The sequence below is a fragment of the Schistocerca americana genome, chromosome 4 (genome assembly GCF_021461395.2).
Source record: "Schistocerca americana isolate TAMUIC-IGC-003095 chromosome 4, iqSchAmer2.1, whole genome shotgun sequence".
Lineage (NCBI taxonomy): Eukaryota > Metazoa > Arthropoda > Insecta > Orthoptera > Acrididae > Schistocerca > Schistocerca americana.
Genome location: NC_060122.1, coordinates 234174044 through 234246132, shown reverse-complemented (window position 1 = coordinate 234246132; position 72089 = coordinate 234174044). Strand labels below are relative to the sequence as shown.

The window sequence follows — 72089 nt, the reverse complement described above, 5'->3', positions numbered from 1 at the left end:
ACGATCTGCTGCAGAGACACAAACAAAAAGAGGGCCTGAGGGAGGTAGGTACCAAGTGGCAATATGAGCAAAAGTTAGCGCACGTACCTTACTCCAACACTTGACAGAGATGAATAAAGGTCCTGTTTGTTTCTGTGTGAGGTGCCGGGGCTAGCAGTGTATTTACCACTAAATTCTTCTAGAATTTTCATATGGAAATGATGCTCTAAGCCCCCCCCCCCCTTTTTCTAACTCCGACTTTTACTGTTGCACATGGATTAAGAAGAAACGCGAACTGACTGTAATCGACCCTGCAAGTGTAGTAGAAAAGAGTCTGGCACCTGCAATAACTTAATTTGATAGAAATTAAGGAAAGTTTCATTAACGTAGTGAGAAATGAAAGGGTTGCTCTACCGATTAACAGAATGAAAGCTCTGTCCAAAATAACAATTTCATTTATTATGACTAAACTCAAAATAATAAACAAAACACACGAAACATTTACAATACATCAAATTGGATAGTCAAATAAATGCTGTGAAGGTGAAGTTGTCCATAAACTAGATTGTGGCATTTATGACCAAGTGGTATGTGGAGAGAATTCCTTGCAGTTCAAATCTTAAGAGAAACACCCAGCCAACCCAACATTAATTGCTGCTACAGTAGTGATAACTCAGACAACGAACACCCAAGACAGAACAAAGTTAGAAAAGACGAACAGGCGCGCTCTGCTGAGTTCTGATTATCGCCTAGCAAAATTCTCTGATTTGCCGGCGCTGCGGATGTACATTGCCAAGCTGTCTTCTTAACTGCAAGGACACGATCTGGCATACTGGAGGCAATGGCTGGTTGCTTCGACGTCCCGTCGTGGTGATGATAATGTCGCGAGTATAGACCGAAACAAATTCTCCTGGTCTGGTTGTTCCAGACTAAAGACTTCCTAGCAACACAAATACGCCCCTGATGGAGATGAAGAAGGCTCGCTACACAATCACTGATGGTACAGTGAGTGATTTTAACAAGAGAAGTCACACAGTAACTCTGGTACAGTCAACTTTAGCCAAAACTGCTCAAGACGGACAACATAGGCCACTTGTACGGGGAACGCTCAATTGCCAACTGCACTGGGAAAGTTACGTTGAAGTCGAAATTTCAGCAACTTCGTCAAACAGTTACAATTAAATGGAAGTATATTAGACAGCCAACGGAAGGCAGGCTGTCCAGAGCAGCGAGAGCTCAGTCTTGTAACCTACTCCGACCGAAAGGCGAGAGCCGACCCTCTCAAGAGCACCCGTACAAACCGAACACAGAACATTCCCGCCCCCACGACAGTGGCCGTGGTTAAACGTCCCAATAAGCAACTCCAAAATCGGCGGAAAATTCCACTCTATTGCCGAAGCACTACCATTCCACCATTGGAGATTCTTGGTGCCAATTTCTGCGCCGATTTTGCCACGTCACGGAGCTATGCTCTGAGCAAGCCAATCACAGTTACGATTTAGCAGAAAACGCGGGAATTTGCCCGCCAAGACTGCCTGGGAACACAAGTCATTCCCACGCCTCGCTGGTAGCCCACCAGAAAGTGTTTTCACTAAGTTTCTGCGAAGTAACGGAATCTCTAGCCCAGCCGCTCCTTCTGGCCCCTCTGGGCGTGTCGCTCCCGCTCTTATGACAATGTCGGCGTCTGGCAAGCATCCACTCGACTCCCTCACACCCGTTGGTGTAACCCTTTCAAGCTCAGCAGAACCCGCCCGTGACCGGACCACCCGGGTGACGAGAGACGCTGCGTGGGAAGTCCGTGTGTGAAGGAATAGCAACTTTTCACCACATGCAATTAGAGAGGAAAATCGAATTACTCAGAGTAAGATAGAAATATGAGAGGGGGCTCATGCCACGTCTCATCTGTTTCTTTAGCGGCTGCATCAATTTTGGGTAGGTAGAGGCAACGAGTTAACTTTAGACAAAGTCAGTACAGATTTATTAAGTATTGGCTTTTTAATTTTCCCTTATTTTTCATTTTTTATCCTCATCTGCTCAGTTTTTTCGCTGTTTGAGTTGAAATTAACTTTCCCCACTTACTCGCCTAGTCTTGCCTAATGGTAGAAACGGCCCTGGATGAGGAGCATGCACAGGATAGACAGTATGGAGAGCTGCGTCAAATCAGTCCTCTGAAGATCATCAGAACAAAGTGTACATATCGACTGGAACAAAATGAGCTCTGTCTTGTATGGCTCTGGAAGGATGCGGCAGTAGTTTCACCGCCGCAGGTGATCCCACTTGCAGTCGGCAGCTGGGCGTGGCTCCCCCGTGGCCGGCCGGGCGGTTAATTGCGGCCCCCTGACAGAGACGGCTAACGGCAGACAGCAGCCGTCTGCTCTGGGCCTGAGCCATCAGCCGACAGGCGCGCTCCAATTTCCGGCCGACCCCCGCCTGCTTCGTCCGGACCCCTGCTCGGAGCCAATCGCCTCTCGTCGGCTCTGTTCGGTTCCGCCCGGACGCGCTGTGCTGCGCAGGTACTAGACTGCGTTTCCGGTCTGTTGTGAAACGCTACCAATACATAGCTTTTTCCTTTTATTTCCACGTTTCATTCCAGCCCGCTAGGGTCTGCCGAATGTAGTTTCAGGACACTGCTCTATTTTTTAAATCTAATGTTTGCACATATGTAAACAGCAGTTATACCCTGGAGGAATTCCCTCTTCTGTTTAAAGTCAAGATCGAAACATATTTTTTAGAGCTGCTAATCAAATAGTGAGCCTATGGAGTATTGCTTCAGGGCGACAGTTATTGAACTATATGAAAAAAAATGTACATTAGTTACAAGTGCACCCACGTCACTACAGATATTCGGATTTAGGTTATGGTGTGGCGCAGACGAATAGCGAAATTCTGCATTTCCCGCTGAAGTGTCGGAACATCGATGCTGTCGATGGCCTCCTAAACAGCTGTTTTCAGCTCAGCAATGGTTTTGCGGTTGTTTCTGTACACTTTGACTTCAATATAGCGCCATAAAAAAGAGTCGCATGTGTTCTGATTCGGAGAATATGGTCACCAATCGAGTACTATGCCAGTGGCCTCTGGGTACCCCAGAGCCAGAATGCGGTTCCCAAAGTTCTCCTCCAGGACATCGAACACTCGCCTACTTCGTTGGGGTCAGCCCCGTCTTGCATCAACCACATCTTGTCGATATCAGGGTCACTTTGGACAATGGGGATGAAATCAACTTCCATAACCTTCACGTACCGTTCGCTAGGCACCGTGTCACCAAGAAATATCGCACCGATTATTCTGTGACTGGACATTGCACACCACGCAGTCACCCATTGAGAGTGAAGAGACTTCTCGGTCGCTAAAGGTGGATTCTTAGTCCCCCAAATTCGTTAGTTCTGCTTATTGAGGAACCCATCCAAATGAAAGTTGGCTTCGCCGGCAAAGCTAACCATCATGCGCATACTAATTTCCATCATGCCCCGCGGTAAACCGTGCAGTTTGAACGTACTAGCGTAAACCGTTCAGAAGTTATGACGATTTTATTTAATGTAGTTCAATAATTGTCTCTTTGTTGGTTGGAACTAGCGCATAGCTAATGTTGTGGTGAAGGAAAACGAAAAGCTACGTTATATTGGCAGAACACGACGATTATGCAACTGCTCTACTACAGAGACTGCCTACACCACCCCTGTGCTGTACGGGATCCTTACCAGATAGTATTGACAGAGAACATCGAAAAAGTTCAAAGAAGGGCAGCTCGTTTTAACTATCGCGAAATAGGCGAGAGAGTGCCACGGATATGATAATAAAGTTGATGTGGCAATCACTAAAACAAAGGTGTTTTTCGTGGCGGCGAGGTATTTTCACGAAATTTCAGTCATCATCTTTCTCCTCTGAATGTGAAAATATTTCACTGTCGCCAACCTACATAGGAAGAGATTGTCAGCATAATAAAATAAGAGAAATCTGAGCTCGTACTGAAAGATTTAAGTGTTCGTTTTTCCCAAGCGCTGTTAGAGAGTGGAATAGTAGAGAAGATTTAAGTGTTCGTTTTTCCCAAGCGCTGTTAGAGAGTGGAATAGTAGAGAAATAGTCTGAGGGTGGTTCTAAGAACGCTCTGCCAGGCAGTCAAGTGTGGACTGTTAAGTAGTCATTTAGATGTAGATGTATCTGACCACATATTTTTAAAGGAAAAGTACAAGGGCAGAAGTACCTTAATTTACCCCACGTAATAGTAATAGCCATAAATGAATATTTCAAACTATTATATAATCACACGAACTTGTCATATACTTATGGTCTTGCTTCAGTGATGTGTAAGTAACCCAGATAATATGTAAGTTACGTGCAGTGAGAATGCCTGGCTCAGCCTGTTAGCCATGATGTTCTAATCAGAAATCTAAAATTCAAAGACACAAACAATCACGCCCTGTGTAAACTGAAGAACTGTCAGCTCTCTGTCTCTCTCCGCAGTTCCACTGCTGACTTATCTTCTGGTCTGTAAAACATGCAAAGAAATTGACAAAGTTTATTTCTGACAGCAGTTTTCAGATATGTTTGTAAATTCTTACAGTTAATATGGTTAAAGAAAACTGGTACCTGTGGTGAAGACTGCATCACGTAAGATAACTCGGTGACAACAACAAAATGCATATACAGTTGCAGAGATATTAGAATGTTAATGCAGTGGCAATGGATCAAGAATAATCCCTAGAAACTTTGAGTATGAAAATATAATTGCATTTAAAGCATAAGTGTGGAAAACCTGTGAGTAACACTACAGAAAATCTTACAAACGGGGCAAACATTTATAGCGTGAGATCTGTGAGTGAACAACAGTTACGGACTTCGATTATACTTAATACATGACTCAGTCATAACACCATCTCTGTACACCAGCCCATGCACAACGACAGCGTCGAACTGATACACCTCTGGTCAACCACGCAGCCCCCCCCCCCCCCACCCCCACCCACAAATGAAATGACACACAACCCAGTTTCTGTTGAAACATATTTAAATTTTCAATTATACGACGAAAAAGAGATACAGACGACCGATAGTCAACAAGGCCAACGACAAATTTAAACTACCTATACATCCGTAGTACTATAGTCTATCGACCATCCTTGTTTTATCCAAGACATATTGTTGGCTATGCTTGAGCTCGGTTGTTTCGTTAATCAGTTCAGTTCTTGTTTGTAGTTGAATTTAATGTAAGTGCTGTGTGCTGTTTCTGACTGCGGATAAGTTTGTAACAAGAAAGAAGAGGAAAAACCGATTCTGATTCATCCGCTAGCGTTATGGTAAGCTAAAGAAGTGGACACACTACTATAACAGTCTAATTACCTATACAGAGTAGTTTAATTTTAGCACTGGATTCTTTGTTAGGAGGCTGGTAGAACTTCGGGGTAAATATCATTGTAAATAACACAAAATTTAAACCAATGCGTAAAAATACCACTGGATTTTTCTGTGTCACCCAAAAGTTGCATTGATCAACAAAAATTGTTGAATTTAATGTAAGTGCTGTGTGCTGTTTCTGACTGCGGATAAGTTTGTAACAAGAAAGAAGAGGAAAAACCGATTCTGATTCATCCGCTAGCGTTATGGTAAGCTAAAGAAGTGGACACACTACTATAACAGTCTAATTACCTATACGGAGTAGTTTAATTTTAGCACTGGATTCTTTGTTAGGAGGGTGGTAGAACTTCGGGGTAAATATCATTGTAAATAACACAAAATTTAAACCAGTGCGTAAAAATACCACTGGATTTTTCTGTGTCACCCAAAAGTTGCATTGATCAACAAAAATGTCGCCCAAACGGCGATGGTAGTGCTTATTTAAAAATTTTGCTTAGTATTCTATCGTTAGTAGCACAAAAGGCAAAATATCGCCCAACCTGGTCGCCTGGGCGGTACCCAGTTATGAAAACCAGTTTCGACACTGAACGGTGGTGAAGGTTTTGTGAGAAGTGGAAGGGATATGGGTTGACAACACAGTCTATAGTTCGTTTGTTTCTAAAACATTGGTTCAGCGGGTTGTTTTCCCGAACCAAATGCGCTCTGCATCCCTCGCCTTTCATCCAAAATCTATTTACGGAGTTGTAATACTGTAATAATTGAATCCAGCAGTTCCGCATAGAATTAAATTTTGAAATATGCATGCTTTCATCCACTATCAAATGACTAAACATGCACAATCAAAGAAAAAAACAAGCAATGTCCGAAATCCATCTTTTGCTATCGGTACGTTTTGTTTTATTTGAAAACAATGTACACCATCTAGTTTTTTTTTCCAAATACCTCACCAACTTCGGGTATCTCTAGGTGTCGGCCTCCTGAGCTAATGGCCCCTGGATTCAGGAGGCGAGGTGATTTGAATCCGTCCGCCAGCAACCTTGAAAATTGTATTCTGTAGTTTCCCAAATTCAAATTATGTATCTGCCGTGTTTGATCACCTACTATAGGCCACAGCCAATTCCTTTCGAATTCCTTCCTTTCCCGAAGGATTCCAATTCTCTTAAAGACGCAACCCCTCCGCTTAAATGCAAACATCTGCTTTGACGGCAAGGCGAGAATCTCTTTGTAGACTCTCGACAGTAAAAGCCAAATGATAAATAAATAATAATCCAAATTCTCCACATTTAGGTTCATGAATTTCTCTGTCGGGAAATTCTTTAATGCAGAAAATGATCTTTCCTACAGTGCAAGAAGTGAGAGATACAGACTTAAATTAGGAAATTTGGGGAACTGTGAGACTGAACAGTTCTGAATCCTTTGCATTTTCGCCACGAAACGGTGTTCTAGCTTCTATGTCTAAAAGAAATCTCTTTATTCCGAAAACGCTGTCGGTACTAATCACGGTGGCCAAAAAAATTATCGCTCGTCCGTCCCTGATCACTTCCTCAGCTCAAATCCACACTGAAAGAATAAGAGTGTAAGTTGACCTAGAGTTTGAAGGGAGACTGGAGCGCAGCTACTTCTCAGTGGTTTGCCAAAATACAGCACTCCTAAGTAACGAGATTGCATCTCCGCTTGCTGAAAACTTCGAGATCATTGTCGAGCAAAGTGATTTATCGTTCTTTGTGGAAGTCTTTTTAAGGTCCTCTTTAACTAATTGCACGCTTCCTTTGACAAAATCCTGGCTACTCCTTGCTCTTGAGCGTTTAAACTAAACGTTTCCTACAGAACATCGATGTAGATCTCTGATCTCAAAACACGAAACTTCAACGTGCCCGTGGTGTCTTGTCATCAGCATAGACCGCCACGTTGTAATCAGGCAAAAAAATTCCACCGGTGTGCACTGGATAAATAACTCTTTACTTATTTCTGGATTTGAACTTTATATTAATATGCGATGAATAAGCTGTTGTGGAAGAAAAATCGAAAAGTATTTTCTTTTTGCGTTCTCGTGAAATTTTGTGTCTGCCATGTTGTAATCAGGCAAGAAACGAAATATAGCATCTTTGGTAGGCACGTTCAGACGTCCAGAGTTGGTCATCCAGAGATCATTGACACCTACTGAGCGCGTCGGAGGTAGTCTGTTCTGCTTTCAGAATCAGTTTCTCAATGCAGAAACATTTTTGCAAAATATTGGCGATTTAGAATACATGAATGAAAAATCAGTACTGAAAGCGTTGACTGTGACGGACCACTTTCACCGGTAGATACTGAATTTTTTGCATCTTTATTGTCTTATCTATGGCTCTGATGCCATTGGTGTGGCCCTCAATTCATTTATTTATTTAGAGTGACTTTGGGAGACAACTGTGGTATTCATTTTTATAATATTAGGGAATCTCCCAAAACACTGACCAGAACTACAAAAGATTCCCGTGCTGACCTCCCTACTTAAGAAATCAAAGTGACAGTTTAACCTCTGCAGCACAACGAAGTGTAAGAACAAACCAGGAATACTTTTGTTATTTACATTTATGATGTCATGTTAAGTGGCCCTCCTTTTATTTCTGTAAAATATTGTACAAAACCTGTGGTTGGGTCTCTGCTTCGGATCTAAAATGGTTCAAATGGCTCTGAGCACTATGGGACCTGAGGTCATCAGTCCCCTATAACTTAGAACTACTTAAACCTAACTAACCTAAGTGCATCACACACATCCATGCCCGAGGCAGGATTCGAACCAGCGATCGTAGCAGTCACTCGGTTCCGGACTGAAGTGCCTAGAACCCCACGGCTACCGCGGCCGGCTCGGATCTAAAAATCATAACATGTTGAATTTATTTTGTTGTTTCATTGCAAAGATGAGATTGTACAAGTTGTCCGTCTTTTATACGTCGTATTGCTTGATTGCATGTCGGCTGCAATGTGTCCGAAAAATATCTTTTTATCTTTCACGTGTTACATGCTTTTGAACAAAGACACATATTATTCGACTGCTTCTCAGATGACGTGCTAACAAGCTGTAATATGCATATAAGCAAGTTAACGTGCACGATGTCGTTTTTAACAGTTATCGTAGTTTCAGGTAAGCAGTCACAACTAAATATACGTACTATAGTTTTTAGGCACAAAACAGAGAATTAACTACATGTTTCGTTCAATATTTCTACATAAATAAAACGATACCGATTGAAGATAACAAATATCTATCGGGACATGTTCGGATAAAGAATAAAAATCGAAAAATATTCTGTTTTGGAGAAGGCTGTGTTTCGAAACCAAATTTCATTAACAAAAGTGAAATACGTAACTCAGCAAGTGTGAATGGTGTGAACATCTCGTCTGTGCACATATCAGAGCGCCAACAGAAAAAAACACTTCCGTTCCCCATCCGTGTACTCCTTAGATGGTGGTCCATCTCGAATGACCTTGGCTTCGATCTATGGAATACCTTCACAGATTGTCTACTCTACATATTCTGTCACAAACTATAAAAAAACGTTTACTTACAGTCACAAAAATTATTTACTTTAAGCTCTTGCCAATTTCAAGCGGGAAATTGTACTTATAAAATGTAGCAATTTCAGCATTGCCAATGAGGTGTTTTCTACTTGCAACAGCGCTGTCTAGATGTGTGCACGGAGGCCATATGATTCTTCCTGAAGATAACTACTCACGTAGAAACTATCCTAAGAACGTCAAATATTTATTTCAGAATCGTCACAACTATTTTATATCTGCCACAGTATACTCAATTGAGGTTTTAGAACGGAATAAAATCCGCTCGCACTGCAATCACCATCCAAAACAAAAGAGCGGTGTCATTAAAAGTCCTGTCGATACAGCCGAACGGACATGCACATCGGAACATCTGGACGTTGAAATAAAACATCTGAAGCAGAATTTTGCGACCAAGGAACAGAAGACAAAGGACAAGGATGAACCAATACTGTTCCTCTCCCAAACATGAATCAGACCGGTGATTAGACCAACAAAGAAAATAAGTCAGGTACTCCGACCTGTGAAGGGTAAACGCCGTCCTCTGTCGACATGTGGTGTACACAAATTCCGTGTATGTGTTGTAAAGTTTATATTGGAAGTAACAAGAGCAGAATACATACAAGGTTAAAAAGAGCACAAAAGTCTGCCGACTAGGAAAAAACAGAGGAATCAGTTGCAGCAGAGTATGCTCTTCAGTCAGGAAACCACGAAGTGACGTTTTCTGAAACAGAAATTTTATCTACAGCGTCAAATTATGGTTGTTGTTGTCTTCAGTCCTGAGACTGGTTCGAAGCAGCTCTCCATGCTACTCTAACCTGTGTAAACTTCTTCATCTCCCAGCACCTACTGCAATCTACATCCTTCTAAATTTGCTTAGTGTATTCATCTCTTGGTCTCCCTCTACGATTTTTACCCTCCACGCTGCCCTCCAATGCTAAATTTGTGATCCCTTGATGCCTCAGAACATGTCCTACCAACCGATCCCTTCTTCTTGTCAAGTTGTGCCACAAACTCCTCTTCTCCCCATTTCTATTCAATACCTCCTTATTAGTTACGTGATCTACCCATCTAATCTTCAGCATTCTTCTGTAGCACCACATTTCAAAAGCTTCTATTCTCTTCTTGTCTAAACTGTTTATCGTCCATGGTTCACTTCCATACATGGCTACACTCCATACAAATACTTTCAGGAACGACTTCCTGACAGTTAAATCTACATTCGATGTTAACAAATTTCTCTCCTTCAGAAACGCTTTCCTTGCCATTGCCAGTATACATTTGATATCCTCTCTACTTCGACCATCATCAGTTATTTTGCTCCCCAAATAGCAAAACTACTTTAAGCGTCACATTTCCTAATCTAATTCCCTCAGCATCACCCGATTTAATTCGACTACATTCCATTATCCTCGTTTTGCTTTTGTTGATGTTCATCTTATACCCTCCTTTCACGCCACTGTCCATTCCGTTCAGCTGCTCTTCCAAGTCCTTTGCTGTCTCTGACAGAATTACAATGACACCGGCGAACCTCAACATTTTTATTTCTTCTCCATGGATTTTAATACCTACTCCGAATTTTTCTTTTGTTTCCTTTACTGCTTGCTCAATATACAGATCGAATAACATCGGGGACAGGCTACAACCCTGTCTCACTCCCTTCCCAACCGCTGCTTCCCTTTCATGCCCCTAGACTCTTATAACTGCCATCTGGTTTCTGTACATATTGTAAATAGCCTTTCGCTCCCTGTATTTTACCCCTGCCATCTTTAGAATTTGAAAGAGAGTACTCCAGTCAACATTGTCGAAAGCTTTCTCTAAGTCTATAAATGCTAGAAACGTATGTTTGCCTTTCCTTAATCTATTTTCTAAGATAAGTCGTAGAGTCAGTATTGCCTCACGTGTTCCAACATTTCTGCGGAATCCAAACTGATCTTCCCCGAGGTCGGCTTCTACCAGTTTTTCCATTCGTCTGTTAGTATTTAGGAGCTGTGACATATTAAACTGATGGTTCGGTAATTTTCACATCTGTCAACACCTGCTCTCTTTGGGATTGGAATTATTATATTCTTCTTGAAGTCTGAGGGTATTTCACCTGTCTCATACTTCTTGCTCACCAGATGGTAGAGGTTTGTCAGAACTGGCTCTCCCAAGGCCGTCAGTAGTTCCAATGAAATGTTTGCTACTCCCAGGGCCTTGTTTCGACTCAGGTCTTTCAGTGCTCTGTCAAACTCTTCACGCAGTATCGTGTCTCCCATTTCATCTTCATCTACATTCTCTTCAATTTCCATAACATTGTCCTCAAGTACATCACCCTTGTATAGACCCTCTATATACTCCTTCCACCTTTCTGATTTCCCTTCTTTGCTTAGGACTGGGTTTCCATTTGAGCTCTTGATATTCATACAAGTGGCTCTCTTTTCACCAAAGGTCTCTTTAATTTTCCTGTAGGCAGTATCTATCTTACCCTTAGTGAGATAAGCCTCTACATCCTTACATTTGTCCTCTAGCCATCCCTGCTTAGCCATTTTGCACTTTCTGCCGATCTCATTTTTGAGACGTTTGTATTCATTTTTGCCTGCTTCATTTACTGCATTTTTATATTTTCTCCTTTCATCAATTAAATTCAATATTTCTTATGTTACCCAGGGATTTCTACTAGTCCTTGTCTTTTTACCTACTTGACCTTCTGCCGCCTTCACTACTTCATCCCTCAGAGCTACCCAATCTTCTTCTACTGTATTTCTTTACCCCATTCCTGTCAATTGTCCCCTTATGCTCTCCCCGAAACTCTGTTCAACCTCTGGTTTAGTCAGTTTATCCAAGTCCCATCTCCCTAAATTCCCACCTTTTTGCAGTTTCTTCAGTTTTAATCTACAGTTCATAGCCAATAGATTGTGGTCAGAGTCCACATCTGCCCCTGGAAATGTCTTACAATTTAAAACCTGGTTCCTAAATCTCTGTCTTACAATTATATAATCTATCAGAAACCTGTCAGTACCTCCAGGCTTCTTCCATGTATACAATCTTCTTTTATGATTCTTGAACCAAGTGTTAGCTATGATTAAGTTATGCTCTGTGCAAAATTCTACCAGACGGCTTCCTCTTTCATTTCTCTCCCCCAATCCACATTCACCCACTATGTTTCCTTCTCTGCCTTTTTCTACTCTCGAATTCCAGTCACCCATGACTATTAAATTTTCGTCTCCGTTCACTACCTGAATAATTTCTTTTATCTCATCACACATTGCATCAATTTCTTCATCATCTGCAGACCCAGTTGGCAAATACACTTGTACTACTGTAGTAGGCATGGGCTTCGTGTCTATCTTGGCCACAATAATGCGTTCACTATGCTATTTGTAGTAGCTTACCCGCACTCCTATTTTTTTGTTCAATATTAAACCTAATCCTGCGTTACCCCTATTTGATTTTGTATTTATAACCCTGTATTCACCTGACCAAAAGTCTTGTTTCTCCTGCCACCGAAATTCACTAATTCCCACTATATCTAACTTTAACCTATCCATTTCTCTTTTTAAATTTTGTAACCTACCTGCCTGATTAAGGGATATGACATTCCACGCTCCGATCCGTAGAACGCCAGTTTTCTTTCTCCTGATAACGACGTCCTCTTGAGTAGTCCCCGCCCGGAGATCCGAATGGGGGACTATTTTACCTCCGGAATATTTTACCCAAGAGGACGCCATCATCATTTAACCATACAGTGAAGCTGCGTGCCCTCGGGAAAAATTATGGCTATAGTTTCCCCTTGCTTTCAGCCGTTCGCAGTACCAGCACAGCAAGGCCGTTTTGGTTAGTGTTACAGGGCCAGATCACTCAATTATCCAGACTGTTGCCCCTGCAAATACTGAAAAGGCTGCTGCCCCTCCTCAGGAACCACACGTTTGTCTGGCCTCTCAACAGATACCCCTCCGTTGTGGTTGCACATACGGTACGGCCATCTGTATCGCCGAGGCACGCAAGCCCCCCCACCAGCGTCAACGTCCATGGTTCATGGGGGTTATTATCCACGACTATTTAGAGTAGCCATTAAAATTTATAAGCATCAGGATAAGAGGAGGCAATGAAACTTAACGACATGCGGACAGTAGCTTTGCGGAATCGCTAGACAGTTTTATCTTTGACAAGACGAACACCAATGGTTAAGTTTTATCTCTGACAAGGATTATCTCTGCTCATAGCGTGTTACCTTGACCACTCCCACTTTTCCTATAGTATTCTCGAACGTCCAACCGGTCAGTCGGCAAGACTCTGCGGAGGAGCGCCTCTTAGGATATCCAACGTAGTCCTGGACGAAACGTCAAGAATAGAAGAGTTTCTTGGACCACGACATCACATCCCGAAAGATTTACCAACAGCTACGACTTTTTTGAGCCCAACTACACGTCCTCTCTCAAATTCTGACATTTGTGTTGCAAGGATGTGTCTGTGAGGCACATTTTCTGTCCATCTGAGGACACGGAGAGAAATTTACAAAGATTTTATGCCCTGATAGCGACATGCCCCTGTTCACTATCTTTGCCAGCTGTGTGGGAAACTACGCTGCAGCGTGACACTGTCATCCAATGGACGCCAAATTTTACAATTTTACGTTCTTCCATTGTCCTTCGATACTTGTATGAATATCAGTTTGTGACAATTTATTCATAACTCCTGCCAGGTGCGCTTTTTTCTTTCTTGTTTCCTTCGATTGTATAAATGATGGATAATCGAATGCTATATTTGTTAAATTCTCATTCAGTGCGCAGATATCTTGAGCAAGGTCTGAACATACATTTAGAGGGTGACGAAAAATTTTCTACTTGTTCCATAATTGATCCCAGCGACATTAGGAAAATCCAAACGAAACTTACCGTCGTCTTGTTGAGGACTGTAGCTTCCTTCTGGAAACTGGTGATTTCTTATACCGTAGTAGAAGGAAAAGGAAGGCTTCTTCGTCACGAGACTCCACGACGGAACTGAAACACGGCGGCGCTGCAGTAGGGGTGTCAGAAGCAGTAGCGTCACAGCTGCTCACGTCGAAGACAGCTGCATCTATTTTCAGTGGCGGCGTAGAGCGCCGCACCCTGTGAAGCTTCAGTGAGCTGTGTGGAAGTGACGTGTACAGCCAGCCAGGTGACGTTAGTTCGCCTCAGTCCACGTGCACAAGTGTTCTGGCTTACTGGGAGGTCGCTTCCGAGAATCTGCGGTGTCTTTGATGTCTGAGCGGCACCGCGCGCTCCTGGCACATTCCCTGCCCAGCTCTTCGAACGTGGTGTTCAGAAACTTCATTGCGTGTTTAGTTTTAATACCTTCATGGGTGGAGTTCATCGTTACACTATTCAAAATGTGTGTGACTTTGTGAATAAAAATTGCCTCGCTTGGACGTTGCCATGAGGCTCCTCATCCATATTCAAGACAAAATCTTATCTACCAATATCAGGATGGGTGCATTTTGAAAACACGTGTATGACAAGGAAGAGCTCGCAACACTGTCACATAGTGTAGAGCATCGAAATATTCAGAGCTGTGCATCGAAATGTTCAGAAGAATGTGTATCAGCCTGCACTGCCAGACTAGCCCTCGTAGCTCACTGAGTTAGGCTGCTTGGACGCTCAACCCACGTGCACCATGGAGCTATGGTTCGAATCTTTGTCGGATTCCTTCTTAATTTTTTGGACGTCTGTTCCCCAGTTCTCGCCGTTCATAAAGAAGACTTCATTTTTTCACATGAGATCATCATATCACGTGACAATGGGATCCATTAAACATGCAATGCATACTAACCGCGCAGAGCACAACCACAACTGTCAAATTCATGAAGGGCGGCTTCCCGATGGATTACGCAAACGGTGAATATCGATATGCTTTTGGTGCTTGGCGCATCCGATAACCAGCCTGCTGCTTCCGCTGCTGGTGGTAGTGCGTATGCTGCACGGTACACTCAACGACGCCATCCCGCTGAGAATGTTTTTTGTCGCCTGGAGCAACGCTTCGGGAAACTGATAATCTTCGTCCACATGTAATGGCCAGAGATGGTCCAAGAGGTAGACGTACTCCACAAACATAGGACGCGGTTCTTGAAGTTGTTAAACATTAATCTCTGTGAAGTACCCGTGATATTGCATGGAAGTTCCATATATCTGAAAGACTGATTGTAGAAATGTTGCTCCATGTAGAGATGTATCCATATCATTGCAGTTTAGCTCAGCACCAGCGGATAGAGAACAACATTCCAGAAGTACAGTTTTGTGAGTGGCTTTTGCACTAAATGGAAAATAACGAAAATTTTATTAATTTTTGATGTGGACTGACGAATCCAGTTTCAATCCCAAAGGTATTTGCAACCTCCACAACAACTATTATTGACCTGAACATAACCCATATGTCACCCGTCAGCATGGCCTTCAGGCACACTTTGGCATCACCTAGCGGGCTGCAACCGTGGGAGGAGTGCATTTGAGCCCTTACTTATTCCCGAATAAGTTGAATGCGCTCTCGTGTCGCACATTTCCTTGCAATACTTAGTCTGACGCATTAGTGTTCGGTGACAGCTGTGGTTTCGGTATGATGGTGAACCGCCACACTTCGGACGAATGTGCGTAACTATTTAAATGAATCGTTTCCAGGGAAATTAATTAGTCATGGAGATCCAATGTTCTGGCCTCTACGTTCCCCGGACCTTAACACACTAGATTTTTATTTATGGGGACAATTAAAGGAACAAGTTATGTTATTCCACCCACCGATGTACACGACCTAACAACTCTCTTGCATGCTGCTTCGGCATTTTTGGATGCAGCTGTGTTGCGTACGGTACAGCAAAGCATGGTCCAGCGAAGTGTTTGCAAATGCAAGGTGGTCCCTTGAACACCTTATCTAAAGTGAACTTTTCTCTTACGTGTAGGTAGAGGCTCTGGCCCCTAGGCGCTTTAGTCTGGAACGACGCGACCGCTATGGTCGCAGGTTCGAATCCTGCCTCGCGCATGGATGTATGTGATGTCCTTAGGCTAGTTAGGTTTAACTAGTTCTAAGTTCTAGGGGACTGATGACCTCAGATGTTAAGTCCCATAGTGCTCATAGCCATTTGAACCATTTTTTGAAGGTGAGGCCGGACGTCAAAGGTGCAGAGTGGAAATATTGTGCGTGGAGCAACGTGCAATGTAGTGTAGCTTCCTGTTGTGTTCTTTGTACTTCACTGGATACAGACGACTTTGGTATAACCATCTAATATTTTCTGTTCGCTGTCTTTGTGTCATAGACGAAATGAAGTGGTCGTCTACGTTTTTAATAAGTTACTCATATGACTTAATGTTTACAGGTGACAGTAACAGAATAAACACACAAGATACCCCTGTGTTGATACGTAAATTGGATGTAATTTAAATGTTTTAACTGAAAAAATGTTTGGCACGAACGCAACGCAGACATCAGCAAGTCTGCTTACCGCTTCCCCCCGGCATTGCCTCGTCTCGCTGTGATAATGGGACAGCTCCGGCGATGGGCACAGTTCTTGCTGCCTGTTCTTGGCCATGATGCATACAGTTACAGCGTTGCCAGAACCCGATTTTTATAAGAATCACGTTTCTGTTAACCTGAATCATCTCTTAAGTATGTGTTACTAGAACTATCACGTAACTCCGCGTTACCTGAAGAAGGTTAAGTAAATAGTCAACTATTTCACATTATAAGGAGATGAAATGCCATTCAGCGCTTCTACATGCTTCGTTGATTACGTTATTTAAAATGAACATGAGACTGTGTGTGTGTGTGTGTGTGTGTGTGTGTGTGTGTGTGTGTGTGTGTGGAGTCATGTAGTACGAGTCGTGAAATTACTGCTAGTATAGTTACACCAGTCGCGATATTTACGGGTATAAATCAAACAGACTGCAAAAAAAATAAATTAAGTTGATAATCAAATGAACTGAAGATATTAGTTCTCAGAAAATTTTCCCACTCGACGCAGATTTTCCTACCATATTTCAGGCAAATTGGCTGACCACGTTTGGTGCATCCATACCACTGCTTATATGTCCTTTTCCTTTTCTCTGATGCAGGACGCCCCATACATCTCTTCCTCTTTTCCATTCAAAAAGTTGGTATAACTCTAACACGTCATCATCAAATTATTCTCCTGTATTCGAGATTTGATAGGCGTTTACGCCAAATTCCATGTCTACTTTTATGTGCAAGCATTCCTCCTATCAGAATGTTTTGTTGAGTATGCGATAAAAGTCTCTTTGGTGTGAATAATTATCCGTGGTATAGGTCACAACTGGCTCTTCTTCCAATGAAGTATTTCCTTCACTCGTAGCACACATTGTTTCATGGTAACCACCGGCTACAACAAAATGAGAATCAGCACAGTAATCATCAAAAATGTCATCGTCATTCCCATTTTCTTCTTCACCTATACCACATACTCCCTACTGCACCCAAGATTCATAATGTGGATCAGCTGCAGAGTTGCTATTCTTCTTAGAAAATTGCTCCATGCTACAGCTAAAAATTAACGAATTATGCATATAATAAAAAGCTATGAAATAAAGTCCGAAAAAACAATTGAAAGGAAAATTCGCTGTAATTAGAAACATGTGGACTATTCGACTTGCCTGATTATTACACGTAATGCTAAACATGCGGTCAGAGAAGTACCCAATTTCGCGCTCAGTTCTAAATAATATACTTTATCGTTAGACTGACAAACTCAATCTGATTGTTGAATGTTGCTTTACACGCGGCAAACATTAAAGCAAAGATACTGGAAAAGAAAGTGTTTTTTGCAGCGCTACCACCCGCAGCGTTAAAATTGAACTATGGGACTGAGAGACTGTTGTTTCGGGTTAAGGATGAACCTTGTTGGCGGGACTAGGTTTTGCTATAAACACTGTTGTCATGAATTGTGATGAATAATCGCATGCCGATCATGATGTGTTGCATTTTTCTTCACTGTGAGGATGCAACATGGACGTCAAATCAAACTAGACTTTACTTGAGAATGCCAATAACGCCGAAACAGTTGCTGTAATAAGGAATATCAATTATTGCAGCTGTTCTGGACCTTTCCTTTTGAAAATGTAATATTGTGACGTGTACCATGCTGTGGGTCCTGTCGAATGAAAAATATTGTGATTTGGTTTACTCCTGCTGGTGTATTTATAACCTGCGCGGTGACGGCTCGTGTCCCCTTTACTGGCAGCTGCGTGTTCTGCGCTTGGCCCTGCACAGTGGATAGCAGACGGAGGGACTAGTGCCCCCACCTTGCAAGGATCGCAATCCCAGCCACTGTTGCTGCTGCCGCTGGTGCTACGTCCGTCTCACTGAGCAACCAGGCCAAGCACCGCTCAGCCCTCCGCCCTTCATAGATATATCCTTCCCGCGATGCTGCTGTTTCCTATTTCTGTTACTGTTGGCAGAGAGGAACCAAAAGGAAACGAAAGATGCGCCTTGTGAAACGTATCGCCGCACACACACAAACCTTTTCGTTCTATGCGCTTCCCGGCGTACGTTCCTACCCAACGCTTTTTCCATAAAAGGTTATCACACTGGGGAAGAAACCCGTCCGTCAGCTTATTTTTAATGAAATTGGCTCCTGTACATGTTTAGTCTAAATGCGGCACAGCCTCATGAGCTACACCTGCTTCATTACACAACTGTGTCAGACTCTAACTCAATTCACTACGAACGCAGAAACAACATACACACATGTTGCTCAATGTGAGGGCGTAAAGGTAGAGAGCACCTGTTGGAAACCACGTATTCAGTATGAAAAAGTAAATACTCCACTTTACGTCGTGAAATAGTCATCAGACGCGCCATTTGGATGATACTGATTTCAGTATGCTATTGTTAAACCTCTTGATAAGAAATACGACAGAAAAAAGTCTAAGTAATTATCATCTAACTCTATTATTTACATTTTTTTCTAAAATGTTCCATAAAGCTATGTACTCAAGAGCAATTTCATATTTATATAGGGTGATTTTTTTTCCACCGTGTACAAATTGTGGGGATTGATCGATGACAGAATATGGGATGAATTTAGGTCCCGAAACGCGTGGTTTCCACACTAGAGACCATTTATTCAGTCATACTTTGCTACAGAGACTTCGGTCTAATACGCGCTGTGTCATGCAGTATGCTTGGTTTCGTCTACATCTACATTGATACTCCGCAAGCCACCCAACGGTGTGTGGCGGAGGGCACTTTACGTGCCACTGTCATTACCTCCCTTTCCTGTTCCAGTCGCGTATGGTTCGCGGGAAGAACGACTGTCTGAAAGCCTCCGTGCGCGCTCTAATCTCTCTAATTTTACATTCGTGATCTCCTCGGGAAGTATAAGTAGGGGGAAGCAATATATTCGATACCTCATCCAGAAACGCACCCTCTCGAAACCTGGCGAGCAAGCTACACCGCGATGCAGAGCGCCTCTCTTGCAGAGTCTGCCACTTGAGTTTATTAAACATCTCCGTAACGCTATCACGGTTTCGTCGTAGAGGATTTTGCTGTTCCTCATACGTCATGCCCTAGAGCCCCCTCCTCCCATAGTCATTGGTAATGTTGTGTCAGTTTCACTTCTCTTGCTGACGCACCTCGTCGTGGATGTGATACAGCGTTGTACACAATAGTCCCATATTCGAATCGACAGCTTGCCGGCATGGTGTTTACTTATGGAAAGGCAAATGGCGACGGGCGGCAGGTAGTAAGGTTGTATTAGGAGACCTGTCCCCGCCGACAACAACCACAGCATTCAATGTTTACAACTGTGTTTCGCTGTTTGCCTGAGGTGGGGTCGTTTCACGAAGCACGAGATCGTGAAGGACGTACCCGAAATGTTCGGACACCAGAGTTGGAGGAAAAAGTGATTAACATTGTGGAAGGCGACCACCGTGTCAGTACCAGGCTCGTCAGTACAGGGTAAGCCACACGACCGTGTGAAACATTCGCAATGACAATTGTTACTACCGTTATCAAATGATCGAATGTGTATGAATTCCTATGGGACCAAACTGCGGAGGTCATCGGTTCTTAGACTTACACACTACTTAAACTAACTTATGCTAAGAACAACACACATACTCTCAAGGCCGAGGGAGGACTCGAACCTCCGGTGGGAGGGGCCGCGCAATCCGTGACATGGTGCCTCAAACCGCACGGCCACTCGGCGCGGCCTATCCTTATCACTTACAGCGTGTGTAGGACTTACAAGCGACAGACATTCCACATCAGGAGCAGTTTTGTCGCTGGTTTCTTCACCAGGCAACCACGATTCCGAGATCTGTGTCACACCGTTGGGTGGCTTGCGGAGTATAAATGTAGATGTAGATGTAGATCCATCCTTTTCACAGATGAGGCTACCTTTACGCGGAGTGTTAGCTTCAACTTCCACAACAGTCATCTGTGGGGTAGTGTGCAGGACCATCATGGTATGGTGAAAGCGAATCATTAGCATTGGGCAGCCGGAATGTGCGAGCCGGAGTAATTGCGACCGTATTTTGGGACCACTCTTCCTTCCACGTCGCCTAAAAATTCGCAACTATCGGCGTTTGTTGCGGGTGACTCTGCTTCCCCTGCTGGAAGAAGTGCCACTGATAATTCGAAGGGTATGTAGCTGCTACACTATGGTGCTCCAGCCCACTTCGCCTTTAACGTCAGGACGCATCTCAATCGTGTCTTCCCTCGCCAATGGATCGGACGAGGGGGTCCAGTTGCATGGCCTGCTCGTTCGCCAGACCTCGATCCGTGCGATTTTTGGTTATGGGGCCATCTCAAAAGTATAGTGTGTGCAGAGCTCATTCCAGATGTGGAGACATTGGAGCAGCGTATTCATGCTGACTTTGACACTGTTCCGATTCAGCCTGGACGATGTGAACGTGTGAGACAAAACTTTCTACGGTGAGTGCATGCTTGCGTTGAGGCACATGGAATCAATTTTCAACACGTACTGCAATTGTGGCTGCTTGGTACAGCGCATGTTAGACCGCAATCTCTGTAACAATGTTTGAGTGAATAAATGGTCTCCAGCATGGAAACCATGCATTTTCGGACATACTTCATTAGACGTTTTTCGTTCAGTATCCTCTCATCGATCAATCCCTAGAGTTTGTAGAAGGTGGAAAAAATCACCCTGTATACACAAAGGAATCCCTAAAGTCCTTTTAAAATAAGAATGGTGTCTATACGTTTCATCACGAATTATTACAGCCCTTAAATATCAAACTACCACAACCTGTACATAATTGATAGACAATTCAGTGTTACAGGTGTTTGCATATAGTGTTAAAGTTATTAAAATATAAAACTGAATGAAAAGGCCAATAGACCGCTGTAACTGTATTTATTTAAGTCGTTTGGAGACTCACGCAACCTGTTTCGCTACTTTTCAGTTGCATCTTCTAGTGTATATAATGTTGTGTCATGTAGTCTAAGTAGTTATTACACAAGACCGCAAAGTAATAGTTGGCATGGATAGACAAAGTTATCAGCCTTCTTCAGTTAATAAAAACCATCATCAGAGATGAATGTCCAATGGGGCATCGTCTGTTGCCTGACTGAGACCCATAGGAACATATTTTAATCAACAAAGTGACGACAGTTCATGATTTTAACACAGGCTGGACATTCATCATTGATGATGGTTTCGATCAATCGAAGAAAGCTGAGAACTTTGACTACCCATGCCAACTGTTACTTTCCGGCGTTCTGTAATAGCTCTCTAGACTATATTACATAGCATTATATACACCAGAAGATGCAACTGAAAAGTTGCGAAACCGGTTCTGTGAGTCTCCATTTGACTTAAATAAATACGTCTACAGCGGGCTATTGGACTTTTCATTCAGTTTTATATTTTCGTAGTTTTAACACCTGTACGGAAATACCTTTTGTATTGTTTGAATTGTCAGTCAGTTGTGTACAATTACCTTAGCTCTCGTTGCCTTAGTTTTAAAATTATCTGTAATACCTGTTGCTATTTGCTGTAATCTGTTCAAGGAATTGTGTTGATCACGAAATTCTTTTAAAAAAGATATGACGAACAATTGATTTTTGTTACATTTAACAAGAAGAATACTAAAATAGTGCTGAACGTTTTCATATATGTGTTTGACCTGTCGCCTAACGAACATAAACCTGAGATGGTATGTCGTGCAGAAGACACAGGGTTTAAGTAACATGGTCACTCAAACAGCATGAGAAGAAAATGATGTTTCTCACGGAAATATGTGTCGTTTACTGCCAATGGACTCTTAGTTTTAAGAAAGTGACAATATATTCAGTTTTGTTAAACATATAGTCTTTGGAACAAACAAAACATGTCAACATGCATGTCTTATAATGGTACAATTTGTCAAGGTAATATATCACTTAGGAATAAAGTACTCGTATTATCTGTACAAAAGTGATCATTATGAATGAAATGTAGAGTTCACTAGCTGACGCCTCTTAAAGAAGTCGGACATTCTAATTCCAACTTCGCAAAATACGTATGCCGCAATCGCTCATGAGTTTCGTTATAAACAAACCATTACAAGTTCAGATTTCGTTATTAAAGAAAGCAATAACTCTGAAAAGAACTTGATGTGACGCAACAAAAGTTTTTATTGTATGCCCTGCTGGCCTGTACCATAAAATATTTTTTACCGAGCAAAATTTTTCGAAATCTAATCTGAAATAGTTTCTTCTAGATAACTCTCCGTGTTTCTCAGAAGAATAGTTAATTGTACACTGATATCATGTGAATTGCAGTAGAAAAATGTGTTTCCTTGTTAAATCTGTCTTTCACTCCAAACAAGGGTAGTGACAGGGATGAACATATTCTCCTTATCAAATATAAGTATAATGGATCTGATACATACAGATCTTGTACACATGGCTTTAAAATGACTTGTTACCAGTCATTTCGATAGAAATTTTGCAAAGATTTGTGGAAAAAATAACTCACTAGTTAATTTCCTACGAATCCTACTCTATTCTGTTAACAGGTTTTGTTGTGAATACCGCAGTAACCTCAGACGAATACATAAATTTCATCTGTGTTTTTTGACTTCTCATTAAAAATGAATATACAATGTAAAAGATTAAATATTAAGAAATAGAGATAAATAGAATAAAACAATAACTACGTCCTGCAGACAAGTTCTAGGTGAGGTTATTGTACAATTAATCACCTTTTTTCGGAGGTCAACGGCAAAAAATTGTCATCACAGGCTCAATAATGGATATGAAGATATTTGACTCATGTATTAACCAGCAGACTCCGTGATATTGTCAACTCGACAGATACAACAAGTAATATCCTTTCTTATCCACCCTGACCATAAGGTCCGCCTCTTACGACAATGTCACAGGCGGAAGCTTCAGCCCTAAACTTCCTCTCTTCCTGAGAGCGCTGCTTGAGGTCCTTCGTGTCGTAGTAACACAAATTTCAACTGTGCAAAATAACACAGATAGAAATTTCTTCGGCATGACATGTGTCACGCAATGTACAAGCCTAATATTTTATACAGATATGGGAAAGACATCATCGACAGATGACAATATGCAATGGAACGAATATTTTGCTATAAACTGTTATTATAGTTTTGTCTACCGGAATATGCTTCAGTTCGTTGTGGGATCACAATCTGGTAAAATTCTTTGAAAGGCTTCATGTTCAGCGTCGAATGCTTGTTTATTACACAGTTCTTTACTGACAGGTGCCATAAGCGCGAGTTTTACGTCATATGTTTTTATCCAGTGTCACATAACGACGGAGTATGGGACTAACGCTGACGCGAGCACTAGAGACTCTGGTCGTATTTATTTCTTTTATTCATGACGGTTGCTGCGCTTGCAGCAACCGTTACCCATTTGACAGAGACCATAGGTTGAAACAGCAATAGTATTTGAGACGCCCCTTAAACCCGCTCGGCAGAACAGGTGATTAGGATTGTGGAAAGGGCTAAGTGAGATTGGGGTCAGTTTCACCTTAAAATTTTAATTTAATGTAATTTAATAACATATTTGTAACTAAAGCGGCACATAGCCGAAGTTTTACAACTATGAGTTTCAAACTCCAAATCTTTCACGACTGAAGGCCTCCAAACAAGAAATCGAAATAATCAACAAGGTAAATTTCAAGTGACTGAAGACACGCAATTACAATTACAATTTTTTTTTATTTATGAATTTGTCCAGCTGTGGGCCGCATACAACTTACGAGTTATGGTGTTTCTTTTTCTTCCGTTCTTCCCAGTACTTCTTCATTTTCTCGCCAACTGCTCGTCTCTGCTCATCTGTCCACACTCTCTTGGGTCGAGGTTTTGGCTCACGGTTCTAGGCGCTACAGTCTGGAACCGCGCTGCCGCTACGGTCGAAGGTTCGAATCCTGTTTCGGGCATAGATGTGTGTGATGTCCTTAGGTTAGTTAGGTTTAAGTAGTTCTAAGTTCTAGGGGACTGATGACCTCAGAAGTTAAGTCCCATAGTGCTCACAGCCATTTGAACCATTTTTTTTTTTTTGGCACATCTTCTTTATAGTTTGCATTTTCTATAAGTGGCCTAAAGTGATTCCTGTCGCGTATTATTTCTTCTGTAACACCTATTTTGGAGGCGTCTTTCTTTACTGCTTCTATCCATCCTACAGTTTTTTTTAGCTTACAACCGTAATGAAAAATTCTCTTTGTAATCCGTGTTTCTTCCAACATAAACACGATCCAATACAAACGGCTGAACCCACAGTAAAATTTTCAAGATTTTAAAATAAATTACCATAACCTTTCAAAGGCAGGAGGCCGCATTGTTTTTGCTTAAAGAGTAATTAAAAGAATAAGGTTCCCAGCGGCTGTAGGCCCACAATTAATTTTCCAAAATTTTAAACAGTATAACCATATTCCTTAAGTTTTAAGTAGCTGAAACCGCACTAAAAGAAAAGAAAAGGCAACGGCAATAACCTTGCAGCAAATATCCACTTCCCGAAATTCAAACTTACTTATACGTGGGTGAAGACTTTTAATTTACATAAAACACAGTAAAACCAAGGCTGTTTTAATCATTGGCTGTGATAGATTATAAACAGGCAATTAAACACCGGTGAGAAAGACAGTAAAGACAACGGCACTCACAAGGGAACCTCCCCAACGCACCCCCCTCAGATTTAGTTACAATTTGGCACAGTGGATAGGCCTTGAAAAACTGAACACAGATCAGTCGAGAAAACAGGAAGAAGTTGTGTGGAACTATGAAAAAAATAAGCCAAATATAAAAACTGAGTAGTCCATAGGAACATAGACAACATCAAGGTTAATGTGGGCACAGGAGCGCCGTGGTCGCGTGGTTAGCGTGAGCAGCTGCGGAGTGAGATGTCCTTGGTTCAAGTCTACCCTTGAGCGAAAAGTTTACTTGCTTTAGTTTTGCAAAGTTATGATCTGTCCGTTCGTTCATTGGCGTCTCTGTTCACTGTAATAAGTTTTAGTGTCTGTGTTTTGCGACCGCACCGCAAAACCGTGCGATTAGTAGACGAAAGGAGGTGCCTCTCCGCCCGCATCTCGTGGTCGTGCGGTAGCGTTCTCGCTTCCCACCCCCGGGTTCCCGGGTTCGATTCCCGGCGGGGTCAGGGATTTTCTCTGCCTCGTGATGGCTGGGTGTTGTGTGCTGTCCTTAGGTTAGTTAGGTTTAAGTAGTTCTAGGGGACTGGTGACCATAGATGTTAAGTCCCATAGTGCTCAGAGCCATTTGAACCATTTGACGTGCCTCTCCAATGGGAACCGAAAACATTTGATCCAGGAAAACACGTCTGATATATTCTATACGACACTGGTGACGGCATGTGCGTCACATGATAGTATTCTTGTCGACCCACCAAACTTGCACACTTGGCGAATGGGTAAAAAGATTCTTCTACCTTGCCCGATTTAGGTTTTCTTGTACATGTGATAATGACTCCCAAAAAAGTAATGAAAACATAAGAGTGTGTCACATAAAATGCAACAAATGAATGCAACAGTTTTACAGTCGCACAGTTTTCTCTGTGCTCTGTCAAAACATATGTTTTTAACGTTTTCAAATTATTCCGTGTGTAGACCGTCAAATCCTGCATATGTACAAGCAAATCTGAACATGTCCTGGAATTTTGAAGAGCGAAATTGATTTTGTGTGAGTGCCTCAACTCTGATAATTGTCTGAAAATAAAAATTTAAACTTTTTACCGGAGGGAAGGCTTGAACCAAGAACCTCTTGTTCGGCAGCTGCTCACGCTAACCACGGGACCACGGCACCCCTGGTGTCACACTATCCTTGTTGTTACCTATCTTGGCGTGGACTACTCAGTTTGTATATTTTGCTTATTTTTTCATAGTTCCACACAGCTTCTTCCTGTTTTCTCGATTGATCTGTGTTCAGTTTTTCAAGGCCTATCCACTGTGCCAAATTATAACTAAATCTGAGGGGGGTGCGATGGGGAGGTTCCTTTGTCAGAAGCCTGCAGGGGGTCGGTCTACCCTCTTTCACATAGGTGAGGCAGGTGGTGAGCCCAACTACACTAGATCCGTCGGAACCCAACCAAGGGACAGCCAGGGACCGACCAACAAACGACTTGCTTGCCAGCAATCGATACATGAGAATTCTAACACAAAATGCTACGGGCGGAATTATCCACAATCAAATATGTATACGTGTTAAGCTGTCAAAACTACACACTGTGTTAGACAGCGACAAGTCAGGAAAGGACACTACCTGAAATTACGTTAGTGGCCAGGGCAGGTAACTGGAACACTAACGGCCACAAGGCAGAAAATTCCGCTGGTGCACTTGAATAACCGATAACGGTACTTGCGTCATAAGCTGACGTCATGGCCGCCATCTTGGATAACGGTACTTGAAAAAATGATGACTAACTGACAACCTCAGCTGCTGACAGGTGTTGTTGATATACCTCGATGTGGACAGCTGAAAATGTGTGTCCCGACCGGGACTCGAACCCGGGATCTCCTGCGTACATGACAGACGCTCTATCCATCTGAGCCACCGAGGACACAGATAAATAGCGCGACTGCAGCGACTTATCCCTTGCACGCTTCCTGTGAGACTCACATTCCCAACTGTCCACAATTCTACATATGTATTGTACCTTATAGACATTTGCCCACCCACTCATTACTCGCGCACGCTTTGGCGATTCCCGTAAGAGTTTGGGCAACCTGTGCGCGTTCGCACAGACGAAGGTCAATGGCTGGGTAGCCTTTAACTATATATACGAAGACAATAACTTGTTGTCGAAAGAAGAGTTACTGTTGATGACCGTGGGCAAATGTCTATAAGGTACAATACATATGTAGAATTGTGGACAGTTGGGAATGCGTCTCACGGGAAGCGTGCAAGGGATAAGTCCGTGCAGTCGCGCAATTTATCTGTGTCCTGGGTGGCTCAGATGGATAGAGCGTCTGCCATGTAAGCAGGAGATCCCGGGTTCGAGTCCCGGTCGGGGCACACATTTTCAGCTGTCCACATCGAGGTATATCAACAACACCTGTCAGCAGCTGAGGTTGTCAGTTAGTCATCATTTATTCCAGGGAAAAGCTGCACGGTCATCAACAGTAACTGTTCTTTCGAGAACAAGTTACTGTCTTCGTATATAACGGTACTTGGGCCCACAAGAAGTTCTTCGCACTACTCACAGCCCTATTCACATGGAACATAGATCATCATTGGTGCAAATTCCGGCCGTGAAAACTACACTGAATGAAGTTAACTATTTTTGCGAGGCATGACTGTACCAGTATGTCACTGACAAGACTAAAATTAAATATCCTTTTTTTTACGGTACCATAATGATAAATATTTCATTTATCTATGTTGAAGGACTAGTATGGCTGGCTTGAAAGCGTATACCCACAGGAAAAAGTCGTTAAGATAAATACCGTAATTTCTTCTCAAAACTTTGTCGCCACAGTCTAGCCACGTAAACAGCAGCACGAGAAATCTCAATCTATAACAGCTAAGATTGCGGAAGGAAATACCTCCTTCATACATTGCCTCCTATGAAAAATGTGATTTCCTCTTCGCATTCCAGCGTTTAGCAAGATTTCAAGATTTACGGACGGACCTAAAACTAATGTCGGTCCATAGAAGCCGATACGTGGTTCCTTTTTTTTTTTTTTTTTAATAAGAACATGGAATTTAATTGGAAGTCTGTTGAAGGCCGCTGCGAAATTGAGTTGGAAGAATCCCTGATTAAAATTGATTTCAAGTAATTTAGGGGACGTCCGCCGGCGGAGACATAAAACCGACCTTCCAGCAGGTTCGCCGATGGGATGAAATGGGAGGGTGGGGAAAGGGGTTAGTGGTGGGCAGCAGGTCTATTGCTACAAGTTGCGACGGCGCACTGCCCCACCGCTGTGTATCCGCCGTGCGTCTTTATTAACAGAAGGAGTATATTCCGCGTTCCGCTGTGTCGTTGACGTTCCATACTGCGCGCAGAGGAAAAACGACTATCAAAACAACGACGAAATGCAGCTGGAAGTTCAAGGTATCACAGTCACTCATAAAACCACAAAATAAAGCTGCGAAGCTTTTCTTAAATGTGTTGTAAAGTTTCTTCGTTAGTATTTGCCGCGAATTCATATATTGTTTCTTCTTCTTCTGTTTCTTCTTCTTATCCTCCCTCAACATTTGTCCCATCGCACGTCGGAAGGAAGAGTGGAAGGAAAGCTGTTCGTTATAGCCGGAAGATAAAGACATATTGCACGTGTGTAGCAATGGGCCAAGGTAGTTTTCAAGGAATCACAGAGCTGTGCTCATTTCGCACATTGGGAACTCTAGCGAATAAATATCACGAGACTACTTCAACGCGACTCGCGTTTATCAGCATTAGGCTTAGTGTAAACCCTTTCCTCGAGACTGGTCCCTATTTAATCGCAGCGGAAAATGGTGTACAAGGGAAACAGGCACTCCAAAAATAAATTTATGAACTGTTCTGTGATAAGAGCCCAGAAGAACTTGTTATGGATTATGACGTGGTGACATGCTAAGGCGAATATGTCCAAAATTTAAAAACTGTGAGGTACCGAATGGAATGGTACATACGGGATAAGCTGAATCTTCATACATTACACAGCTTAAGCGAAAAAATATGTGCCATGATAGAGGCCTTGTAATGCCACTTCCTCGGACGAGAAATAAAAATCAAAAATTAGCTCCCAATACCCCAAAGATTTCCCCCCAAGTCCCAAATTCCCAGAAAAGTGAATAAGCGAACGAAGTTCCATTTATCACTATTATTAGGACAATAACAGGTAATTAAATCAGGAATCTAAGACTTGACAATTTAGGAATCTACGAAAGAAAGATTAAATTTCAGTAAAATTAAAATCAAAATCATAATAAATCGTAAAATTAGCATAAATTAACATTCGCAAAGTAGAACCAACGTTCCCAAAGAATACTCCGTGTGAGTACTCTTTGGGAATCGTGAGTAATGACTAAGTATAATTCAAAGCATTGTCACTACGTTACGAGAGTTAGCCGAAGCAGGTCATATATTTGAATGCTCGTACATGTAGGCGCCCTTAGATTGTTTTTGAGATTGAATAATTGCGATCTATTATGACGCAGAAATACGATCTTCTGACTTCAAATGTCACAGTATTAGAATTCGAACGGAGGACTTTTACCTACTAGAATAAAGTGAACTTTTAACTAGATAATTGAACTAAACACTACTTAGACAGTGATTTAGGCAACGAACACTGATAGACAATTTTCATTCATAATAGCCAGTGGTTTATGGAACTTCAGTGATATGTCCGAAGCATATAATTTAAATCCCCCCCAACACTTGGGAAAGTTTTCTTCTCAAGGCTTGGTTAGGAAGTGATATTGTGCAATAAAACACCCTCTCGTGCCAATTCGTGCATTTGTGATTTAAAATTCTATCAAATTATTGACATGAAACTCCCGAGTAATAATTACGCGCAGCGATAATATTTGACTGTAGCGCTCGGCGCTTGTGTAGAATCTTTGACTCAAATAACAAGCCCACTGATACGATTTCTTAGATACTTGAAATTACGACCAGCTTGTAGGGAATTTGTTGTGGATGTGACTGTATTGGTTTTATCATTAATATTTCATCATTAATCAGTTAAACATCGATTACGAACGATTAATTACGATTCTTGGTGAAGTAAATATCTCACGCACGTCGACATTTCGGTTCAGTACTAATGGTTCAAATGGCTCTGAGCACTATGGGACTCAACATCTTAGGTCATAAGTCCCCTAGAACTTAGAACTACTTAAACCTAACTAACCTAAGGACATCACACACACCCATGCCCGAGGCAGGATTCGAACCTGCGACCGTAGCAGCCTCGCGGTTCCGGACTGCAGCGCCAGAACCGCACGGCCACCGCGGCCGGCGGTTCAGTACTGTTATTTTGTGTAACGTCGTCTTCGTAACTTGATAACGATCTCAACACACTACCGACTGTCGCCGAGTTTTAGCCGAGGCCAAGTACAAATCAAACCAAATCATCAAGAAGAAGCGTTATAGCCTGTGGTTCAGAGCAAAGACAAATTTGACATATATATTTCGTGCAAAGAATAACTAGTCCATTATGGCCAAAAGGAGACGCTGATTCCAGTCATGTGAATTCCGTTCCTGTCACGGCGAGATGCTCCCGCACAGTGCACCTGTTAGCATCAGTTTGTGCTTCTGGGCTCCCTCGTAATAATATTGCGTAGTACTTATATTAATTATTATTTTGAGGACGCTGTTACTTACCTGCTGACCACACCAGATTTCGAAGTAAAGAATCCTAAAAAGGGACACATTTTAAATTATTACTTGCACAATGGATAAAATGATAATGTAAGGGGTCCTTATATCTTCCCCGCTCCTAATTTCGCCCCTTAGGAATTTTCAGTTTCCACAGTTGATAACAAATTTTTAGCTGCACGCACCTCTGTCCACTGTATTGCTGACAGAGTTTGTTGTGTGGAGCACGTGTAGCTTGCGTGTACGAAGGAATTCTCATCTTTTTTATGAGGAGGTGAGTTAATGAAGTAGTCAAATTAAAAGCCAAAGTTCCTAGTGTGAGCACTGATTTGTATTCATAGACCTGTATTTCATTCGTTGTAGTCTCTGCTATGTAATCGTTAGACTCAAGTGTGTGTTCTATGTTGCTCTAAGGGTGACTGTAATAAATGTGGGATGTTCGTTATTTCGTCCCCTGCGTTGTTCCTATTTTCGTCCCAGTGAAGAAATTTGGAACAGTTACGAGCTACAGATTATTTGCTATTTGTAAAGATTACTTCACTTTCTTGATATGGGAAAAAGCAAGGGGACAGAAATGGATTCGTTGCTGGAAATGCTTTGTTTGTTATCACAGAACCTGGTGCTAATATAGACATACAAACAAATTCATACGGTACACATCTTTGGAGGGCTGAAAACACTTGAAAATATTGTTCATTCGTGACATTCAAGCTATTCATAGTAATGAGACTGCCTCGTTGTGTTAGGAACGAAAAATACATTTGAACTGATTGTGCTTTACAGAGTTTTCTTGAGGGACGAAATTACGAACACCTTTTCTTGTATTCCCGTTTTTGCAGTGTGAATGTCAATGTCAAATACTGGGTTTAATACGTCACAACAATTTAATTGCACGTGTATACAACAATTTGTAGCCTATTCTCTAAGCTTTCATGTCTTGTACAGGACCTAACGGACTAAGGTACCTCATTTCTTCTTCTTTTTTTATCCATCTCTGTGCACTATCGCACACGAGACCCGTGGGGTCTAAAATGTAAGAGCTCACGTACCACATAGTGGCCCACCTCCATTATTAACGAAGAAACGGAATCACGCATGTTTCAGTAATTGTCAGCAGAGGCGAAGTACTGTTGCATGCCAACTTTGTGTAGGGTAGCAAAACGGGTAAAATTTTCAGTCCCAGAGCGAAGCTATCCCGCTACATTACCGTAATGCCTACACGAGGCGGCCGGTTTGAAAATATTTCGCCCCCAAGACTGAGTCAGGGGAAAGCGCCACATCGATGTTTCTGAATAGCAGAATGTAATGGGTTAAAGCAGCCAAACAGGGTTACGTCACCTACTTTGTGTGACGAAAGAAAGGCCAAGACGAATGCAATAAACCGTGAAAAGGTCTCTGTTGGATTCCTTTCATGTTAATTTCTTTTAAAACTGTTGTCATTTACGGCATACATTCCACTTCTAAATATACTGTGTTGTTTCTGAATATCTGGGAGGAGACTGAAAGTGGAACGTGTTACTTTTACACATAATCAAGAACGATCTGTCACACTACTGCACTTTAAAACAGAGTTTATATGTAATTCACGTCACAGTCTCATACAGAACTTACATCCGCTTTCTTTTATATACTGTATGTGATAAGATACGGTCATCCCCCTTCCCTTCTGTGTGAAAGGATGAATGAGCAAATGTATTTGTAGTTGCATGCTTGATGGTAGCAGACAAGCCTATCTGCTAGAAAACAGTAGGACCAACGTCGGAACAGGTAGCTGCGCTTTCTAAAAGCAAAGACGTTTCTATTCTTAGTATGGTCCTGTCCGTCCCTTGTCATGTTGGTATAGGAAGCTGCCTCTCTGGTCACTTCCGTTTTGTATCTGGAAGCACCCTTGGTAGGGGCCCACGACAGTCTGTCCGCGGCGACCGTCTGAACTGGTAAGATCTCCGGCTAAGCGCGTCTCTGCTAAGTCCGTAGGACAATGAATTTCATAACTGAAAATTTAATCACCTTTATGTCAGGTTTAGATCTAAAATATCTAATGTTATCTCAAATTGCAACGCAGTGTAATTCGAGTGTGAAGTTCAGAATATCTTCCAGTAGTTGCTTTGTCACTACTTTGTGAGTAAAGTGGAACCACGTGTTGAAGATCCGTAACTCTAACTAAGATCATCAATCTTAAATGCGAATGTGCGTGAGATTATAATGTCTCGCCTTGACAATATTTTTCAATATAGCAACTTTTCTTTATGTTCAACCCACATGAGGTGTACTTTGTGAGACCAGTACCACGTGCTTATATAATTATTTGACCCACCTGATGGGTCAAATAATGATATAATGGGTCAGGTTAATAGTATGACGATAGTAACCAGTTCGAGGTTTCTGTTTTGTAAATTTATTTTAATTATCAAAATTATTGTGGAGTTACACTCTTTTGTGTAAACCAAGTAGACCACGTGAAGCATGTAGTGTAATCATCAAAGTAGCCCTCAGCTATTTGTTTTCGGGAAGATTTCACAGAGAGTTAGTATGAATTTAGTATACCAGTGTGTGGTAATTTCATGACGGACAGGATTGCGCTACGAACGTAACTTCCTTGGGTGAAAATTTAATCAGTTGGTTGTGGTTAATTTCCTCTTGCATATGTTTCAACGTTCTTCGTGTGTCATTTTATGAATGCAGTGTTGTATGCAGTCTTCCAATCTTGACTCCATATTTGATGTGTTCCGTAAGATGACAAACTCACATTTTCACAATCCTAAATAAGGCACCAGCTTAGTTATGAATCAAGTTTAATATGCTAAATTTTAGCGGAACAATGATCAATGTTAAAATAAATTTCCAAATATAAACTGATTTATTTCTTTTTATTTAAATTGTCTTTTATATATAATCACCGGTTATCGTAAGATGACTACTAAAAGATTATAATTAATGTTAGTCTGGTTGGGAATTTGGTAAGCTAGACTGGATACCTGGTGAAACAGTTGCTCACTAATGCAAGGTTAACTTCCCCAGATAGCTCACAGCTTTTAACCTGCTTTTATTGTCTTGAATATCAGCACCACTTTCAGAACAAATTAATGCATCAACATTACAACCGTACCAAAAGCTTTTACAGACCAGTTCTGTACTGTAACAAAGCGCAGTGACGTCTGCCACGCCGGCCGTTGTGGCCGAGCGGTTCTAAGCGCTGTAGTCCGAAAGTGCGCTGCTACTACGGTTGCAGGTTCGAATCCTGCCTCAGGTATAGATGTGTGTGATGTCTTTAGGTTAGTTAGGTGTAAGTATTTCTAACTCTATGGGACTGATGACCTCAGATGTTAAATCCCATAGTGCTTAGAGCCATTTGAACCACGTCTGGCAAAAGTCTGTTGTAGATTTACAACACACTACGGACAACAACGGCCACTACTGGGAGAGATGGCTACCTCGCCGTAATCACTAGTCGCAGAGGTGAGCACCACAGTCTGCCTCGGTCGCACATGGGAGGACTTGAAGGTCTTTCCTTCGCACCAAGATAATGATACCAGCCTTCCTGACTTCCCGGCGGACTGAATGGGGTCTACCTGGATGGCAGGCCAATATCGTTGGATATCACGGCTACACGGCAACCGTCATCGCGGTACGACGGATGATGAAGACGGGTGATGAGTGGGAGGGGACAGAGTACCTCCCAAATCAGAGTGTGTAAGTTCATTACACATGCGCCACCACTGACTGCCGCGGCAGTGCCAGGGGCACCGCACGCGGCGAACCGCCAGTGCAGCAGCCGGCCGGAACGAATTGTGCGGTGTCAGCTGCTGTGAGCGGGCTGAAGGCCGCTTACGACGCGCTTCCTCATCGGGCACTGGCAGATGACGCCAACCACGAGTCAAGACACTACCTGTAATTTTATGGAAATAAACAACTATATGTGAATCTTCTTTCACTGAACCTGTAACGCCGGAAATGCATATCCTCCTATTTCCATCTATTGCACTGTAAATTTTTTTCCTTATTTTGTTACCTGAAGATATAACATTTCTGTGTCTTTGTATATTGTAATTGTTTTACTATTTGTATATATTTATGCTTTTATGTCGATGTATAGTTGGTTTGTCTTGTAAATATTATTTGTATTTTTACGCTGGGTCTGGCCTAGGGAAAACTATGCTATCGAACGAATACATCGATAGGTCGTGTGGAGAACCAAAGTGTTTAGGATCTTTGGTAGTGTTAACTCTGTCGCGTGGAGCGCGGGCAGAGGGGGAGTCTGGCTGGGGTGGTGCAGTGGAGCAGGTGTGTTGTGTGAAGCTCCCGCGAGTTGCCGCGCTTTCGGGGTTTGGCAGCATGTAATTGCGCTCGACATGCGATGATAGTTTCTGACTTGGTGTCGCGGACGGGAAGCATTAGCTGGCGCACATCAAGAACCCGTTTCGTCTGGTGACTGTGTCGAGAAGAAGGCGCGCCAACATCCAGCTTCTGCAACAACGACGGCCGACAATGAGTGACTGTCGACACCTCCTCGATCGACGGCTTCAAACCTTCAATCAACCGACAAGGAAGACTGGAAGCACGTAAAGTTTTAGAACTGTATGGCAGACCTCAGCTTTTCAAACTTTTAAAATTGTTGCATCACAAAATTACAGCAACTTAGCATGAACGTTTGTTGCTCATTGTCCCAATTGCATTACCAAGCAGGGTCCCTTCCTTTTCCAGAATGAGCCCGAGTGTCGTCGAAATTCAAACGCCAGCATCATTCGATTTCACTGCTTTAATTTCAAAGTTCAGTTAAGGTATTCATACCTGGCTACAATATTTAGATTGCACAAGCACAAATTAAGAGTGCGAGTTTTGTTACCGCATTTTAGTTACCTGTGACTGCAGCTCAGCTTGGTACGTACTAAATTTTACTAGTGTTAATTGTTCAGAATCATTTAATTCAAGTTCAAATTTAAATCTCTTATTTCTAAATTGCGTAGATTCAAGTAGCTTTTGAAATGAGTGTTCAGGTAGTCCAAGACTAACCGTATTTTACTGAATTTCTATGTGCTTCAAAAAGAAAGCTCACTATTAACTTCAGTCACTAAATTAACTTTCGATTTTCCGGTTTTATTAATTCTTTTACTAAATTAAGTCAGAGTAAAGCGAAATTTATTACTTCTGACAAACTTTCAGTTTTCACACTACACGTGTCAACCTTCAGTTGCCACGCTTCTAGTTCTGATTATATGTGTAATAACCTTTCTTTATCAGTTACTATAGTAATTGTCCTTAGGACTGGCGACCGTAATTTCCCCCAAATCTCAAATATCTAATTACCGCTAGTTAATTGTTAACGTAACGGCCGCACATTTACTTTCTTTATTAACTTTACCCCTTTTCAAAATTAATTTCCACCAGTTTCATTTGCATTTTTCCTTTCATTTAGATGTAACCCTTTCCTCCCTCTTTACCGACAAATTGACTTCGGTGACGATTGCTTTTCCCAAATTTCCATTAGGTACACGCGGTTTAATTTTTCACTGTCATTAAGGTCGATAAGTGAGGGGGAGGTTACAAACCTACCGGCGACTGCACATCACTTCCATTCTTCTGAGGAAAACTGGCAAGGACGGACATGGGAGATTGACACAGAACCAACCCTACTCACACCCTCCCAACAATCGCCTCTTCAAGTATCATGAAACCGCCGCTCACTTATGAGGAAATACGTGAGGCAGAGCTAGCAACACATGACGCAAATGGCTTCTGTTTGAGGTGTTATTCAACCCTCAATATGGAACTGTTCTATCAAGAAGCGACGGAAGAATCCATAAATAAAGTTAGGGAATTCAATGTTGCGTCATCGACATCGTCAAGAGTATGCCGAAAATAACTCATTTCAAGCATTACCTTTCACGATGGACAGCACAGTGGCCGACGGCTGTAACATCCACGAGATAAATTTTAGCTACAGTGCTACGAGAGGAAATTATGCCCGTAACAGTTATAAACATTATCTATTCGACATATGAAAAAATAGTGGAAACAATGATAAATATTAATTATTTATATAACATTCTATGATTTAATTGTACATATCGCTGTGTATCATACAAAGACAATGATAATTGTAAATTCCTTTTACGATCTGCGTTTGTCTTCCTTCGTTTTTACCTTTTGTTGGTTGGCTTTTGTAGGTTGCGGACGCATATCAAACTGAGGTCTGTTAAGAAATTGTAATTATTTGTTAATTATTACTTAAGAATAGAGTTCATTATTATTATAAATATGAGCGAATAATTATTTGTAGCTTGAATTCCTCTCTCAGTAAGCATTATGTGTTAATTATTTCTTTCCGCCGCAAGGAGCGCAGCCATTGGAGATAGCGATTTGTATCGCGTTTTTGTCTGTGTTTTCCTTAGACAAAAATCAAATGTTTGCTTGATGAAGTCTAAATAGTGCACAATACGAAAGTAAAGTTTAATAAGCATTTCAAATACTTATTTGCTCTAACAATATAAAGTCTCCATCAATTGTCTGCCGCCATCTTAACAATTATCTCAGCGGCAAATTCAAATTACGCAACTCTGCAGACATAAATGCCGAACGTAATACAAATGTGTAAAAATAAATGTGCACCGGTGGTCCCGAACTCATTTTAATGAAAATAATTCGAATCAGATTGGTTCTTTAAAAACAGTGCTCATAGCACGATCCTTATAATAAACTTTTCGAGCTGATGTATGGAGCCGAAATTAATTAAACACGAGTTGCGAAGAATATTGTTTCAGGTAACATACGTCAGTGTTGTGCGCGGCTGATATTCGGTGGTTTTAATGATCATTTTCCTGAAGATAACTGCTTCTATCATAATCAATAGTTGTATAGAATCTGTTTGTGTGAACAGTGATTTAGTGATACTTACACAACTTACAGATAACACTTTAACACGACGTTAACTTGGAGTTCTTTAGCAACTTGACCAAATCTTTAGCCGGGAGAAAAATTATTTAGTAATTACTCAATGTAATAAAATAAGATTGTCATCTTCATTTACAAATTAGTTAAATACCAAACCACTGAATAACCCAGCGAACGCCACACGGCCTTTACTTTACGACCGACTGCTGCGGGGTTTGCGTAGAATTGTCAGTGTTAACAGACAAACAATACTGCGAGAAGTACCCAATGTGGGACGTACGTCGAACGTAAGGTAATCTTTACGGCAGAGCGACGTAATGTGGTGATGATGGGCTAAGGCATAAGAAGACCGAAGTGAATGCCTTTTGCTAATAGCAGACATCGCCAGCAGCTCCTCTCTTGAGTTCATGACCATATCGATTGGACCCTAGGCGAGTGGAAAGTCATGGCCTCATCAGATGTCTTTCGATTTCAGTCGTAAGAGCTGATGATATGGTTCGAGTATGGTGCAGATCCCAAGTTGTCAACAAAGCCGTGTGCAACTGGTGGTGACTTCATGACGGTGTGGGCTGCGTTTACATGGAATGGATTGGGTCCTCTCCTGCAACTGAACCGATCATTCTCTGTAAATGGTTGTGTTCGGCTACTTGTGTCTTTTAATGGTCTTGATGTTCCTAAACAATGATATCTTTTCACTCGGGCCACAGTTGTTCGTGGTTGGTTTGAAGAACGTTGTCGACAATTCGAGCGAATGATTTGGCTATCGCCCGATATCAGTTCGTGCACAAAATCCTGCACAGGCAACATTTCCGCAGTTGTGGACGGCTGTAGAGGCAACATAGGTCAATATTTCTGCAAAACACTTCAAACGACTTGCTTGAGTCCATGCCGCGTCGAGTTGCTGCACTACTCCGAGCAAGAGGACGTCCGACACGATATTATGGGGTATCGCATGATTTTTCTCATGTCAGTGTATTTCTGCACGCAAATAATTTGCCTGTTAATTACTTTGGTTCCCGTCGTTCTATTGCCAGATCGCAACCACGCTATACCAGCTTCGTACGTGGCGGTTGAACGTGTCATATCTCATTAAGAAAGCTGAAGATTGTGCTGAGAGAAAAACCGTCAGTCTATAGAGTTAAGATAAATGCATTGTGAATGTACGAATAGGCCGTCACCGTGGTGCAATTGGCGGGAAGAAGAAGCAGAATATGTTGGTTAAGATCAGGACTGTCGATATCTTAAAAAATATCGGGAATCCGATATATTGCTAAAAATAAGTTATCAACTCTCGATATATCGAAGGACTTGTCGATAAATCGATATAAAGGGGCAGAAATATCGACGTACCTGCCTATAAAATATCGGCTGTACATTGTTAGCATACTGCCGGTTTTAGAGCTGTATACCTTTAAATATTGATTTATTATTAGATATTGTGTAAATCAACAAGCTAGCAGGCTGCCTATCCCCCTCAGAACAAGAACTGAAAGGAAAACATTGTCCGTTCAGCCTGGCGATAATTACTTTGCTAACAATGGAGTTAGTTGTACCTAAGAGGCACAATGAAGGGTGTCCGATGGATCCGTCGTTTGATTTCGTCACATATAGGATATGTCCGGAACACTCGATTTCGACTTCCTTGTTTATCTCATTTCTGCCAACACCAGCGACCTAGCAGTTGTGTGGTGAAGCTGAACGTTGCAGTTTCTGCTGGTAGAGCCGAGCACCGATTACGTCAGCATTTCCCCACACACGTTTCCAATAATAGCTAAGACAATTCTTGTAGTTTAGGTATTTGTTCATTATTTTCAGCAACAGTTTTTGAAGAATGCCGACGCGAAAAACTGCACACTAGTTGTTTCTAAAATAGTTTTTTTTAATGTAACTGGTGTGTTATTTCTTCACAGCGGAAATCTTGTTGCTCCATTCACACCGCCGCCACACCTCCACCACCCCACGCCCCTCCCCCCCCCCCCCCCCCCCCACACACACACAATGCAATAGGGCTTTATGTTAGTTCCTCCTATACTAACTTCACAGTCATAGAGAAAGACTGGATATGATGGCTCTGAGCACTATGGTACTTAACTTCTGAGGTCATCAGTCCCATAGAACTTAGAACTACTAAACCTAACTAACCTAAGGGCATCACACACATCCATGCCCTAGGCAGGATTCGAACCTGCGACCGTAGCGGTCGCGCGGTTCCAGACTGTAGCGCCTAGAACCGCTCGGCCACCCCGGCCGGCGGACATGATGAAAGCTCAAAAATAGTAAGGCTGCCTCACACAACGAATGTAAAATTATGTTCTACTGCAATTTCAAAAGAACGATTGCAAAGCGGAGATTTTGTTATTCTATTCACACCGCCACCCCCCAGTGCAATCGTACATTTGTGCCGCATATCCTTGCTTCAAACAGTCAAACTAAAGTTATGTTCTACTACAAATTATTACCGTCAATTGTGAAAAAATGTAGTATAAAATAAAAATACGGCTCTCGATATTGCTATTTTGATATCGATATATCCGAGGAGACAATATCGCACTTGTACGGTTCGATAGTACTTGGGACGGTATCGATATATCGCTATTTAAGCCACGGCCCTAGTAAAAATACTTTTACACACAGGCAGAGAAGACAGGCGACAGAATAGAACTACAGCAAAAAAGGACAGTTGATGCATTGCACGGCGCTGGGTGTGCGGTTTGGCGGTGTAATTGGGGCTGCGGCGCTAACACGCCGCGCCGGGCTATTACTTGCGGAGCCGCCTGATTGCGGCGCCCCCTCTCGTACATCTGCGGTTTGGCCGCCGGCGGCGCTGCGAGCGGCGTTGACGTGGCGGCGGTCGCGCTCCGAGCCCTGCGGCAAGCCGTCAGCGCTGCCGCCGGCTAGTCCGCGGGGAATGCCCCGCAGCTTTCATTAGCACCGCCCTAATCATAGCGACGCGCTCACCGCTGATTTGCCACACTCCAAGAGCTGCACCAGCTGGTCACCCTCAGCACGCGTTTTGAAAGTATGCGATTCTACGTCCTCATTATTTTTAAAAGGACACAGTCCATATCGGGGGTATTGATAACAACCCCAGATCACGTAAGAAACAGATTGCCCGATCGCTTGGTCTAGCAGGCAACCCTTGTCAGGGAACGGCCAACAGGCGGCAACAGCGTCACACCCTTACTTCTGGAATTAACCACTAGATGGCACTCCGTTCTGTGAAATATGTGGCAACATCGGCCGAACGCGTGCAGCTTTCCACTATTTAGGGTCTGTGAAGTACAGCTGTTTCTGACATACCGGTGGTAGTGGATCGAGTCGTCATACCGAGGACCTACGAGTATGTCAACTGTGGAGGGAGTAGACAAACAAATCCTGAACTAAAAATGTTCAGATTTCCCGTCAAAGATAAAGAAAGGTTACGCGAGTGGATTTTAAATTCAGGTAAATCAATAAATTAGTTACGAGTAAGAATTAATAAAGAGCCATAAGCATTCGATCCTTTTTAAATTTTGTCGATGTTATATTCGATATAACGTGGCAGCCCTTCCTGTACAAGAATCATATCATATAATTTTTAAATGAAATCTTTTTCTGCGATTTGGACTTTTTAAAACTGTTTATTCACTTCACTATCGTAATTTTGGGTGTAGAGGCATTTTTGTGTGCAATGTGAAAACTGAAACCAATGTAACATATGGATAACAAAATGCAAAGCATAGTGTGGTAACATTTGGTAAACGATTTAAGAAGCATTACCTTAAAAGACCTTTCCCTTGGTACTTGAAAATGGCTCTAGAGCTGAAATCGCAACAGTGAAATAAATGAATAATGGCCGTCATCTAACTGCTCGATCATCGGTCCCTCTAAATCCAGGTATATACTAGAGCGAATGAAGTGAACGAGTGTAAAACCTCGTTTACACTGCTGGAAACTAGTGTTCGTAGGTAATTCGCCAATGTTCACTGCCATTCGTTTATACTTGTGAACAAGCGTTTATACTGGAATGAAGGGAGGAGAATAGAAGAGAACGAGCATAACATGCAAACTATAGATGCTGCCTATTTTAATTTTTTTTATCTGAGCGCTATTAATCCTCACACAGCTTTCACTTGAAAACAACACTAATAGTAACAGGTCTGCGCGAGTGCGGATATCCCCAGTAATAACTGTGTTGCAGATGAAAGCGCACGTCTGTTGCGAATATTTGCGGGTTATCTTTAAACTGTACAAAGTAAATTTTTAACATAATTATGGTTTGCCGTCTGTGGCTCTTCAAAGTTGACACAGCCAAAATATGCTCGAAAAACACGCTTTCACTTGTATATTACCGCGTTTGCAGCCCCCTTTCAACAACAATCCAAAATTCATCGTTTTGTGCCACTCTTATATCATTTACGATAGGTTACATGCAAAGTAAAAGAATTTAAATTTGAAATGACAGTCACTGAAATATGTCCAGCCTTAATTCGCATCATAACCGAGTGCGGATTTTGAAAACTTTCTAGTGTTAACCTGCACGTGGAGATCTTTTTTACCACCATAATCCGTATATCAGAAGGGCTGTATAGCAAAGAGAAAAAGACGGCATGGAAGGCGAGTGTAAAACCCTTGCGACTGCAATACAGTCTGCATTTAAACACTAACTCGCGAGAAATGTTTGTGTGTTATCTTCATTTATTTCATTTCGCATATTATTGTGAGAAATAAACTTGGTTTGTAGAATTACAGGAGCTAATCTACATTCTTAGATTGAAAACTCGGGAAAAACCACAGCCGATCATGAGCTACAGTCAGCAGTGAGACGAATGCATTTCGCGCGCAGCGCTCTAGCCGAACGCAAATCAGCGTCATTCACGTCACCGAAGATACAGCGTTGCCAATTCCGCGACATGGACAGGTCAGTTAGCATTGTAGCGTCGCCTGCGACATCTGTTGACCGACGGGAAAACTATTTTTACGGTTGCCTGTTCCGCCGTAAGGACGGTCAATCTGTTTCTTACGTGATCTGGGATAACAACATTAATAACAAACGGTGTCTGGTAAAAAAAGTGAAGCAGCCAGTAGACGCTGAGCCGTAGTAAAGTTAGCTTTGAAAAGCGCCCCGCAGCGCGTTGCGTGAAGCAGTCGCCCTCCGTTTTCTAGCTGTGGCGCCTTTGTCGCAATTGAAGGCTTCGGTGTCTCCCTCTAGCGGGAAAGGGGAAAAGTGGGCTGTTCGCGTGCGTTTAAGAAGTGGCTGTATGGGCTCTCGGGGAGAGTTGGCAGTCTGGGCATCAAGAAGCGACTTCTCTGTCGGTGCTAGAGGGACAGCACGCAGACCGCGGCATCAGCGTAAGCGACGCGAGCAGCGGCTCCGTGGTATGGGGCATTAACTGCTCGTCGCGAAAGGATCTTCCTGAGCGTGGGTCCGCAAGGGGCCTAATCTGCAGTTCGGCCGTATGCTGTCGACCGGCGAGGAGGTTCTGAAAATCGGCGAGCCTTCCTGTGTCCGTTGAAACGGCTGGCAGCGGGCGGCTCGGCAGAGCATTTGGAGGTGCTGCGTTGGTTCAGTCCAGGGAGTCGTAACGCACCAGAAGTTGAGTATTGATGGTTAACAGATTTTATGAAGTTTAATTGAATTCGTTTACTTATTCTTGTTAATTATACCGGCCGTATTTTTTTTGGGGGGTGGGGGAGGGGGGGCGTTTCCTGCCATTCATTCTCGTCTGCCCACCCGCGGGAAGGTGGTAATATTAGAAACGGTGGTCCGTTTGTCCCCTTTTGAGGACGAAATGGGAGGGGGGGGGGGGAGGGGGGAGGAGTCAGAGTAAATCTGTGGTTCGGATTGCTTGTTTCCCCTCCGAGCTTACCTACGGGTATATTCGATTGTTAGACTCTGCCATGTCTGTGAAAGTCTAAGGCTCCAATGACTGTACTGTTTAAAATGCAGGGCACTATGAACTGATCCATTCTCTCGCCTGCCATAACTAGTATTACTAGATTCATGTGTAAAAGGTACTCTATCAAAGAAGAGAAATTCCTTTTGCCTCGTGGGAAGAACTAGTCAATTGCATAACGAATTCCTGTTCATCTGGAAGCGGTAAAGTAAATTTGAGTTTATGTAAGCAAGGTTGTTAACGTACGCCGTACTGGATTTTTTATATTGTTTCTAGTCAGCAAAACTGTTGCCATCGGATGGCAGTGTGACTTCGTACACCTACACACCTTCGGCGGGTATGTAAATGAATAGGGTTGCAATTTTCTGTGACATGTAGAACGGCCACCACAGTGTATTACTGTAGTTTGCGTTTAGTGTTGTTACCAGGCTTTGTCTTTTGCAGGTTTGGGTGCCCATAATCTGGAAAATCTCGAATATCTTTACGCAAAGGGGGAAGACAAAGACCCGAGAGAACCAAAATCTTAAGGCCAAATGTTTGGTAAATGTTGTAGCCAAAGTACAGGAGAAGCTTCCGTGCCGCCGCGTGACGGACCACAGGCAGGAAGTAGGCCTGAGCCGCCTGCAGTTCGGTTTCAGGCAAGGGGAATCCGCCGAGGATGCGATAAATCACGCAACGAATACTGCGACATGTCAGTGTGTTATAGGTGTAATGACTGTTACAGCTGGGGCGTTTGCTAATTTCTGGTGGCCTGCCCTGTTAAAAACAGATGGACTGTCCCATGAGTCTCTACAACAGTCTACGAGATTACTGCACAGACAGGCAGGTGCAATCAGAATGTCGTAGAAAGAAAATTGTGAAAGACGTCACCAAACGATGCCGTTTTAGCTCTGTTGTGGTCTAGAGTTCTGAGATGTACTCATAGAGCCATTACTGAGCCAGTTTCAGAGTATAACCAACACTAGCGGCTGCATCGCCCACGCAAGCATCTGCTAATTACAGTACCTGCGAACAAAAGGGCTACATTAGAGAAAAATAGTATGGTAGTTCTTGAAAGACTAAGCAAACGGTGCGCAGAAAACAAACTAACATCAGCGGCACAGAAAACAGTTTATATGTTACTAAAAGGAACATTATCAAGAACGACAAATCCCACAATCTGAATAAATGACCAACCTGTGAAAAGGAAATAAGTATATTTGTACCTTGTGATTAACATAGACGAAAAATTTTAATGCACTTGTAGAGCTCGTGTGCTTAAATAAAATTGCAACAATTGGCCAAAGAAGTTCTCAGCTGTAGCGTCATGAACATAGAACCCACGCACGGCACAGTGTTTAATCACGGAGTGCAAGTCCATTATTATTGCCTTTTAGTCTGCTACAATCTTGATATTATACTTTAGCACTCTTTAAATGTCTCTATCTTAGCGCTCTTTCCACGGCTGAGAGATCCACCGTGTAACCTAGCGCATCTCCGCTTGCCGGAAGAGTCCACTCTCTTTATTTTTAGTATCTACATAAGCACAAACAAGTTGTTCTTCAGTGTACCATCAAAGTATCGCCACACCACCACATGGAATGAACATGACCTCAAACACCTAGATGACTTAAATTCAATATGGTTTATACAGTTATTATGAAAAGCTTTTGCAGTTAAGTTCCCTGCCATATTTGAGACAGATACGCTGCCATTTTAAGTTAATGATGGCGAGAAGTTCCTCGAGGCAGCACGTCCGGTGGTCGAATCGGTGTCCGGCCCTGATCCAGTGACGATTACTGGCGTCACCGAAAATCTGTTCGAACTACCCTTGCCATGGCTACCCTTTGTTACGTTAGCCTGGTTGTTTGGCTACCCCTGAAGCATGACAGCATTGGGTAGCCTCTTCTAATCACAGATATTTTGATTACAATGTTTTGCCGACAGTCATTTTAACCACACATCATTCACCAGAGGACTGGAAAGGGGTTCAGTGACAGTGGTATCCTAAGCACCTATTGTCACAAGCTGAAAGGTGATTGGTTTTAATCTCGCCAGCTGAAGAAATTCAGGGTGAACATAAAACGTATGTACTCCTAAAAATAAGGTGCTTTGAGACATTATTTCTTGACGTGGCACGTCTGCAACGGGATACCACTCACATCGTTGCGTTGCCACATTAATACTGACGATACGGACGCTATAGTTTAGACGTTATGCGTTAGGAGTGCTCCTGTAGTGTCGAGACGAGGCGGACCGTTGGCCAAGTAAGTAATGTGGAAATTCAATATGTAACGCAACACCTTATTCCTGACAGCAGGTTGGTTTTTATTCAGGATTCTAACACACATTATTATTCCCCACTTTTATGGCTACAAAACTTCATTCTCTACAAAATTTGTGTTCAACGTGACGGCCTTAAGCCACCTTACCGCGAGGGACTATTTGCCCGCATAGTACGACTCTACAGTCGACGTTGGATCCAACGTCTTATTGCATCAAAATCCTTCGCATCATCGACGTACTACTTCTGGCGGACTTCATCTTTCGTTGGGCCAGACGGATGAAAGTCGGACGATGCGAGATCCAGGGTATAGTGTGGATGAGGAAAACGGTGATGAAGTTTTGTGAGCTGCTCTCAGGTGTGCAGAATTGTATGAAGCATTGCGTTGTCATGGAGAAGGAGAAGATCATTTGCATTTTTGTAATGATGAAAACACTGCAGTCGTCTCTTCAATTTCCTGAGGGTATCTGAGTCATATGCAGCTAGCGTTGGTGCCGTTGGTAGGTTGGCATCGTGTAATAGGGATAGTGGCATCTCGTTTTCTTCTCGTGTTTACCGGCGCCACTACTTTTGCTAGAGTTGTCTGTCTGCAAGTGGCAGCAGCAGTTATCTATATCTAGTACCCTAGTACTATCTTTGGAAGGGCGTCAAGTGTTGTGCAGATCGGAGTGTGTCGTGAGATCGGTTGGGACGGAGGGGCTGTAGTTGCGAGGGCCACAACCTCGTTGTCCACCGCATCCAGGACGTTTGAGTTGAGTGAACTTTAACCCAATGGTGAAACCTCCACTATTTTGAGATCACGCCATTTGTTCTCGCATTGCTGCTTGCAAGGTCGCTGAGACGAAGAGCAATGAGTGGAGTGTTTGGAGTTGGCGAAATTAGTTAGTCGTCCTCCGCTTCTTATTATCAGTCATTGAATTCCTTGTGTTTATTGGTGAAGTTCAACCAGCGGTATTTTTCTGCCTAGTGGCCGCTAACGCCCCAGTTACCTGCCCTGGAGGTTGGCGTATTTTCGCGGCTGTGTACCTTTCCTCGCCTTGCCGCTACTGTCTGGTAAGGCGTATAGTTCGACAGCCTCCTTGATTGTGGTTCGGATATGCTGTTCCTGTTGGACTGCTTTGGTCGTAGTGGTTCCTTCTGCTTCTGAATGTTCTAAACACCAGATTCTGAAGACGTAGTGTTGCCTGCAGGTTCTGCCTTGCCTGAGTTATTCCATCGTTGTGTTGGTTACCAGACGTTAGATAGATTTTGTAAGTGTGTTGGTCTGCGTTTAAACTGTCACTAGTTTAGTTGGCATCCAGTCAAGTGAATACAACACTTGGCTACCTGTCTCATCGGTTGCGAAGTTTGGCGACTTTCCCAGGCCGATCCTTGAAGCACTGTCTGAGGCCCACTTCTCTCTTGGATTGATCAGATGTGATGATCCTTTTTTTTTTTCAATTTAATTTTCAGTTATTACTGTTGGGACCTTCAGCCGACAAATAATTTGAATTTCTGGTCAATAAGGCCTTCAGCCGTGAATTAATGTGTCTTAAGAATTTTTAATTAGATATTGTCACTTATTAGTAAAATTTTCTTTAAAAAATATTTAGTATATCTTGGAGAAGTTTAACTGTTTTCAAGAATTTTCTATCCAGGCCTTCAGGAATCAGATTGTTTTCGAGTTATTAATATTTGGGATATCAGCCGACAAATAATTTGAAGTTCTGGCCAAGAAGGCCTTCAGCCCCGCGAGTGCAACTTGCTTAAGAATTTTTTTATTAGACATTGTGTCTTAATAATCAGATTTGATGATGGTTCCTTATTGTCAACTTCATTTGCAATTGGCTCCAAATAGAGTGTCTGTGATTGAAAGAAAAAAATAACTGAGCAACGAACGGTAACTGAGTAATGCCTCATCCACACCGAATACTGCCTTTCCCTAAGTCCCACGTCACAGTAGCACAAAACACTTCAAAGTTGAACATTACATCATGAGGGAGGACATCAAACAGAATATCCACTTCAGAGTCCCGGAATACCATAACCATGACGTTACAGGCCGGGGGTGCGGCTTTGAACATTTTCTTCGGAAGAAAAGTGATGTGGCGCCACTCCATTGTTGGCCGTTTCGTTTCCGTTTCAAAGTGATGACCCAATGTTTCATTGCCTTCTACGATGTTCGATAAAAACCTGCCACGATCAGCCTGATAACGCGGCAAGTAATTCCATTCTGACGGCCCATCCTTACTCTTCATGGTCTTCTGTTAGGCAGCGAGGATCTCAGCGGTCCATCCTTTGAATGCAGCAACTAGTGGGCGAGCGTCTCAGCAGTACCAACAAGACGTACGTTTGAGAAATGAGACGTTCCACTGTGATCCTCGATAACCTCGAATACGAATGTCCGCAAGTTCCAACACTGCAGGCCGTGTATGTGTGGTGTGCGGCCGCCAAGCAGATGCGAGGTCGGTCTGCACAACTTGTTGCTGTGATGACAGACGCCTCGCCCAAAGACTCACCGAGCTTTTGTCCATTGCCAGGTCTTCATAGAAATTCTGTAAGTGCCTGTGAATATTTACGATGTTTTGGTTTCCCTCCAAAGGACATTTTGAAACATCTTTATTTAAATGAGTGTGTCTGTACTTAAATCGCACAATCATTGAAAAGATGAAACTTCTACGTTGTTTGATTCTTTAACAGCTGAATAAAACTGAGCCTGCTTTGTCTTTACTTTATCTTATCGTGTAAACACTGACCCACAATATTCTAGCGCAACGCAATCTGACTGCACAAAACAAATTACAACCTGACTTCAAATAATTAATTCAAAAGAATGGCCCTGACTAAAAAGAAATCTTAACAATAACCTATACATTTCATTAAGCACTTACCTCACAAAAATCTTCATTACGCGAACTTCTGTAATACAGCGAACGTCAATACTGCCAGCTTAATAAAAAAATTCGAATTACCAAAGCCACTAACTCCCAATAGGCATATGGTTAGCGAAGGAAAGAATTTGTTGCAAACCAAAATAATGTATTTTTTTACCTTAATAATGTGACATCCAGTTCAAACACGAATATAAATCGTCATTGACATCTAGTACAAAGGTATATAATCACAAATAATATTCAATCTGCAAGTCGGATACTTCCAGGTCGTTAGTCTACGCTAACACTTCAGACCTCTACCCTCCATCGATGCTAACTTCTCGCATCAAACATCCATCACTGCTGGCTGTTGAGCTTCAATTGCCTAATACTACTGGCCATTAACTTCCAACAACGAGTCGAACCAGCCACAGAGTCTCCTACAAACAAAGCGCAGTCAGAGATCCAATGCAAAGGGCTACTCAGCGCTACCAACACAGAAGCGGCCGGCCGAAGTGGCCGTGCGGTTAAAGGCGCTGCAGTCTGGAACCGCAAGACCGCTACGGTCGCAGGTTCGAATCCTGCCTCGGGCATGGATGTTTGTGATGTCCTTAGGTTAGTTAGGTTTAACTAGTTCTAAGTTCTAGGGGACTAATGACCTCAGCAGTTGAGTCCCATAGTGCTCAGAGCCATTTGAACCATTTTTGAACACAGAAGCAGCCCACTTGCAATTTAATGAGAGCTGTTTGTTTGGAACGCACCTCCGCTACAGAAACCTTTTTGAAGAGTACGTATACTACAGCACCGTTACCTATCGAAATTTAATGAAATTAAAGAGGCTGAAACGGGAATGTTCCAGTATATTCCATAACAAATTCCGCATTTTTTCGGCCGAAAATAGCCGAGAAAAAATGTGTTGCACTAATTATTGAACGCCTCTCGTATCTGAATGAGCCCCTCAGGTCACAAAAGGTTGTCCGTGATTGGCGTCGATGAAATATAAAAATAAAAGATATGACCCCAGCTAAGCTTTTGGTACAAGAAGCTACTTATATCTTGAATATTTTTATTGTCATCCGTGGATAGTTCCTACCTGAATTGAACGAAATAGTAACTTGCTGAACGTTATTTCCCTCTACTCGTTCATTATTCCTTTGTCATTTTCACAACATTATGTCACTCTGGCAACGAAGTTTTCGCAACGTCCCTTAACGATCGCTTTATACGCGACAGCTTACGAATTTTTTGTTCTTCCACCTTAATTTCAATATCAGAACATTTAAGTCTTAGTTTACCGAGCGAGGTGGTGCAGCACACTCAACCTGCATTCCCGGTTCAAACCCGCGTCCGGACATCCTGATTTAGGTTTCCCGCGATGTCCCTATATCTCTTAAGGCAAAATGTGGGATGATTCCTTTGAAAGGGCACGGCCGACTTTCTTCCCCAACCTTCCCTAATCCGATAGGACCGAAGGGCATCGCTGTATGGGTCCCCCTCAACCAAGTCTTAGTTAAAATCCCGGAGGTACAGCGACAATCTCAAAACTCAGAGTATCCTTTTAACTAACTCATTTACAATATGAAGAGGTAGCTGTGGTAAGATTTTTGTGTTACGAGATTCATTACTCTGGAACTAGCGCCAAGGTAGTTTAACAGCACAGTCAGAACAGTCGAAGATATCAAGAGACGTGGACGTAAGACTGAACGACAGTGAATGGTGTGGGGATGCCGGAAAACAGTGGGGATACTAACGTAGTTAGAAGGAAAACCGAGGGCATAAGCCCGATGTCACTGTTGAATAAAAGTCATCAAAGAATTTATATTTTCATAGGGACGTGAACAGAGAGAAATAATAATGTTGTGTAAAGAAATTGGAGCTGTGATGTAGCCCCCAGAAATTCAGTGATGGAGATTAAAAGTTCGCCAGTCGCAGATTTACTCCCTGACATTTTGTTGCAGTCAGATTACATCTACATGGATACTATACAAATCACATTTAAGTGCCTGGCAGAGGGTTCATCGAACCACCTTCACAACTCTCTATTATTCCAATCTCGTATAGCGCGCGGGAAGAATGAACACCTATATCTTTCCGTACGAGCTCTGATTTCCCTTATTTGATCTTGGTGATCGATCCTTCCTATGTAAGTCGGTGTCAACAGAATATTTTCGCATTCGGAGGAGAAAGTTGGTGATTGGAATTTCGTGAGAAGATTCCGTCCCAACGAAAAACGCCTTTCTTTTAATGATTTCCATCCCAAATCCTGTATCATTTCTGTGACACTCTCTCCCATATTTCGCGATAATACAAAACGTGCTGCCTTTCTTAGAACTTTTTAGATGTAGTCAGTCAGTCCTATCTGGTAAGGATCCCACACCGCGCAACAGTATTCTAAAAGAGGACGGACAAGCGTAGTGTAGGCAGTCTCCTTAGCAGGACTGTTACATTTTCTAAGTGTCCTGCCAATAAAACGCAGTCTTTGGTTGGCCTTCCCCACAACATTTTCTTTGTGTTCCTTCCAATTTAATCCCGCGTCCGGCCATCCTGATTTAGGTTTTCCGTGATTTCCCTAAATCGCTCCAGGCAAATGCCGGGATGGTTCCTTTCAAAGGGCACGGCCGACTTCCTTCCCCGTCCTTCCCTAATCCGATGAGACCGATGACCTCGCTGTCTGGTCTCCTTCCCCAAACAACTCCCCCCTCTTTCCAATTTAAGTTGCTCGTAATTGTAATACCTAGGTATTTGGTTGAATTTACGGCTTTTAGAATAGACTGATTTATCGTGTAACCGAAGTTTAACGCGTCCCTTTTAGCACTCATGTGGATGACCTCACACATTTCGTTATTTAAGGTGAACTGCCACTTTTCGCACCATTCCGATATTTCTTCTAAATCGTTTTGCTGTTTGTTTTGATCTTCAGATGACTTTATTAGTCGATAAACAACAGCGTCATCTGCAAACAACCGAAGACGGCTGCTCAGATTGTCTCCCAAATTGCTTATATTCATAAGGAACACCGAAGGGCCTATAACACCACCTTGGGAAACGCCAGGAATCACTTATGTTTTACTCGACTAATTTCCGTCAATTACAACGAACTGTGACCTCTCCGACAGGAAACCACAGATCCAGTCACATAAATCAGACGATATTCAATAAGCACGCAATTTCACTAAGAGCCGCTTGTGTGTTACAGTGTCAAAAGCCTTCCGGAAAACCAGAAATACGCAATCGACCCGAAATCCCTTGTCAGTAGCACTCAGCACTTCATGTGAATAAAGAGCTAGTTGTGTTTCACAAGAACGATGTTTTCTATACCCATGTTGATTGTGTGTCAATAGACTATTTTCTTCGAAGTAATTCATTATGTTCGAACACAATATATGTTATAAAATCCCTCTGCATATCGGCGTTAACGAAAAGGGGCTGTAATTTAGTGGATTACTCCTACTACCTTTCTTGAATATTGGTGTGATCTGTGCAACTTTCCAGTGTTTGGTTATGGATCTTTCGTCGAGCGAACAGTTGTATATGATTGTTAAGTATGGAGCTAATGCATCAGCATACTCCTAAAGGAACCTAATTGGTATACAGTCTGGACCAGAAGACTTGCTTTTGTTAAGTGATTTAAGTTGCTTCACTACTCCGAGCATATTTACTGCGTTTGAAAGATATAAAAATCCGTTCCGTAAACAGACGTTTAAAAATTAGTACTTAAGTGTTTGAACTCAGCAAAAACACTGGAGCAATCACATTATGCTTGGCTCTCCGTGGCAGGATTTTAACAGACAAAAGCAGTATACACAGTAGTAACAAAAGGGTGCGTTACACAGTCTCATTTCTTTTGTTTTGGCGGATGTTGAAGCACTGTTCAAACGATTCTTTTCAGCTAACAAAAACTATTCGAAGTTCCTTTACTTTTTCCAGGTACCGGTCGCTATTGGTCCGTTCAAAGAAAATGATTGTCTTTTGGCGGCTGCCGGCGTGCCCTGGCTTCAGGCGGTGTCGCTCTGCACAAAGCAATCGAGCGCAGCGGTGCGCATTTCTCGCGAGATGTGATTTTCTATTATGTAACAGGGCGGGGCCAGCACAGAGCGAAAATAGTCGTTGCCGGCGCGGGCGGCAGTTGCGTCCATACGATTGATTTCCCATAGGTACCACTGTGGGATCGGAAGCTGCGCCATCGCCGCCCCCGCCGCCCCCGTGCCAGCTGCAAGCCCGGGCAGCACAGCCCCGGAGGAGGCGGCACAGCTCTTTCTGCGAACGCCGCCCCCTCCAAACCCCCCTCCTCCTCTGTTGTCGTCACCTCTGCGCCACGCGCCTTGCAACGCTTTTACCGGATTTTCCAAGTACGCGCCGCTGAATGCGACAAAAAAAGAAAGAATATGAGGGAAAAAAAAAAGATTTTTTAAAAAGTGACAGTTAGGCGCTGCCTCGGGGACAGGGATTACTGTGGCAGAAAGTTCCAACAAGCTTTCTGCTAATTTTATAATCTTTTTAAGCGTACGGACGAGGAACTGCTGAAGTGAGTCATGGCTTCTGAACTAACAGTTTATGTGGTAATTTACCCACGTCTTTCATTCATACATAACTCCTGTAGATTCTGAAGAATTCTACTATTATTTTGAATAACAGTTGTTTCTGAATACTGAACTCTTTAGGCTGATGTACTTTTCGTGGGACATCGGACCACTGATTCGCTTTATAGTCTCCCTTCCAAAGTACACGCATGGCAGCAACAAAGTTCTCAACAGTGTGCCCACGTGACACCTACCCTTCCATAATTCGCTTCTCATTCCTCCACATAAACAGTTAAGTAAATCCATAAAAAAATGCTGGAAAAGTGTTCTTGAAATCACAGTTTATTTTATTTATTTATTGTTAAACGTCAGTCTTGAAATTTGATGTGGTCCGACACGATTTCCTCTCCTCTACCAACCCCTACATCTCAGGGTAGCACTACTCTCCAATTATATGCTTGCCATGTTCTAATCTGTGACTTCCTGTACAGTGTTTAGCGCCTACAGCTCCCTCTGCTACCATGGAAGTTATTCTCTGTTGTCCTAGTACATGTCTTGTCATCCTTTTCCTTCTTTGCAGTGTTTTCCATGTGTTCCTTTCTTCGCTTATTATGAGGAAAACATCCTCGTTCCTTGCCTCATCAGTCCACCTAATTTTCAACATTCTTCTATTGTAACACATCTCAAACGCTGCAGTTCTCCTCTGTTCCAGTTTTCGTACAGGGCATGATTAATGAGCGTACGGTGCAGTGCTCAAAACGTGCGTTGTCAGAAATTAGTTCCTTACATTAAGATCTGTGTATAATATCAGAAGACTTTTTTGGTCGGGAATGCAGTCTTCGCCTGAGCTAGCCTGCTCCTCATGTCCTGTTAGGTTCAAATGGCTCTGAGCACTAAGGGACTTAACAGCTGTGGTCATCAGTCCCCTAGAACTTAGAACTACTTAAACCTAACTAACCTAAGGACATCACACACATCCATCCCCGAGGCAGGATTCGAACCTGCGACCGTAGCAGTCGCGCGGTTCCGGACTGTGCGCCTAGAACTGCGAGACCACCGCGGCCGGCTGTCCTGTTAGGTTGGCCCGTCATCGGTTACTTCGCTTACAATTTAGCAGAATTCCGTAAGTTCTTCTATTTTGTGATCACCGACTTCGATGTTAAGTTTCTCGCTGTTTTTCTGCTAGCTCTTATTACGTTCATCTTTCTTCGATTTACTCTTAGTCCAGATTCTGTAATCATTATACTGTTCATTTTATTGTAATTCTTCTTCATTCTCACTAAAGATAGTTGTGTTATCAGCGAACCTTATCATTTATTTTCGCCTTGAATTTTAATCCCATTGTTGAACTTCTCTTTTATTTCCGTCAGTGCTGCACCAGAGAAAGACTAAAACCCTCTCCTGTGCTCATTTTAATCCAAGCACTTCCTTTTCTGGTCTTTCTATCTTCCTGTTCTCTCTTGGTTCTCGTGCATACAGTTTATATTTGGTACCAAACTTATTAAACCATGTATTTAGAGAAAATGTCCCGACGATGTTCGAAGTTCATTCATACGTCAGTCGCATCCACATGATTTGGCAACTCTCGAGTTAGCCATTGCTTTCAGTTAAGACACAGTTGCTGCAAAATAATGTCCATTTTCTCAGTTCATACAAAGACTCCCTTAAAAATATCACACGTCCCAAACACGTGACTGAGCACACCTCAGGTGCGACCGACTCACATTGCACATTGATTCCAACGGAAAACATCATATTTTGCACTTTAAAGCACAGCCCTGACGGGAACATACAAATATCACCGTTCTCGCCCAATTCTCGCATTTCGATGCGCTATTTCACATATCGCGCTCGACCGCGACTGCTTAGCAAGGACATTCGAACCACACTATTTCCAAGTACGAAATCGCCAGACGCCAAAATCAAAGCTACCTCCTAAGATGGAACATCCCCGCGGCACCTGAGGGCGCCAGTTCGACAGAGACGAGTAAGGGCTACATACGATATAAGGTAACTGATATCGATATCCGTACCTTTACAAGATGTATATGCCGAAAGATGTGAACTCCAAGCAAATGAAGATAGAGCTTTTACCCGCCTTTTATTACGCGGTTACACACACTACTGAATCAGTTGTGAAAATCTCCTCGCCAATGTATGCCTTCCTCTTATAAGTCGAAACATGGCCAGTGTGATTAGCCAGTTTCCAGGGAATTATATCAGAATTGTGTAGTATATATCACTGATAATTTGTTCTCTAAAATTGAAATGAGCTTCTTTCAAAGAATATTAATTACAATGGTCAGTAATGACTCCTCTGATTTTCCGGGATTTTCACACTTTTTGGATCTAATAGTCTAGTCTGTAAACTATTTTACTGTAGCAGGCACAGACGAGCTACGTGGAATATTGTCTTTTACACCGACGAATATACATGGCAAGCAAGTTCAGTGTATGGCGTATGAACTTTTGTTTTCAGTACTGAGGACTATTAGTTTACTCTGGTATTATTATTAATTGGGACACCTTTTTGTAGCAAATTAAAAGCATGGAGGACAGAGATTTGAATCTGTAATATCAGTATTAGGGCAGGCCAACGAGAGATTTTGTTGGAAGTATTATGGGAAAGTGCAGTGAGCTCGTAGCGGTACCCGCTTGCAAGACGCCAGTATGACCAATTCTGTTGTTCCAGCGCCTGCAGTACTCACGAACTATGTATGACAACAGTCTTCCACGAATTCGGAGAAATGCGACTAGGATCATAGAAGATCGTTACAGCTCATATGAAACTGTAATTAAGATGCTAGCGGAATTTAAATGTAAATCCTTGGCAGAGAAACGACGTAGTTCTGACGAAACCCAGTGGGGTACATCTACAGAACGTGTATACGCGATGAAAACAAATTAAGGAGCGAACAGTGACATAAAAGCAATTTTCTTCTCAATACGCGAACAGAATAGGACAGAAAATTGTTAATATCGTCATCCTTCGCTAAAATCTGCACTGTGGTTTCCGACGGGGGGGGGGGGGGAAATAAAGAAGATGTGTCGTTGAGCGTTCACACGAATGTGCATATACAAATGTTGGTTAAAAAATGTTATTGCAAATTTTGGCTCTCACGTAAGTCTCAGGGGATGATTTCCACAATTGGTGCATTAGTACACATTTGCCCACCCGCACGTTAGTTATAGTTTTTGAATTAATTATTCACTCAGAAATGAGTACAGTTTATTCTAGGGAACAAAAATTAGGCCATTATTGTAGCAAAATCAGTTTTTCACGACACAGTTCAATCACTATTTATTGGCGTTGTCCTTTTCTTGCACAAAATGAAATTAGCACTGGTGAGACGGTTTACATTTTACTTTAATAATAATTTGACTCCGAGCATCCAATAGCAGTAATGTAGGCTGCTATAAACGAAAATTACTCAATCAGTTCGAACAGAACCACAAGTCCCACTGTCCTCTTTGTTCTAACACTTTTAGTGCGAAATCACAGTTTGCCACATGTTCACTTACGATGTATACCTTGTAAATCGTACTCACACAAATAATCGTAGCATTTCCAGTTCGCCAAATACATGCTTCCACACTTGCTCTGTTAAACAATACTCTTTTTCGAAATAAATCGGTGCGATAAAGAACTCTCGAACGACCACATGGGCCACCCTCAAGTGGGGCTTGCTCGCCACCCACCCTCCAAAACAACTGACCAACGACTGACCCCTGGCCAAGGTGGCCGCTCGCTGATAAAGGCTCGAATGTCCAACGCCTGGTTATTTAAGTACCAATCTCACCAGTTAAGGTTATAAATTTTGATACAACGACCCCTCGACAGAAATAAGTACACCATCGGAACCGAGCTAAAAAGCACATCTTATTTACTATGTTATATTAACTTCTAAGATTATTCTATCGCCCGTAAATCAAGTTTTACTTTTTGCAAAGTTTCGCCACTTAGCGGAAATTTGTTTGTTTGCATCTGTGCTGCAAAGTTTTAACATAGAACTGCATATAGCACTGTTTTTAGACGTAATCTATAGCGATCTACACATTGCGCTTCTCAAAATCTTCTTATCTATAATAATTACTCAATTATGGGCGATACATGTTAATAATAATTTGCAAACAATGAAAGTTATTGCAAGTTAAATGTATAGTATAGCTTAACTAGTTTAGAATACGTGTGATGCCACCCAAAACATTATATAGCGCCGTTCTTTACGTCATGAATTTTATGAACAATTTTCCCTCAAACTTTGTTTATTGCTCTTTATGGGCTTTATTATTTATGAATCATAACATATGACTACGGCACTCGATCCTCTATGACGAAACGTTTTTAATGAGTGCTCGCTCATCCCTGTAAGTTGTTATTTACTATTTTTATTAATCTTTCAGTATTCATGATATTAACCGATTTCGATGTTACTATAACTTTTGCATCTCGTGACTTGAAAGGAAGATCGATCTTTCAGGAGGTGCATATTGCTGACCACAATCCACCGCCGCATCGCTCTTCACCGTGAGTTACATATTTTTCGCGTAATGCGCGAAAATCCAAACACTGCCCCAAGCTGCAGGCCACGTGGCCGCCCGGTGGCAGAGACCATCCCAACGACCGTTGCAGATCTCGCGCGGGCGCGCCACGCGCTTCCACGAATCGCGCGCCATGTTCCGCGCTCGCTCTCCACAAAGCAGTCCTTGCATACTAGAAGTATCCATCTAGTACCGGGGGTTTGTGCCATCACAGGTATGAGGTGGATGTGTGATGAAGTAGATTGCTTCCACCAATTGACTTAAAACGTGGTGAACAAAAACAGTTTCTAACTTCAAAGAAATTCATAATTTCAAAAATAAATATGAAAATTGAAATTACGTGGGATATGTGCGTAACTTTTAACTTACAAATAGATTTGGGACCTGGCACACGCTAAATATACACTCCTGGAAATTGAAATAAGAACACCGTGAATTCATTGTCCCAGGAAGGGGAAACTTTATTGACACATTCCTGGGGTCAGATACATCACATGATCACACTGACAGAACCACAGGCACATAGACACAGGCAACAGAGCATGCACAATGTCGGCACTAGTACAGTGTATATCCACCTTTCGCAGCAATGCAGGCTGCTATTCTCCCATGGAGACGATCGTAGAGATGCTGGATGTAGTCCTGTGGAACGGCTTGCCATGCCATTTCCACCTGGCGCCTCAGTTGGACCAGCGTTCGTGCTGGACGTGCAGACCGCGTGAGACGACGCTTCATCCCGTCCCAAACATGCTCAATGGGGGACAGATCCGGAGATCTTGCTGGCCAGGGTAGTTGACTTACACCTTCTAGAGCACGTTGGGTGGCACGGGATACATGCGGACGTGCATTGTCCTGTTAGAACAGCAAGTTCCCTTGCCGGTCTAGGAATGGTAGAACGATGGGTTCGATGACGGTTTGGATGTACCGTGCACTATTCAGTGTCCCCTCGACGATCACCAGTGGTGTACGGCCAGTGTAGGAGATCGCTCCCCACACCATGATGCCAGGTGTTGGCCCTGTGTGCCTCGGTCGTATGCAGTCCTGATTGTGGCGCTCACCTGCACGGCGCCAAACACGCATACGACCATCATTGGCACCAAGGCAGAAGCGACTCTCATCGCTGAAGACGACACGTCTCCATTCGTCCCTCCATTCACGCCTGTCGCGACACCACTGGAGGCGGGCTGCACGATGTTGGGCCGTGAGCGGAAGACGGCCTAACGGTGTGCGGGACCGTAGCCCAGCTTCATGGAGACGGTTGCGAATGGTCCTCGCCGATACCCCAGGAGCAACAGTGTCCCTAATTTGCTGGGAAGTGGCGGTGCGGTCCCCTACGGCACTGCGTAGGATCCTACCGTCTTGGCGTGCATTCGTGCGTCGCTGCGGTCCGGTCCCAGGTCGACGGGCACGTGCACGTTCCGCCGACCACTGGCGACAACATCGATGTACTGTGGAGACCTCACGCCCCACGTGTTGAGCAATTCGGCGGTACGTCCACCCGGCCTCCCGCATGCCCACTATACGCCCTCGCTCAAAGTCAACTGCACATACGGTTCACGTCCACGCTGTCGCGGCATGCTATTAGTGTTAAAGACTGCGATGGAGCTCCGTATGCCACGGCAAACTGGCTGACACTGACGGCGGCGGTGCACAAATGCTGCGCAGCTAGCGCCATTCGACGGCCAACACCCCGGTTCCTGGTGTGTCCGCTGTGCCGTGCATGTGATCATTGCTTGTACAGCCCTCTCCCAGTGTCCGGAGCAAGTATGGTGGGTCTGACACACCGGTGTCAATGTGTTCTTTTTTCCATTTCCAGGAGTGTATAAACCTTTGTGTTTCTATTCACCCCACAAAGATAAGGGAATATAAATATCGGTGTTAATCTCAAGGTTTTTTTTCTATTCAGTGGTTCTGAGGTGAATAGGAACATTTCAAAATCTGATTATGATCTATGAGATTAAGAAACAAAACTTATTTAATGAAAAAAGATTCTTTCCTTATGAAAATTAAAAGTGTTGAAGTAATTGTGGATTTTTATACTTTTTTATAATAAAAATTGTTACCCCTGTAATTACTTTACTGCAACATAATCTTCATGAATCTGGTTTGTTTTTTAATACACTAAATCTAACATTTGTTCAAAAATTATGTATTAGATCCTACAAATCGTACCTCTAGGAATAACGAAGAGCTGTCGAACAACATTTCCTAGACTAAAAAGGATATTCTCATCTGTCCAAATAAACTTGTTTAATTGGCCTTTGTCGAGAACTGTCAGGTGGGTCTTCATTTCCCATTAAATTTTACGTCTTCTTCAAAGGTACACGGACGATCACCGTTTCTATTCACCCCACAATTTCCAAAAGACTCCCCACCATTTTGAACTACCCGAAATACAGGCCAGATGCATGTATACTTTACAGCTGAACTTTGCGGTAATAGAACGAGACTGCTTATTTTCTTACCACGTAGTTAAATTAACAGAATTTAAATTGGAGATGAAAATTTAATAGTCATGGGTCAGTAGGAACAGGGAGAGAAGGAAACGTAGTAGGTGAATATGGTTGGGGGTAAGAAACGAAAGAGGAAGCCGCCTGGTAGAATTTTGCACAGAGCACAACCTAATCATAGCTAACACTTGGTTCAAGAATCATAAAAGAAGATTGTATACATGGAAGAAGCCTGGAGATACTGACAGGTTTCTGATAGATTATATAATGGTAAGACACAGATTTAGGAACCAGGTTTTAAATTGTAATACATTTCCAGGGGCAGATGTGGACTCTGACCACAATCTATTGGTTATGAACTGTAGATTAAAACTGAAGAAACTGCAAAAAGGTGGGAATTTATGGAGATGGGACCTGGATAAACTGACTAAACCAGAGGTTAAACAGAGTTTAAGGGAGAGCATAAGGCGACAATTGACAAGAATGGGGTAAAGAAATACAGTAGAAGAAGAATGGGTAGCTTTGAGGGATGAAGTGGTGAAGGCAGCAGAGGATCAAGTAAGTATAAAGACGAGGGCTAGCAGAAATCCTTCGGTAACATAGGAAATATTGAATTTAATTGATGAAAGGAGAAAATATAAAAAGCAGTAAATGAAGCAGGAAAAAAGGAATACAAACGTCTCAAAAATGAGATCGACAGGAAGTGCAAAATGGCTAAGCAGGGATGGCTAGAGGACAAATGTAAGGATGTAGAGGCTTATCTCACTAGGGGTAAGATAGATACTGCCTACAGGAAAATTAAATAGAACTTTGGAGAAAAGAGAGCCACTTGTATGAATATCAAGAGCTAAGATGGAAACCCAGTTCTAAGCAAAGAAGGGAAAGCAGAAAGGTGGACGGAGTATATAGAGGGTCTATACAAGGGCGATGTTCTCGAGGACAATATTATGGAAATGGAAGAGGTTGTAGATGAAGATGAAATGGGAGATATGATACTGCGTTAAGAGTTCGACAGAGCACTGAATGACCTGAGTCGCAATAACGCTCCGGGAGTAGACGACATTCTATTAGAACTACTGAGAGCCTTGGGAGAGCCAGTCCTGACAAAACTCTACCATCTGTTAAGCAAGATGTATAAGAAAGGCGAAGAAGAATATAATAATTCCAGTCCCAAAGAAAGCAGGTGTTGACAGATATGAAAATTACCCAACTATCAGTTTAATAAGTCACGGCTGCAAAATACTAACACGAATTCTTTCCAGACGAATGGAAAAACTAGTAGAAGGTGACCTCGGCGAAGATCAGTTTGGATTCCGTAGAAATATTGGAACACGTGAGGCAATACTGACCCTACGACTTATCTTAGAAGCTAGATTAAGGAAAGGCAAACCTACGTTTCTAGCATTTGTAGACTTAGAGAAAGCTTTTGACAATGTCGACTGGAATACTCTCTTTCAAATTCTGAAGGTGGCAGGGGTAAAATACAGGGAGCGAAAGGCTATTTACAATTTGTACAGAAACCAGAAGGCAGTTATAAGAGTTGAGGGACATGAAAGGGAATCAGTGGTTGGGAAGGGAGTTAGACAGGGTTGTAGCCTCTCCCAGATGTTGTTCAATCTGTATATTGAGCAAGCAGTAAAAATTCGGAGTAGGTATTAAAATCGATGGAGAAGAAATAAAAACTTTAAGGTTCGCCGATGACATTGTAATTCTGTCAGAGACAGCAAAGGACTTGGAAGAGCAGTTGAACGGAATGGATAGTGTCTTGAAAGGAGAATACAAGATGAACATCAACAAAATCAAAACAAGGATAATGGAATGTAGCCGAATTAAGTCGGGTGATGCTGAGGAAATTAGATCAGGAAATGAGACACTTAAAGTAGTAAAGGAGTTCTGCTATTTGGCGAGCAAAATAACTGATGATGGTCGAAGTAGAGAGGATATAAAATGTAGACTGGCAACGGCAAGGATAGCATTTCTGAAGAAGAGAAATTTGTTAACATCGAGTATAGATTTAAGTGTCGGGACGTCGTTTCTGAAAGTATTTGTATGGATTGGTTGGTTGGTTGTTTTGGGGAAGACCAGACAGCGAGGTCATCGGTCTCATCGGATTAGGGAAGGACAGGGAAGGAAATCGGCCGTGCCCTTTGAAAGGAACCATCCCGGCATTTGCCTGGAGCGATTTAGGGAAATCCCGGAAAACCTAAATCAGGATGGCCGGACGCAGGATTGAACCGTCGTCCTCCCGAATGCGAGTCCATTGTCGAACCACTGCGCCACCTCGCTCGGTATTTGTATGGAGTGTAGCCATGTATGGAAGTGAAACATGGACGATAAACAGTTTAGACAAGAAGAGAATAGAAGCTTTTGAAATGTGGTGCTACAGAAGAATGCTGAAGATTAGATGGGTACATCACGTAACTAATGAGGAGGTGTTGAATAGAATTGGGGAGAAGAGGAGTTTGTGGTACAACTTGACAAGAAGAAGGGATCGGTTGGTAGGACATGTTCTGAGGCGTCAAGGGATCACAAATTTAGCATTGGAAGGCAGCGTGGAGGGTAAAAATCGTAGAGGGAGACCAAGAGATGAATACACTATGCAGATTTAGAAGGATGTAGGTTGTAGTAGGTACTGGGAGACGAAGAAGCTTGCACGTGATAGAGTAGCATGGAGAGCTGCATCAAACCAGTCTGTGGACTGAAGACCACAACACCCATCAACAACAAATTGCTCTTGTTCTTCTGCACTCCATAGATTAGGCAATGTTGCCTGTTCTGACTTCAAAATATATCTCACCATCCTTTGTCAGTCACCTGGAATATTTTCTTCCCTTAGGCCTATGGTACAAAATTCTTCTTGGGATCCTTTCGCATTTTATAAGCATGTCGTCTCCAAACACTTCTATAGTTAACAATTTTTTTCTTCCAAAGAGTTTATTCTTAGTTCTTTCGTTACTTTTTCATTTGAAATTTTATCGGAAAGGTTACATCATTTTACTTCTCTTAAGAATCTCATTTCGGCATTTTTTATTTTGTTTTTATCAGCTCTTGTCGAAGCCAATGTTTTAAATCCACAGAGAAAGTAGGGATAGCCATTATCCTGTAGAACTTCATTCGAGTTTCTTTCTGTTCTTACTTTTTATACTTCTGTTTAACAAGTTTGCTGGAACATAGGTGATATGTTACTTAAATCCTTTACATATTTATAAGTGACGTATGTTCCTAACTAATTAAAACCCTTGAGTTGTTCCAACATATCACCTATTAAAATTTTGGTTCTAACAATGTATTTACGTTTGAAGGTCATTATTTTTGTCTTATATACGAAAATTTTACAATTACAGATATCGCATCGGTATCATATATATTGGTCTTTGCAGCTCGTCTTCAGTTTTACTTATAATAATCTGATTGTCAGCAAGTAGCATCGTCTTAAGCGTTAAATATGACGAAATAATGTTTCCGTTCATATTATACGTCCATTCCGTAATCATATAGTCTATATAAGTATTATAAACAAAATAGGAGACAGGCTACAACCCTGCCTGACACATTGTGTCAACAGAGTAGTACTTGCAATCTACGTCTCCAGTTATGTGGGATGTATGTGTACAGTAGGAAAGTGAATTACTGATCTCATTTGCAGGTGTGCAGTGAAGTAATTCAATGGCGACAAGTGAAAATTTGTGCCGGACTGCTACCCGAACCCAGATTTCCATCTATACCCGAGCAGTCGCCTTGGCTGTCTTGGCTATCTAAGCACGAATCTCGTCAACCCCAATTTCTCGGTCTGTCACACACTACTCCATACTGCCCCCCTATCCACCATCCCCTTTGCTTGCCGCATTTTAGCTGGATTCCCGCAAGAGACCAGACTGGAGGAAGCATCCAAGCTAAAGAATTATCACGAATAGCCAACATAGCATAGATATTACTGTTATATGCGTAGTGTATGTTCTTTCTGACATGTCCGATGCCACAAATTCATGATTCCGTATCTGTATGTAAGATGAAAGTCAATTACCGACCTCAACGGCATGAGGCCATTGAATTATTTCAGTGCCCTCATTCCTCGCGCTTCTAACACAACGCTACCCAGCCTCCTCGGTACTTCTGCTGGTCTGGGATGGCAGGCTGTTCTCCACCGCTCTCTATCTGTCAGAGAATGTCTTTCAGTGGTGAACAACTTTGTGACTATTCCGTTTCCCTAAGTGAACTTCCGTTTCGTAAGCCAGCTAAAGGCCACAAACCTGCCAGAAAAAGGAGACTCCCATGTTATACCAAGAGGAAAGGAGATACTGGAATAATTACAAACATAATCATTGACACTAATGAACATGGCTGGCAGTTTTTATGCTGTTTTAGTGATTTGACATGACTGTTTATTGGGATCTGCATATTCAGTTGTAAAACACTCTCCGGAAAAGTTCCAGAATAAACAGCCGCATAATTACCCCTGTTCGAATCAATTAACGTTTGTTGCCTGAAAAAATATCTATATTTCCACGTAAATTCCGTACTCTTTCTTATTTCTATGCTCATTTAGCTAGAGATGTCTAGGTGAAAGAAATGTTGCACAGCCTCCTTTGAACACCAGTTTTCTAAATTTGCCCAACAGATATTGCAAGAAGATTCCAACTGGAACTCACAACCATCTCTGTTACCATTTCGTCTTGTATATTATCAAGACGGCCCAAATGTTCTGTAATAAACTCTGTTTTATTATGCGTTAGCCAACCTGCTTATGTTTCGAGTTGCTGTAAGTTTCTTCTGATAAAGGAGGCCCTTTTCTGTTGGTATGTGCCAAGTTTCCTAAATGACGTCAGGTTTGTAAGTGGAGGAAAGACAGATATTCTAAAGTGGAAATAAAATTTACGACTTAAAAAAAAGATCGATTGTCGCCTAGGTGGTAGGTATGAGCAGAGTATATTTTTTGTGAGGCTAGCACTGAAACAGTGTTAGCTTGAATTTTCCGATGATCAGCATTCTCTGTATACCAAAATTTTTCATTAACTTAGTCAGTCGGTCATTGTGAACTTTTTTCCATGATTCCGCAACCACACTAAGTTAGAATAAGTGGCCACTTTCATTTCAGAAAAGTATGAAGAAACTACTGCAACTTCTGCTGAGGTGAACTAATGAACAAAGTTCGCTGCGAATGGTATTTGCAAGAGGGGATAGCGATTGCGAAGCTCGACAGTGCAGCATTAATTTATATGTGATTTTTCATGTAAAATAATAAATATGTTTGTCTGCTGTAGGTTTCTTTGTCGTTAAAATGATCTGTCATTTTTCCCATAGCGGTCATTTTTCTGACCGAGTCATACGTTTCTAATCTCTTCTATAAGTTTTTAATCTATTTAGTGGACTGTAAAATATGGTTTACTTTAAATATACATATTGTTTCTCCCAATAGTCGTCACCCACAATTTCTCTGATGTTTCAGCAGAAATTTGCTATCTCGTTTTAGCCCTGTGTTGCAGAAGTCAGTCCAAACAAATAGTGCTCATCGCGACTATCTTACGAGGCACATTATCTACGGAAAGCGGCGGTTTCTTTTCCGTTACTATAAAAATGTTTTTAAATTGGATTATTAAGTACCCATTTGGTTGAGTGGTCCCAGATTAATCCAGTGCGATGTTTGTGTTACCGATGTGTATTAACAGGGACAGTAAACCTCAAAGAATATCCAGTACGCCAGCAGCGAAAGCACAGCCCTGGCCCACGCTGACTGCTACTGCCAAGTATACAGCACTACTGAGTCGCTGCTGGGTTGCTGTTTATTTTTCGTGTTCCACTGCCTTTGTTAATACATATCGGTAAAACGAAATCATACCAGACTAATCTGGGAACCCTCTATCGAGTGGGTACGTAAAATTCCGATTTGAAAATCATTCTGTTTGCCATGGGAAACAAACAGATGCTTTCTGTCGATGCTGGGTTCGCACGAATTACGTGACGAGGTGTATTTGTTTGGGCTGACTCCAGCTACACAATGTAAAAACGAAACTGCAAATATCTGCCGAAACACCAAATAAAATGCGCCTGGTGACTCTAAGGAGAGACATCCGGAATACAGTAGTTTAACCCTTTCAGATCCTCTGGTTACAATTGTGTTCATTGCCATTTACTGTCTTAGCCGTAGCAGAAGTATTTTTCCCAATGGAAACGTAAAGTTCACTTTTGTGAGTGCTCAACCTTTTGAGCATGTGCAGGTGCTGCCAGCTGTTGGGTATCACTATGAAAATATCAGTAAATCATTGTAGAAGTGTGCAGCAGCTCATGATTACCAGAACGCATGGTTGTCGTTGGTTCGCTTTATTCCGCTGTATAATTGAAAATTGTTACTGTTATTATGCATGGTAACCATTCAGTGATCGTTTTACTATTTATTACAATAGAGAATTTTTCGTAATTAACTATTTTCGTCCATAAAATAAAGTCAGGAGTACAAAGTACGTTTTGAAAACAGGTACATACTTTTGTATACACCTTGCATCTAAAATCATTATAAAATTATCTAAAAGCATTACCACATCAGAATAAAATTTTTCCTTCCTCCAGAAAAAAATTCGGGTCTAAAAGGCCTCAAGATGTGACAACATAAGCTCGAATATTTTGTCACCCTAGAGTTCTTCGGTTGTTTCCCTTATTTTTCTCACTACAAACGAACTTGCTATACATGCTACTCGAATTTTTAAATGGAACTTTTACAATTTTTTAGACATATGTATTGTTGGAATTGTTTGCGTTTATGAAACTTCCGGCAGCTTAAACAGTGTGTCGAACCGAGACTCGAACTCCGTCCGGCACATAGTTTTAATCTGCCAGGAAGTTTCATATCAGCGCACACACCGGTGCAGAGTGAAAATCTCACCCGGTTTGCGATTAGTTTGTACATTGGTCAATCTTTTGAGGACTTGAGTGTACAACTGTGTCGAGTTGAAGTTTTCATGATATTTAATAGGTAAAAATGGGTTCTTAGTATGCAAGGAAATGTGATGAGTGTAAGATCAGTTCGACAACCTGGCTTTAGAGCAAAATGACTTTTGAACTTGTTGATTCTTTTTTTGATTGACAGCGACGTGTAAATCATGCACAAGATATAAGAATTCAGATTCATGGTTGTAAGTTGTATACAGCTGCAGAAATAACAAGTGGTACCATTTCAATGTTCGTGATTTCAGTGAACCCACTGAGTAAAAGTCGACTGGATTAATGGATGGGAATTCTGAGTGTAGATATCAAAAAAGGCGTGACCACAACGATTAGGTCCAGGTAGTTGGTAAATATGTGTATGGAGAATGTTAAGAACTCGAAAAGTAAGCTCAACCGGTTGACACTGTTCACTGTTAGAAAAAGGCGGAAAAACTTAGTTTTAAGGCTGCAACGATTTGGTGATGTTTGGCATATATGGTTTGTTTCCTAGGAAGCGAACGAAAACCCTGGAGCATTATGAATAAGAATTGGGGCAGTTTTGTTCCCATCATAGACAGTTAGTTATTTGCATTTTTATTTTTATATTGAATTCTTTATCACTGAAGGGCCTTTTTATCATTGTTTCAGGTAAGGAATCTTCAAAAAGCACTGCAAATCGTATTCCTCTCAAAGCCCAGCCTGTCGCCTATGGAGGAAAGCCCTGCGAAAGTACGTATCTTTTCATACATATGTGCAGTTGTGTGTGTGTGTGTGTGTGTGTGTGAAAGAGAGAGAAGAGAGAGAGAGAGAGAGAGAGAGAGAGAGAATGTTAATTACTTTTTGATACTGTGAAGTTTCGCTGGAGAATAAACTCAAGTGGCAGACTGTGTTGCGTGGACACCCACGAGTGCAATTAACTGCATGGAGGTACGTCTCCAGCCAAAGTACCAGAAGTTTTACTAGATATGTTTTATGGACATCTGCCTGAATCTAGATTCATTATCAAAATTATACACATGATTCAAACTTCAGCCAGCTTACCATGTAGAAAAACTGCGTTTGTAAGTCCGACCAATAACCTTTATCGTCAACGTGCTTCATAAACTAAAATTTATAAGAGATGTTCAAACTAGGAGGTGTCGATCGGAATGGACCAACAGCAGTTGGTAATCGAGGACGTGTCCTGTAGTACGTATTAAAAGCGATCGTTATAAAGCATTTTTATGTTTAAAAATGTTCTATATTGCATCAAAATCAAAATTTCCGTTCCCTTAACAAAACTAATGGAAGAAAATGGCACTTCTTGTTTGGCAATTAGACTATTATTGTAATTAACGTGGATGAGCTTATCGACTCCAAAGTATTACGTAGCGATTTTAATTTGGCGATCTTTTTCCTTATTCGGACCTGTCCATTATTAGAGATATCGAGACTGATCATGTGAAGCTTTATACCTAATCGACGTGACTTAGAGTGAACTGCTAACGGAATAAGGGTAACAGTATGACCAGCTACAGAGTGCTCTTACAGCAACTGGAGTCCACATCAAGAAACCACGACAGCACACATTATACGACTTCAGAAATGAGCAGAATAGTGACATGTCAGTATTGTACGGAAGTGTTACGAAAATGCTCAAAGAACGTACACTGCCATTTTCGGAAGAGTGACAAACGTTTTTTCGAGAAGTCATGACTGGAAAGAAAAAATTCTGCTGGCGTCATCGCATAACTCAACTGGCGATAATAACAGCGATATCGCTAAGCGTGAAACGTGATATGCACGAAACTAGTATTGGTATTCAGTGTCTTCCACCAAGCACCCAAATGTGCGATGGGAACAGAGACATCCTCTAAGTGTTGTCCGCCAAGCGCCCGCCAGGTCCGTGGGGACGCTACATCGTACGATGCGATTCGCCACTTGAGTGTGTGATCGTCTACTAATCTATCCCATCCGACCATAGGCATGTTTCGTACCAAGTTAAAATGGGGCCACAACTCATCCACAGCACTTCAGAGATAAAGAAGCTTCTCAAGCGGTGTTAAAGTGGCGATACATTTTTTCAGTAAGCTTCCCTGGTTCACTGTCTCATCCAGACTAGTGTTTCATAATCGCTCTGGGAGTGAACCACACAGTTTTTGAAATGTACTTGTAGGTTCGAAAATGGAATGGCAAAATGAAATTTGATAAACATTCATCATTAGTTATTAATTTTTTCTGGTATACATCTTCTCGTTATCGACAAAGTATTTCATTTTTCTGCTAAGCAACCGTGCCAAGCCGTATCAGATACTTCCTGTGTGTGTAATAGTCTGTTTCTAGCAAAATACGCCAATCCACAAATCAAACATGTACTTTTCACACTATAGTGATATTTTTATATGCAGTGCTGAGACTTCATTACGAGTGATAATATTTAAGGTTATATTTGTTTAGTGTGCTGGATCTTCTTCATTAGGCAGAATAGGGTCGCTCAAGTATTCTGATCTTAGTTGTAAAATAGCGTCATTCACGTGTTATAACTTCTCGTTATAAATTAGCTTGAAAATCGTCGTGGTGATAGTTATTAATTACCGTGTTACTTAGACAATAAGCAATTATGTTTAATAGAGCGCTCACCCATTCCGGATGCTGGGATTTTTGCGCCGTCAGGCAAGCCGAAATTCAATATTTGGACTAGAGTGCTGCAACGCTCAGTGTTTGACCGGTCACGGCTCGCCTGTTGACGGTGGGACCGAGCCGCTCGTGTCCGGCCCCACACGACTCGGCTCGGTCACGTACTCGCCCCATGTCTGATGTCCGGATTCCGGACACGCGGATAACCGAGCATGACCGGTCACCGCTGACGTCTCACCTCGCCTCGCCCCGGCTCGCTGCACCGTACTTTACTGTACAAATCCAACGCCTCTCTCTCTCTCTCTCTCTCTCTCTCTCTCTTTTAATACAAAAGTAACATTTCCAAGAACGGGTACGTGACACAGCTAAATTCATAAAGCACCTGGAAAGTAAAATGATATTTCAATACAATCGCGGATAAAAGACGAGTCTCATTTCCAAACAAAAGAGATATTTTTCCCTTTCATTTATAGGAAACATTAAATAAATGCTTTCCCTGTGATCTAGAAGACAACCATCTTCATAAAGAAAGCATACAAAGAACATTAAACATTTACAGACGTAACTTGTCATACGTTTCAATTGTTTGCAACATAAACAAAATTATAGTTCTTGTTAATCAGCAGGAAATCACTAACGCGTTCCGGATTTAATTGGCTGCGGCAATTTGGTAGTAACATGCCGGCTTTACTAAAGCACCTTTCACCAGGTGCGCTTGTTACTGGGATACATAAAATATGTCTTGCAACTGCAGCCAAACCTGGCAGATCTGTTTCATGTCTGCTCCACCACTTTAAGATGTCATCATCATCTCCGGGGTGCATTAAAATGTACAGATCTACTTCATCTGCTGCGGATGATCTGTTGTTCCTCCATTCCTTGAAACGAGCTCTCTTTCTGGGTGGTGATGACACAGTACTTGAAGGATCTATGATAATAAACAAAAAGAGACAAGTAATACAGAACTGCTATGGAAATCATCGAAACATTCCCGTAAGAGACCGATGACCTCGCTGTTTGGTCTCTCCCCCCAAACAAATGGCTCTGAGCACTATGGGACTTAACATCTATGGTCATCAGTCCCCTAGAACTTAGAACTACTTAAACCTAACTAACCTAAGGACAGCACATAACACCCAGCCATCACGAGGCAGAGAAAATCCCTGACCCCGCCGGGAATCGAACCGGGGAACCCGGGCGTGGGAAGCGAGAACGCTACCGCACGACCACGAGATGCGGGCCCCCCCCAAACAACCCGACCCCCGTTCCCATAAAAACGAGATGTTTTACGTTAATGAAATATTATACGAGTCACACCATTCCCGTTTCTAAATAATACACTTTCCACTAACTGTGTAAAAACGATTATGTTAGTGATTGAATGTTGTACCTGCGTACGTAGCACACATTTGTGGCACATTGTTAAGAATTTCCTGCTTTTCGCTTATTTCAAGCATATTTCCAAGGACGGCCAAAGAAACGATCTTTGTGAGGTTTCTTGCAACTGTGTTTCTTTAAATGAGTGGTTCTCGACTGCAAAACAATAAAGTGGAGCAGTTTATGCACGATACGTACCCAGTAGATGCAATGTTTTCATCTTCAACCAACAGAAATGTACTCCATACTTTGCTTTTTAGACCTTCCCGTTTCTTTAATGTGTAAACATTGGTTTCAATCTTACGTCTTACTACACTGGCTTCCTCGCGCTGCATGATTACAGAGAGAGACACACCACAAATAAGAAGCCCGTTCTGGCTGCAGTCTGACACGGATAATAACACGTGTAATGTGTTTGAAGTTATGTGCTTCGTATTCGGTCACGGCTTCTATGCTCTGTCAAAAGAACTATGCGGGTAGCCTATCCAGTTAGGGTGTGCTCGCCCCACCTCGTATTTTGTGCTCGCTTACTCGGTCATGCAGGACTCTAATTTGGACATTAATTTCCTGTGAAGTATCTTCCAGTTGAACAGAGCAAAACAAATTTCATCGAAATTTCATTATTAGTGCACCCCGTCTTTATAAATTCCAAACACTGTTTTGGAAATAGTATTCGACGAAATGTTTTAACATCAGAGATATTCCTTGTCATTGTTTGCACTGCACACAAATTAACTACTGCTGTCAATAGAAAGATTCGATTGATCACATTTCAGAAAAACACATTGTGTAATTAATTTCTTCTTATATGAATCTTAAAATAGGTAAGCTCAGTTATTGCAGTTTGTCCTGAGATCAAGTTAACTTAGTTTTCTAATTCCGAAGAATACATCACTGGACCAGTGACTTAAAGCTTTAACTAACGGAAGTATATATATATATATATATATATATATATATATATATATATTGTGTGTTGTATAGTGGCCAGACCATAAATGTACAGCAATACTAACAGCAACACCAAAGTCAGTTGATAATATAAGCAGCCAACCAGTTGTCAAAAGTTGACCTAGGTTTCAGAAGCACACGCTGTTGCCTAAAAAATTACGACAGGGACAAACAGTAATATCTAGCCGCCAATTCTGATGACAGTTAACTGA

The 72089-nt window shown here is 42.2% G+C and overlaps 2 non-coding genes across 2 annotated transcripts; one reads left to right on the top strand and one right to left on the bottom strand.

The window, feature by feature from the left end:
• Positions 1–26806: 26806 nt before the first annotated feature.
• Trnat-ugu lies at positions 26807–26881 on the bottom strand. Its single transcript has one exon. It is a non-coding gene; the product is annotated as a tRNA-Thr (tRNA).
• Positions 26882–27260: 379 nt separating this feature from the next.
• On the top strand, positions 27261–27335 carry Trnat-ugu. Its single transcript has one exon. It is a non-coding gene; the product is annotated as a tRNA-Thr (tRNA).
• Positions 27336–72089: the final 44754 nt, after the last annotated feature.